Source organism: Rhincodon typus, chromosome 9, assembly GCF_021869965.1.
Source record: "Rhincodon typus isolate 14 chromosome 9, sRhiTyp1.1, whole genome shotgun sequence".
Classification (NCBI taxonomy): domain Eukaryota; kingdom Metazoa; phylum Chordata; class Chondrichthyes; order Orectolobiformes; family Rhincodontidae; genus Rhincodon; species Rhincodon typus.
In genome coordinates this window covers 1-54,222 of record NC_063340.1, presented here as the reverse complement: position 1 = coordinate 54,222, position 54,222 = coordinate 1, and the positions used below count along the sequence as shown (strand labels likewise).

The 54,222-nt window shown below is 42.9% G+C and overlaps 1 protein-coding gene across 1 annotated transcript; it reads right to left on the bottom strand.

Moving 5' to 3' along the window:
• Window positions 1–5,375: 5,375 nt before the first annotated feature.
• Window positions 5,376–53,292, bottom strand: LOC109912320 (utrophin-like). Its single transcript, XM_048600635.1, has 8 exons — window positions 53,233–53,292; window positions 47,299–47,364; window positions 40,790–40,948; window positions 37,907–38,144; window positions 29,919–30,027; window positions 25,334–25,420; window positions 14,705–14,727; window positions 5,376–6,582 (listed from the first exon to the last, which is right to left on the bottom strand). The coding sequence occupies exons 2-8, from the start codon at window positions 47,352–47,354 to the stop codon at window positions 6,571–6,573; spliced, it is 684 nt and encodes a 227-aa protein (XP_048456592.1). The 5' UTR covers window positions 47,355–47,364; window positions 53,233–53,292; the 3' UTR covers window positions 5,376–6,570.
• Between the last annotated feature and the right edge of the window lie 930 nt (window positions 53,293–54,222).

Here is a 54,222-nt window from a genome sequence, read left to right as displayed (position 1 = left end):
ACCTTAACCCTATCCCTAACCCTAAGCCCAACCCTAACCCTAACCCTAAACCCTAACCCTAACCCTAACCCTAACCGATCCCCCCCACAAACCCTAACCCTAACCCTATCACTGACCCTGACCCTGACGCTGACCCTGACCCTGACCCTGACCCTGACCCAGACCCTGACCATGACCATAACCCTAACCCTAACCCAGGTGAGACTAACCCTAACCCTAACCCTATCGCTGACCCTGACCCTGACCCTGACCCTGACCCTAACCCCTAACGCAGGTCAGACTAACCCTAACCCTAACCCTAACCCTAATCCTAACCCATCCCCATCCCCATCCCTAACCCTAACCCTAACCCTATCTCCCTCTATCTCCCTAACCCTAACCCTAACCCTAACACCCTAACCCTAACCCTAACCCTAACCCTCCTTCCGTCTATCTCCCATCTCTCCATCCCTCCCTCCCTTTATCTCCCTTCTCTCCCACCCTCCCACCCTTTATCTCCCATCTCTCCCGCCCTCCCTCCCTCTTTCTCCCATCTCTCCCTAACTCCCTCCCTCTTTCTCCCTCTATCTCCCATCTCTCCATCCCTCCCTCCCTCTCTCTCCCATCTCTCCATCCCTCCTTCTCCCTCTATCTCCCATCTCTCCATCCCTCTCCCCCTCTATCTCCCATCTCTCCATCCCTCCCTCCCTCTATCTCCCATCTCTCCCTAACCCTAACCCAGGTAAGACTAACCCTAACCCTAACCCTAACACCATCCCTAACCCTAACCCTAACCCTAACCCTAATATGCTTTTTCTTTCAATTTAATACTCTCCTTAACTTTGTTGGTTAGCCATGATTGATTTATTCTTCTCTCAGAATCTTTCCTTCTCACTGGGATTTATTTTTGCTGAGAGTCATGAATGACGTCCTTAAATGTCTGAAACTGCTTGCTTACTTTCTTTACTGCTAAACTATGCACCCAGTCCAGTTTAACAAACTCTATCTTCCTTTCATTGTAACTCCCTTAAACTCAGTCATTTCTAGACCAAGATTCTCACTCTCAAATTGAATATGAAATTCTGTCATATTACAATCATTACTTCCAAGGGGATATTTTACTCTGAGGTCATTTATTAAAAATGCCTCATTACTGGATCCAAGATAGGCTGCTCCCTGGTTGGCTCCATGACATATTGCTTTAGAAATAATCCCTAATGCACTCCATGAATTCATTATTGCAGCTACCCTTTCCAATTTGATTAACCAAAGCAATACGAAAATTAAAGTCAACTATAATTAGTGCTCTTTTTACATGCTTCTATTATTTGGTGATTTATACCCTTTTCTACAGTTTGACTAATATTGGGATTCTATACTCCTATCAATGTCTTCTTTCCTTTGTTTTTCACCTTCACTCAAATGGACTCAACATCATCTGAGGCTAGATTGTCTCATAACCTATTTTATCCCTCATTAGCAGTTTTTCCTCCCTTTCTGAAAGGTCAAATGTCCCTGAATGTTACATTTTCAGTTTTGATCTCCATATAACTCCATAATGGCTTTTAGATTATATCTATTTACCTTGATTTGCATTGTCAATTCATTTACCTTATTCAGAATGCTTCGTGCATTAAGATACAAAGCCTTTAGGCTTGCCTTTCTATCATTTTTAATCCTAATGATTGTTTTTTGTACTTCAGCCCTATTTGGCTCTCGTTTTTGCATTTTACTGTTCTTTCTTCTATTACTGACCGTGTTTCTCTTTATGTTGTCACCATGTTCAGAATCCCAGCCCTCTGCCACTGTAGTTTAAACCCCTCCCCCCAAACACATTGGCAAATATTCAACCCAGGACATCAGTCCCAGTTGTGCACAGGTCTAACCTGTCCTGTTTCTACTGGTTGTACCGCCCCGGAACTGGTCTCAACGTCCCAGGAATTTCAATAACACCCAGATCCCCAGACCAATCCCATGCCATCTTTCCAGCTGTGTATTCATTTGATATATCCTCCTATTTCTACTCTAACTAGCACATGGCACTGGTGGCAATTCTGAGAGATCGCTTCCTTTGAGGTCTTATTTTTCAACTACTTCCTAACCTCCTATATTCAGCTTTTAGGACCTCAGCCCTTTTGTAAAATTTATCTCACTGGTAGCAATGCAGACCGCAATCATAGAATCAGACAGTACAGATGAGGCCCTCTGGCCCCGCAGGCATGTACCACTAAAAATATATCACTGGCTGTTCACCCTTACCCTCCAGAATGTCCTGCAGCCACTCTAAAGCAGTTTTGACCCTAGCAACCCAGAAGCAACATACCATCCTAACCTTATCATAGGCCTCGCCATAGCCCCAACCCCACTTTCAAACGCACCCCTACACCTAAACCTATCCCCACCTTCACACCCAAGAGAAAATAGAACACCCTTTATTGTCATGTGTATTCAATATAAAAATACAGAAAGGTGTGTACTGTCGCCCATACATAGGTACCATTCACATTAACTTAGGATAAAATAAAAAAACACAAAGATTGAGCAACTTTTCCTTCTCCGCAGCTACAGCATGCCACTGCTAAAGTCCTGTTCCGGGTTTCCCAGCCCATGCCATCCTGCCAGCAGGGCCCCATTCCGGGCTTTCCAACGCATGCCATGCCATCACCAGGGCCTACTCTACATGGAAGGGAGAGTCCCGCTTCAGGCTTCACAGGCCAACCAACTGACTCTGTAGTCGAACTGCCTCTGAAGATGCCGCCACTGCTCAGGAACCTGTCAAAGCTGCCTCCTGCCAAAGAGCTCTCTATTTAGGTAACTGAGAAAAAGTGGGTAGGAGGAAAAATAAAAGAAAAATGCAGAAGAGGACAACCCCAAGCACAAAAGCCCATACATTGCCTACTCTGCTGCCACTATCTTGATTTTGGTAAGGCAAATCTGGGCAGGACTTATACAATTAATGGTAGGGTCCTGGGGAGCGTTACCAAACAACAAGACCTTGGGATGCAGGTTCATTGCTCCTTGAAAGTGGAGTCACAGGTAGACAGGATAGTGAAGAAGGTGTTTACACTTGCTTTTATTGGTCAGTGCATAATAGGTGTTGGGATGTCATGTTTTGGCTGTACAGAATATTGGTCAGGCCACTTTTAGACTACTGCATTCAATCTGGTCTTCCTGCTATAGGAAAGAAGTTGTTAAACTTGAAAGGATGCAGAAAAGATTTACAAGGATGTTGCCAGGCCTGGAGGGTTTGAGCTATAGGGAGAGGCTGAATAAGCTGGGGCTATATTCCCTGGAGCATCAGAGGTTGAGGGGTGATGTTATAGATGTTTATAAAATCATGACAAGCATGGATAGGGTGTATAGCCAAGGTTTTTTTTCCCAAGGTAGGGGAGTCCAAAACTAAAGGGCATAATTTTAGAGTGAGAGGGGAAAGATTTAAAAGGGACCTAAGCGGCAACTTTTTCACACAGAGGGTGATGCACGTATGGAATGAGCTGCCAAAGGAAGTGGTGGAGGCTGGTACAATTACAATATTTAAAAGGCATCTGGATGAGTATATGAATAGGAAGGATCTGAGTCCACGAAAGGATCAGCCATGATCTTATTGAATGGCGGAGCAGGCTCGAAGGGCCAGACGGCCTACTCCTGCTCCAAGTTCTTATGTTCTTTAGAGGGATATGGGCCAAAGGGCATGTTTCCATGCTGTACAGCTCTATGAATAAAGTCAATTTGCTGTGGGTCATTTAAAAATAGGACTTAACAAACAGAGGTTGGAAGGAACACAGCACAGCCTACTTTTAAGGAAAGCAAAATAACAAAAAAAATCTCCTAAATGACAAACAATGGGAAGAATGAAAGTAAAAGAGTACTAAATAATGAGAAATTGAGTTCATTGAGATCCTCAACTGTTACTAGTCTTTAAAGCTTATTGCTAAACAAGTGACAAGTGAGCATTTCCTTGCTAACCAATCTATCACGAAGTCTAAGCGTTGCATGTTTATAGAGTCATACAGCATGGAAACAGACCATTCAGTTCAACCGATCCAAGCCGTCTATAATCCCAAACGAGACTAGTCCCACCTGCCTGTAGGTAACCCATATCCCTTCAAACATTTCTTATTCATGTACTTATCCAAATGTCGTAACTGTACCCGTATCTACCACTTTTGAAGTTCATTCCACACACCAACTACTCTTTTAAAAAAAAACTCCCCCTCAAGTCGTTCTTAAACCTCTCTCCTTTCATCTTAAAATATGCCCTCTAGTCTTCAAATTGCACACTCTAGGGAAAAGATGCCTGTCATTCACCTTATCTATACCCCTCATGATTTTATAAACCTCGATAAGATCACCCCACAACCTCCTACCCTCCAGCGAAAAAAGTCCCAGCTTTTCTAGCCTCTCCTCAGAAGTTAAACCCTCCATTTCCAGCAACATCCTGGTAAATCTTCTCTGAATCCTCTCCAGCTTAATAATATCCTTCCTCTAACAGGGTGACCGGAACTGGACACGGTGTTCCAGAAGAGGCCTCACCAATTGCCTGTACAACCTCACCGTGACATCCCAACTCCTATATTCAAAGGTCTGAGCAATGAAGGCAAGAGTGCTAAATGCCTTCTTAACTACACGGTCTACATATGATGCAAACTTCAACAAATTATGTATCTGAACCCCTAGGTCTCTCTATTCTACAATACTACCAAAGGCCCTACTTTTAACTGTACAAATCCTGTCCTTGTTTGTCTTACCAAAATGCAATACCTCCCATTTACCCAAACTAAACTCTATCTGCCATTCCTCAGCCCATTGACCCAATTGACCAAGATCTCTTTGTAATCTTCGATAACCTTCTTCACTGTCCACCAAAATACCAAATAAAAACCAAAAGAACTGCGGATGCTGTAAATCAGGAACAAAAACAAAGTTGCTGGAAAAGATTAGGGTTCCTCAGACTGAGGAAGGGTCACCAGACCCGACACGTTAACTCTGTTTTCTCCTTCACAGATGCTGCCAGACCTGCTGAGCTTTTCCAGCAACTTTGTTTTTGCACCAAAATACCAATTTTGACTTCATCCACAAACTTACTAACCATGCCTTCTATATTCTTATCTAAATCATTTATATAAATGACAAACAAAAGTGGACCCAGTACTGATCCTCATTGGAATACTACTGGTAACAGGCCTCCTGTCTGAAAAACAATCCTCCACCACCACACACTGCTGCCTTTGGTCAGGACAATACCAATCATATGAACTGTCTATGAATACAACAGCAAATTTTACTTTGAAAACAGCGATAAGCCTCACCTTTACCCACTAGAGAAAATCACATATGTTACAGAACAACAACTATTAATTTCAGGAGCTGCAGGAAAAATCACAAGGTATCTTCCGTTTCGGTGTTGTATAAACAAACTTTATTTTGAATGACGTATGTAGTGGTATCAGATGTGATCAGGATTTAAGATATAGCCTGTATACCAAGAAGGCAACACACTTTACAGGTTAAAATATAATGTCAATCAATGACTGAACTAAATAAGATGAGACAGTTTACAGTGTAGTGGTGCAGCCTGCCTACTGGCCAGGAACTACGACATTAGGGAGGGGAGGGGGTTGTTAATGAATGTGTATGAAGTTGGGCTGATCCTCACTGATTTATTAAAAGATGCACAAAAAAGTATTATGATGCCACCAAGTCACTACTGATCAAATAATTGGGCCCCTTATGCTATTTAGTTTGATGAAGATGAAGGCTTTGTACGCCAGGAATTATATAACAGGAGAGCCATTTTGGAAGAAAGGAGGGTCTGAGGTAGAAAGGTGGTCATGGCTTTACATTGTTTCAATGCATTAAAATAATTACCCTTATTCGTACAATTTGTTTGGGCACAGCAATTCACACTATAGAAGAAAAAAATCTCCCCACCATATTTGCAAGACTTTGGCAGAACTTCAAAATACACCAAGTTCGTAGGCAAACAAGCCAAAATTCAGAACCCCATCTGTAAGGCTCTGTTTTCCTAGAGGGTGGCATCTGAGGGAGTAGTACTTTAAAAAAAACACTTTAAAATGCAGACAGATAACACAGTGTGGAGCTGGAGGAACACAGCAGGCCAGGGTCCCGACCCGAAACGTCAACTTTCTGGCTCCTCTGATGCTGCCTGGCCTGCTGTGTTCCTCCAGTTCCACACTGTGTTATTTCTGACTGCAGCATCGGCAGTTCTTACTATCTCTCAAAATGCACAAAGCCTCCCATCACAATTCTCTCATACCTGGAATGAAAGAAAAATATCCCCCTCCCCAAATGCTGCCTGTTTATTTTTACAAATACTGGCGCATTTTTCAGAGTCCAACATTTTATACTTCATTATTTTACATTTGCATAGTAAAAGCAGCAAAGAGGGAGAGACAATAGTTAAAACTATGAGTCGTTGAGTCTCCAGAGATAAGCTCCTTCACTGAGACAGTTTAGTGGAATTGATCATTCTTTGAAGGTCTCAATGAATTTCCTTATGATTCAAACTGCTGTTGGTCATTATAGCAAGTGGTTGTCTCGTTGTTCACGTCTGTCACATGGAACGTATCATTACATCATGACCTGTGGAATGTAAAGTAAAACATTTGATTATTTTAGCTCCTGATCAGACACTAGAACCAAACATGGAGATACAGTCAGTATTAAAGACACCTTAAACAGAAGCATCCTGAAGTATCTGACAGGTTTTGTTTAGACTGAAGGGATTAAACACATATAAGGGTTAAGAATCCGTGTTTTTTTCTGAACGACAATGACTGTTTGGTAGGTTAGCAATCCACAAAAAGAGTTGTGCACTATGGTCATTTTAGTGTCGGAGCAGCAAAGCAGAGATGATGAATTCAAATTGCATCAGGAGAAGTTATGAAATTTGACAAGTTTTCACAACATGGCTTACATGATAAAGAATATTTGAGTTTCAGCTTGCCACCCACTCCCTCCATACTCAATTTCTCCATTATTGTGGCTCTGTGTATGTGTGTTTGTGTATGTGTAAAAGATACAGAGGGAGAGAGAGAGATGGGAGGAAAGGAGGGAAGGTGGAAGAAAGAGAAAAGAGAAAGAAAAATAGTCCATTTCTGGCCTTGGATAATGCCACGCAGTAACATAAGAACATAAGAACCAGGAACAGGAGTAGGCCATCTGGCCCCTCGAGCCTGCCCCGCTATTTAATAAGATCATGGCTGATCTTTTTGAGACTCAGAACCAGAACAGTCTTCTTGCCAATGACTTATGTTGAGATATCCTGCACTTGCTCCTTCCAACTGTGAGAGAACCCCACTTCAATGAGACTGGGCAAATAGCAGAATCTTTCCTTTTTCTTTGTTCATGGAACACGACTGTTAGTGGCTTGGCTAAAATTTATTGCCATTCCTAACTGTCCTGGACAAAATGGTGGCAAGCTGTCTTCTTAAAACACTGCAGTCCTTGGGATGTAAGGATACTAACATTACTGTGAGAACAGCTATCCAGAATGTGATTCAACAGTGTGGAGCTGGAGGAACACAGCAGACCAGGCAGTATCAGAGGAGCAGGAAAGCTGACGTTTTGGGTCGGGACACTTCTTCAGAAATGGGGAGGGGGAAGGGAACTCAGAAATAAATAGAGAGAGGAGGGTTAGGGCTGGGGAAATGGGCTTAGCGGATGTGCAGGTGAACATCTGTCTGATGTGTAAGGTTTTTTTCGTTCCTTGAAGGAGGTGAGGGGGGAGGTGTAGGGGCAGGTGTAGCACCTCCTGCGGTTGCAGGGAAAGGTGCCAAGAGTGGCGGGGCTAGTGGGGAGTGTGGAGCGGACAAGGGAGTAGCGGACAGAATGGTCCCGACAGAAGGCAAAGAGGGGTGGGGAGGGAAATATAAATTCGTAGTGGGGTCAGATTGCAGGTGGCGGAAGTGGCGGAGAATGATATGTTGAATCCGGAGGTTAGTGGGGTGATACATGAGGACACTGGGGATTCTGTCATTGTTTTTGTTTTGGGGAGGGGATGTGAAGGCAGAGGTGCAGGAAACACAAAAGATGCAGTCGAGAGCATTTTCCACCACTGAAGGGGGGGATGTTGTGATCCTGGAAAGAAGAGGTCATCTGGGATGTTCGGGAGTGGGACCATCTTGGGAGCAGACGCAGCGGAGGCGGAGGAATTGGGAGTAGGGGATCACATTCTTGCAGGAAGATGGGTGAGAGGAGGTGTAGTCTAGGTAGCTGTGGGAGTCGGTGGGCTTGAAATAGATATTAGGTTTGAGGTGGTCACCAGAGATGGAGACAGAGAGGTCCAGGAAGGAGAGAGTGTTATCAGAGATGGTCCAGGTGAACTTGAGGCTGGGGTGAAAGGTGTTAGTAAAGTTGATGATAAAGCAGCGCCGATACGGCATAAGGAGGGGGGAAGTGTTGGGTATTCTAAAAGGCATTAGGGTGGACAAGTCCCCAGGTCCAGATGGGATCTATCCCAGGTTACTGAGGGAAGCAAGAGAGGAAATAGCGGGGGCCTTAACAGATATCTTTGCGGCATCCTTGAGCACGGGTGAGGTCCCGGAGGACTGGAGAATTGCTAATGTTGTCCCCATGTTTAAGAAGGGTAGCAAGGATAATCCAGGAAATTATAAACTGGTGAGCCTGAAATCAGTGGTGGGGAAGCTGCTGGAGAAGATACTGAGGGATAGGATCTATTTACATTTGGAAGAAAATGGGCTTATTAGTGATAGGCAGCATGGTTTTGTGCAGGGAAGGTCATGTCTTACCAACTTGATAGAATTCTTTGAGGAAGTGACAAAGTTAATAGATGAGGGAAGGGCTGTAGATGTCATATATGTGGACTTCAGTAAGGCGTTTGATAAGGTTCCCTATGGTAGGCTGATGGAGAAAGTGAAGTCGCATGGCATCCAGGGTGGACTAGCTAGATGGATAGAGAACTGGCTGGGCAACAGGAGACAGAGAGTTGTAGTGGAAGGGAGTTTCTCAAAATGGAGAACTGTGACCACTGGTGTTCCACATGGATCTGTGTTGGGACCACTGTTGTTTGTGATATACATAAATGATCTGGAGGAGGGTATAGATGGTCTGATTAGCAAGTTTGCAGATGACATTAAGATTGGTGGAGTAGCAGATAGTGAAGGGGACTGTCGGAGAATTCAGCAGAATATAGATAGATTGGAGAGCTGGACAGAGAAATGGCAGATGGAGTTCAATCCAGGCAAATGCAAGGTGATGCATTTTGGAAGATCCAATTCAAGAGTGAACTATATGGTAAATGGAAAAGCCCTGGGGAAAATTGATGCACAGAGAGATCTGGGTGTTCAGGTCCATTGTACCCTGAAGGTGGCAACGCAGGTTGATAGAGCGGTCAAGAAAGCATAGGCTTGCTTTCATTCATCGGACGGAGTATTGAGTACAAGAGTCGGCAGGTCATGTTACAGTTGTATAGGACTTTGGTTCGACCACATTTGGAATACTGCGTACAGTTCTGGTTGCCACATTACCAAAAGGATGTGGATGCTTTGGAGAGGGTGCAGAGGAGGGTCACCAGGATGTTGCCTGGTATGGAGGGCGCTAGCTATGAAGACAGGTTGAGTAGATTAGAAAGACGGAGGTTGAGGGGGGACCTGATTGAGGTCTACAAAATCATGAGGGGTATAGACAGGGTGGATAGCAAGAAGCTTTTCCCAGAGTGGGGGACTCAATTACTAGGGGTCACGATTTTAAGGTGAGAGGGGAAAAGTTTAAGGGAGATATGCATGGAAAGTTCTTTACGCAGAGGGTGGTGGGTGCCTGGAATGCGTTGCCAGCGGAGGTGGTAGAAGCGGGCATGATAGCATCATTTAAGATGTATCTGGACAGATACATGAATGGGCAGGGAGCAAAGGGATACAGATCCTTGGAAAATAGGCGACAGGTTTAGATAGAGGATCTGGATCGGCGCAGGCTTGGAGGGCCGAAGGGCCTGTTCCTGTGCTGTAATTTTCTTTGTTCTTGGATGCAGTCATCGATGTAGCGGAGGAAGAGGTGGGGGATAGTGCCAGTGTACCTGCGGAAGAGGGACGGTTCCACGTATCCTACGAAGAGGCAGGCATAGCAGGTTCCCATGGCCACCTCCTTCGACTGTAGGAAGTGGGAGGAGTTGAAGGAGAAATTGTTAAGGGTAAGGACGAGTTTGGTTAAGTGGATGAGGGTGTCGGTGGAGGGAGACTGGTTGGGCCTACGGGAGAGAAAGAGCGGAGGGCTTCTGGGCCATGTGTGTGGGGAATGCAAGTGTATAGGGACTGGACATCCATAGTGAAGATGAGGTGTTGGGGGCTAGGGAATTGGAAGTCTTGGAGGTGGCGGGCGTGGGTGGTGTCCCAGATGTAGGTGGGGAGTTCCTGGACCAAGGGGGAGAAAACAGAGTCAGGGTAAGCGGAGATAAGTTCAGTGGGGCAGGAGCAGGCGGAGACAATGGATTGGCCGCGGCAGTCAGGTTTGTGGATTTTGGGAAGGAGATAGGAACGGGTGGTATGGGGTTGGGGAACAATGAGGTTGGAGGTTGTGGGCAGGAGGTCACCTGAGGTGATAAGGTTATGGATGGTCTGGGAGATGATGTTTTGGTGGTCAGGGGTGGGGTCATGATCAAGGGGGCGGTAGGAGGAGGTGTCAGAGAGTTGGCGCTTGGCCTCAGCAATGTAAAGGTCAGTGCGCCATACCACATCGGCGCCTCCCTTATCTGTGGGTTTGATGGTGAGGTTAGGGTTGGAGCGGAGGGAGCAGAGGGCTGCACGTTCTGTGGGGGAGAGGGTGGAGTGAGTGAGAGGGGTGGAAAGGTTGAGGCGATCGATGTCGTGACGACAGTTGGAGATGAAAAGGTCAAGGGAGGGTAGGAAGCCTGGGGGCGGTGTCCAGGAGGATGAGGTGTGTTGGAGGGTGGGAGAAGGGATCTGTAGAGGGAGGGTTAGACCCACAGTTAAAGAAATAGGCGCGGAGGTGACAGAAAAACTGTGTGATGTCCAGACATGAGAGGTATTCATTGATGTGTGGGCGGAGGGGAATGAAGGTGAGTCCTTTACCGAGGACTGACCGTTTGTCCTCAATGAGGGGGTGCTCTGGGGGGACAGAGAAAACCCGGCAGGATTTGGGGCTGGGACTGGGTGTAGAGCTGTTGGCTGTGGGGGTGGAGTTTGGGGCGACGTCAGCAGTGAGTGGGGCGACGTCGGTGAAAGTGACGTCGCCCTTGATGTTGACGTTGACAGTGACATGGGCATCCTTGACGAAGGCAGCGCTCTCAGTCTCGGTGACGGAAGCAGCGGTGTCTACGGTGTGGGTGGCGCCTGCAATGTGGGTGGTATCCACGGAGCCATGGTTTGCGGTACCGGACGTGACCGACGTCAGTGGATGTGACGAGATCGGTGGCGTCAGCGATGGTGACCATATGGTCAATGGCGCCAGGCACATTGTGGAGGAGGTCCTCGGTACGGTTGAGGACTTGGGGGGTGGAAGAGGCCTGTGTTTGGTGGCAGGCACCGGTAAGTTTAGTGTATTTATGGTTTTTAATGTCAGATAGGGCGGAGTAAAATCATAGGTTGATGTTGTGGTCCTGCGCAGAATGAAAAACAGAAGAGGTCCTTTGCAGGTCTGGGAGAGGGAGGCTGTGAGCTGAGGTAGGCTTCATTGTAGGGCCAGAAGATGCCGGTGCATTGCTAAGAGAGTGTGCTTGAGGAGCTGCAGAGAAAACCGTTTTATGTAGAGGTTGTCGCCATTTTTGAAGAAGGGTCCCGACCTGAAACGTCAGCTTTCCTGTTCCTCTGATGCTGCCTGGCCTGCTGTGTTCCTCCAGCTCCACACTGTGTTATCGCTGACTCCAGCTTCGGCAGTTCATACTATCTCTATCCAGAATTTGGCCTCGTAACAGTGAAGGAATGTCAATACAGTTCCAACTCAGGTTGGAGGATGATTTTGTGATGGTATTGTTCCCAAATTTCTAGGTGGTAGAGGTTGCAAGTTTGGGAGCTGCTGATAGAAGAGCCTTGGTGAAATTTTGCAGTTCATTCTGTAGATGGTCTACACTGCATCAGTGTTGGACAAAGTCAAAAATCACACAACACCAGGTTATAGCCCAACAGTGAGTGAACCTTGGAAGTGCCAGGTGGAGTACAAACTGGGAGGGCTACTTTGTGCTAGATGGTGTCAGGTTTCTTGAGTGTTGTTGAGGCCAGTGGGGAACATTCCATCATACTCCTGGTCTTGTGGATCGTGGACAGCCAAAGCGGAGACAGGAGGTGAGCTACTCACCACTGAATTCCTAGTTTCTGACCTACCCTTGTAGCCATTGTATTTATATGGCTGGTGCAGCTCAGTTTCTGGTCAATAGTAACCCACAGATGTTGAAAAGGGGGATCCAGTGATGGCAACACCATTGGATGTGAAGGGGTGATGGTTAGATTTTTTCCTGTTGGAGATGGCCTTTGCTTGGCACTCCATAACATGAGTGTTACTATTCACTTTTTAGTCCAATCCTGGATATTGTGAAGCTCTTGCTGCACATGGACACAGACTGCTTTAGTACCTAAGGAGTCATAAATGGTGCTGAATGTTGATGCAATCATCACCTAACATCCCCACTTCTGACCTTATAATGGAGAGACGGTCATTAATGAAGCAGCTGAAGGCAGTTGGGTTTAAGACACTACCCTGAAGAACTCCTACAGAGTTGTTGCAGGACTGACATGAATGAGCTCCAACAACCTTGCTTTGCATTATGTGTGATTTCAACCAGCGGTGAATTTTCCCCTTGATTCCCACTGACTCCAATTTTGATCGGGCTCCTTGTTGTCATACACAGTCAAATGCTGCCTGGATGTCAAGGGCAGTCATTTTCACTTCATGCCTAAAATTCAGTTCTTTTGACAATGTTTGACCCATGACGCAGGAGCTGAGCGGCCCTAATCAAATCCAAACTGAGCAATGAACATGGCTGTCCCTTTGCAAGAAGTGCTGGTTGATAGAACTGTTGATGACCCTTCCATCACTTTCCTGATGATTGAGTCAACTGGTGGGGTGGTAACTGACTTGGTTGAAATTGGATTTGATATGCTGTGATGATACTTTGGCTTTAAGAGGTTATTTTGTCCTTTTTTTTAAAAAGAAAGATTTTAAGACAGATATACCAAGATGTCTACTGAAAACTGAAAGTAAATAGCTTGTGATGCCTTGGGTTTTTCTTTAAAGTTGGAACAGTAGAACAGCCTGAATGAGAGTGGTCAAGCTCCCATGGAACCAGGATTTCTGGTTTTTTAGCTTTTCAGTAGCAGTTGTTGCTGCAGTACATCTGTCCCTGCTACCGTCTCTTGAATTCTCTTGATGTTTTTCCTCCTGGGCTGCTGGAGTTGCATGTGAGGCAATCTGTTTTCTGAATTTGCCTCTTGTCAAGGGTGTGTTTATGGGATGTTACCATATTGGACCAGGATGGGTCATCCATTTGGCACTTCTGGCTGAAGATTGGTGTGAATGTTTTAGCCCTACCTTTTGCACTAACGTGCTGGGGCTCAGCCACTGTTGAGGATGGTGATATTTGTGCAGCCTCCACCTCTTGTTAGTTGCTTAATTGTCCACCATCATTTGCAACTGGATGCTGTAGGACCGCAAAGCTTAGACCTGATCTGTTGGCTTGTGATTGCTTAGTCCTCACTATTGCATGCATGAGCAGTCCAATATTATGGCTGTCGGCTCTGAAGAAGGGTCATTGGACCTGAAATGTTAACTCTGCTTTCTTTCCACAGATACTGCCAGACTTGCTGAGCTTTTCCCCAGCAATTTTGTTTTTTGTTACCTCACTAATGTTTGATCTGGTGCTATGAAAGTTCATAGGGTCTGCAATCAATGCTGAGGACTCCCAAGCCCAACTGTTGCCCGATCGTATACTGTGTCACCACATCAGCAAGTCTGTCTAGCCAGTAGGCCAGGACATATCAGGGATATGATGGTGGTGTCTGGATCATTGCAAGGTATGATTCTATGAGTATGACTATGTCAGGGATAACACGGTGTAGAGCTGGATGAACACAGCAGGCCAAGCAGCATCAGAGGAGCAGGAAAGCTGACGTTTCGGGTCGAGACCCTTCTTCAGATTCTCCAGCATCAGCAGTTCCTACTATCTCTATGACTATGTCAGGCTGTTGTTTGTCTAGTCTGTAAGACAGGACATCCAATTTTGGCATGAGCCCCTAGATGTTGGGAAGGGGGACTTTGCAGGATTTACAGAGCTGTTTTTGCTACTGTCGCTTCCAGTGCCTAGGCTGATGTCAGGTGGTTGTCTGGTTTTGTTTCTTTCTTTAGACTTCATAACAGTTTGATTCAACTGAATGGCTTGCTAAGCTATTTCAAAGGACAGTTTACAGTCAACCATTGCTGTGCATCTGGAATGTCATAACCAGGTAAGGATGGCAGATTTCTTTCCATAAATGACTTTAGTAAACTAAGTGGGCTTTTACAGTAATTGACAATTGTTACATGGGCATCAACAGACTAGCTTTTGATTCCAGATTTTAATTGAATTCAAATTTCACCATTTGCCATGGATTCGAACCTGTGTCCATCAGCCTGCGCTTCTGAATTTCTAGTCCATTTACATTCACACTTCACCATTACCTCTTACTCATCTTCCCTGCTCACTTTCAACCCCACACAGAAATCTAATTTCTTACATGTAACACACACAACAATCTCTTACCTGTTGCCTTGTAGCAAAATTTGCTGAAATTGTATGGGGAAAAAGGATAAAAACAGGCATTAGTACAGTATAAAACAGTTTTAACTACAAAGTGAAAGAGAGGGTGTATCAGCATAAAGGTCCTTGTTAAAAACCTAATTTCAAAGAACTGTAATCAATCTCAACATCATGTGATTATGAATCAAAGGGGAGTAATGAAACAGCCGTGCTTGATTGTTTTCAAAACATCATCATTGATTTGAAGTTTACATAGTTCACCACATGCTGCAGGAAGTGGATCTATTAGTAATCTCTTCCAGAGTTATTACAAAAGACCATAAAACCATAAGAAAGAGGAATGGCAGTAGGCCACTCGGCTCCTCAAGCCTGCTCTGCCGTTCTCCAGGACTATGGCTGATTTGACATTCCTCACATCGACTTTCTTGTCCTTTCAACATAACCTTGATTCCCCTACTGATCAAGAATCTATCTCACCTTAAACATACACAAGGACTCTACCCCGACAACTGTCTCTGGAAAGGAGTTCCGAAGACTCTCAACTCTCACAGAAGCAATTCCTCATCTACTAAATTAGCACCTTTTTATTGAGACTATGCCATTTGGCCCTAGACTGTCCCATGAGGGGGAAGTATCATCTCAGCATTTACCCTGTCAAGCCCCTTTAAGAATTCTATATGTTTTTTATAAAGTCCAGTGAGGAGGGACCAAACCTGTTTAACCTTTGCTCAAAAGACAATCCCTCTTTACTATGATCAGAAGTCTCCACCTGCTTCTTACTATAACCTGAAGTCCTCATCTCCTTCATGATGACCATCATTATTCCGATAACAAAGAAAACTCATGCAGAGAGGCTCAATGACTACTGCCTGGTAGCTCTGACCTCCATAATTATGAAGTGCTTCAAGAGGTTAGTTATTGCTCATATCAACTCTAGCCTCCCAGCCTACCCTGCTTCATTGTAATTTGCCTATTGGCACAACAGGTCCATGACAGACATCAGCTCCCTAGCCATACAACACCTATGTCAGGCTCCTACTTATTGACTACAGCTCTGTCTTCAAACCATAATTCCAACCAAACTAATCTCCACACTCCAAGACCTACACCTACATCTCTGCTCCATCCTCTGCAACTGGATCCTTGACATCCTGACCCACAAACCACAATCAGTGAAAACAGGCAACAACACCTCCTCCACAATAATTCTCAATACTTCTTCAAATGAGTCAATGGGCTGAAAGATGTCAGATGGAGTTCAATCTGGATAAATGTGAGGTACTGCATTTTGGTACAACAAACCAGGGTAGGGCTTATACACTTCCTGAGGAAGTGATGGACGCAGATACAATTACAGTATTTAATAGACATTTGGATAGATGAAAAGGAAGGATTTGGAGCAAAATGGGCCAGGACCAGGCAGATGGGACTAGTTTAATTTGGGATTATGTTCAGCATAGACTGGTTGGACCGAAGGGTCTGTTTCTGTGTTGTATGACTCTATGGCTTGCACCCCACATGGCTGCGTACTCAGCCGCTTACCATACTCACTCATAACTGCGCGGCCAAATTTCATTCTAACTCCATCAACAAATTTGCTGATGACACTGCCGTTGTAGGCCAGATCTCAAACAATGATGAGACTGAGTACAGGGAAGAGATACAGTGCTTGGTGGCATGGTGTAAAGATAACAATCTCTCCATCAACATCAGCAAAACAAAGGAGCTGTTCACTGAATTCAGGAAGTGGAGTAGAGGACATGGCCCTGCCTGCATCAATGATGCAAAGGTGGAGATGGTCGACTGCATCAAGTTCCTGGAAGTGACAATCACCAGCAATCTGTCCTAGTCCAACCAAGATGATGCGATAGTCAAAAAAGCACAATAATGCCTCTACTTCTTCAGGAGGCTAAGGAAATTCAGCATGTCCATAAAGACTCTTACTAATTGCTACAGATGCACCATAGAAAGCATTCTGTCCGGATGCATCATGGCTTGGTACTGCAACTGCTCTGCCCAGGACCATAGGAAACTGCGCAGAATTGTGAACACAGCCCAGTCCATCATGCGAGACGACGTTCTATCCATTGACTCCATCAATACTTCTCATTCCTCAGGAAGACAGCCAATATAATCAAAGACCCCTTCCACCCTGGGTATAATCTCTTCCAAACTCTTATGTTAGGCAAAAGACCCAAAAGCTTAAACACACATACCAACAGATTCAAGAACGGCTTCGTCTCCACCGTTGTTAGACTTCAGAGTGGACTTTTCAGACTTTTAATTTAATGTGCTCTTTGTGCACCTTCTCTGCATCTATAACATTGTATTCCTCACTCTGTTTTATTACCCTAATGCATTTTGTACGGCATGATCTGCCTGTACTGCACACAAAACAAAGCTTTTCACTGTACCTAGGTACATGTGACAATAATAAATCAATTGAAATCAGGGATCATCCTCGTGAACCTAATGATATTGTTCCTTAAATAAAGAGATGAAAACTGTTCCAGATGTGATCTCACCAGCACTTTGTACAGTTGCAGTAAGACTTCCCTACTCTTATACTCCAACCACTTTGAAATAAAGGCCAACATTCCACTAATTACCTGCTGTACCTGCGTGCTAGCTTTCTGTGTTTTTTGCACAAGTACCACCAAATCCCTTTATGTTGCAGCTTTCTGCAGTGTTTCTCCATTTAAATAATATTCTGTTCTTTTGTTCTTCCCTCTGAATGAACAACTTTGCAATTTCCCATATTATACTCCATTTGCCAACATTTTGCACATTTACTTCACCTACCAATATCTCTCTGTAAACTGTTTGTATCCTGCCTTTCCACATCGTCTGCAAATTTGGCTATAGTATGGTCATTTCTTTCCTCCAAGTCATTGATATATATTGTAAACAGTTGTTGGCCTAGCACTGATCCCTGGTCATGGATCACCAACCTGAAAAAGAACCCTTTCTTTCCACTTGCTGTTTCCTGTCCATGAGTCCATTCTCTATCCTTGCCAATATATTACCTCCAACACTGTGGACTTTAACATGAACCTTTTGTGAGGTACCTTTTCGAAAGCATTCTGGAAATTCAACTCCAACATATCGACTGGTTCCTGTCTATCCACTCTGGTTGAGACTTCCTCAAAAAACTCTAATAAATTAGTCAGATGCAATTTCTTTTTCATGAAGCCATGCTGACTCTGTTTGATTAGATTAGGATTTTCCAAATCTTCTGCTATTAATTTCTTAATAACTGATTCTAATGCTTTTCCAACAACAGATGTTAGGCTAATCAGACTATAGTTATCCATTCTTTGCTTTCCTTCCTTTCAAAATAGAGGTATCACATTATCAGTTTTCTAATCTTATAATACTTCTCCGGAATCCAACGATTTTTGTAAAATTACTGCAAAAGCATTCACTATTTCTGCAGTTACCTCTTTTAGGATCCTAAGATGCAACACCATCAGGGGATTTATTTGCCCTTAGCCCCATTAGTTCGTCTAATGCTACTTTTTAGTGATAGTGATGGCACTTATATCGTCCCCTGTGTTCTTTTGAAGTATCTTCCACTGTAAAGACTAAAAGTAACTCCTGTACCATTTACTTGTTCCCCAAAACCGTCTTCCCAGATTCATTTTCTAAGGGGGCCTATGTTCATGTTTACCTCCCTCTTCATAAGAAGTTCTAATGGTCAGTTTCTTTTTAATATTATTCACACTAATAGTTTGCTTTCTCTCTCTTGTCGTGCTTTGCTGGATTCTGAACTCATTCCAGTCTTTGGGGCTATTGCTGACTTTGGCCTCCATATATACTTTACCTTTCAACTTAACAGTCTCCTTAACTTCCTTCGTTACTGGTGGTTGATTTATACTTTTCTTAGAATCTTTCCTCCTTACTTGGATGGATTTTTGCTGAGTCATGAATTACCTGTTTAAGTGCCTACCACTGCTTGTTTATTGTCATTCCTCCTAATCTATCCACACAGTTCACTTCAGCTAACTCTATCTGAACCATATCTAACTCCTTATAGAAAATATTCAATGTTTGGCCTCAATTGCCTTCTGTGGCGGAAAATTTCACAGGCTCACCACTCTCTGGGTGAAGAAATTTCGCATCTCAGCCCTAAACGGTCTACTCGTATCCTTAGACCGTAATCCCAGTTCTGGACTCCCCCGGCATCAGGAATATCTTTCCTGCATTTACCCTGTCTCATTATTTTTCTGTGAGATTCCATCCTTGAAAAATCGTAGTAGATCTGTCAACCATGGTTTTACTTCTGTAAATCTGCATTGATGCCATCCAATGCAGTCACTGTTTTCTAAATGCTCAGCTATTAAATCTTTTAAAATGGAGTTTAGCATTTTTGCCATAACCAATGTCAGGCTAACCAGGCGATAATTCCCCTGTTTTCTCTCTACATTTAAATAATGGGGTTACATTAACTACCCTCCAATCCATAGGAACTGTGCCAGAGTCTACAGAATCTCAAAAGATGACCACCAATGCAACCACTATTTCTTAACCCACCTCTTTTAACTACTCTGGGATGTAGGTTATCAGGTTATGGGGATTGATTGCCCTTTAATCCCATCAACTTTCCAAACACCCTTTCCATACTAATACTGATTTCCTTCAGTTCTTCCCTCTCAAAAGACCCTGCGGTTTCCCAGCACTTTTGGGATTATATTCATGTCCTCCTTTTTGAACAAAGAACTGAAGTATGTATTTAATTGGTCTGCCAGTTCTTTGTTCTCAGTTATAACTTCCCGTTTCTGACTGCAAGATTGGGAAACATTTGCGCCAAAGGAATTAAGACTGAAGTGTTAAAGAACGAGTAAGAAACAAAAGTTCGGTTTCATGGGCTTTAGTCAATGTGGCAGAACGGCAGATTACAAGTTCAAAGGCATAAAAACAAGTTGTTCTTTAAAAAATAATTCCAACTGGGAAAGAAACCTATGCTGAATATGAAGTGCAGGAGTTGTACAAAAAAATACTAGTACATTTTTAGAAGCTGACGAGAGGTGAAAGAACAGCAGAGAGGTTTAAAACAGTTGGACTGAAACCACTGAAGATCCTGGCATTAGCCGTGGATATAGCTACAAAGAAAAATATACTAGTATATACTTCACGATTACAGTCTTTGATTTGATTTATTATTGTCACATGTACCGAGGTACAGTGAAATATTTTGTTTTGCATGCAGTACAGGCAGATCGTACTATACAAAGTGCATAAGAATAATAGAACAAGGAAGCAATGTTCTGTCTGTACAGAAGGCGCACAAAGAGGTCCATTCAGAAATCTAACAACAGTGGGAGAAAAGCTGCTCTTGAACCTGTTGGTACATGTGTTTAAGCTTCTTTTCTTATCTTCTGCATGACAGTCTGTGGCGCAATCAGTGAGCGTGTTTGGCTGTTAAATGGAAGGTTGTAAGTTCAAAACCATTCAGAGACGATGGCCTTCCTCACTATAGGGGCAGCATGGTGGCTCAGTGGTTAGCACTGCTGCCTCAGCGCCAGGAACTTGGGTTCGATTCCACCCTTAGGCGACTTGTCTGTGTGGGTTTCCTCTGGGTGCTCCGGTTTCCTCCCACTGTCCAAAGACGTGCAGGCTCGGTGGGTTGGCCGTGTTAAATTGCCCATAATGTTCAGGGGTGTGTAGATTAGGTGGGATGCTCTGAGAGTCGGTGTGGACTTGTTGGGCTGAAGGGCCTGTTTCTATACTGTAGGAATTCTATGATCAATGATCTTAATCAAAAATTATGGCTGGGGTGGGAGGGGTCTTTGAATATATTGGCTGCCTTTCTAAGGTAGCATGATGTAAAAATGGAGTCATGGATGGAAGGTTGGCTTCTGTGATGGACTGGGCTGTGTTCGCAACTCCAAGTATTTTCTTATGGTCCTGCGCAGAGCAGTTGCCATACTAAGCTGTGATGCATCTGGATAGAATGCCTTCTATGGTGCATCTGTAACAACCGGTAAGAGATTTTATAGATATGCCAAATTTCCTTAGCCTCCAAGGAAGTAGAGTTGTTGTTGTGCTTTCTTGACTGTCGCTTCAATGGGATGGACCAGGACAGATTGTTGAACGTGACGCTCTCGGCCATCTACACCTCAGCATCACTGATGGACTTTAGTCAATGTGGAAGAACAGCAGATTACAAGTTCAGAGGCATAAAAACAAGTTGTTCTTTAAAAAATAATTCCAACTGGGAAAGAAACCTATGCTGAATATGAATTGTAGGAGTAGTACAAAAAAATACTAATACATTTTTAGAAGCTGACGAGAGGGGCGTAGACAGGGGCGTGCCCTCCACTCCACTTTCTGAGGTCAAAGGTCAGTTCCTTCAATTTGCTGATGTTGAGGGAAAGATTGTCTTTACACCATACCACCAAGTGCTCTCTTTCTTTTATTCACTCGTTATTGTTCAAGATCTGGCCTACAATCTTGGTGCTATCAGTGAACTTGTGCATGGAAGTAGAATGAACAAAAACAAAATTGCTGGAAAAGCTCAGCAGGTCTGGCAGCATCTGCGAAAGAAAAAACAGAGTTAACATTTCGGGTCCGATGACTCTTCCTCAGAACTGATGGTGGTTGAGAAAACGTCAGTTTATATGCAGAAAAAGGGGAGGGGAGGGGAGGGGGTAGGGAGTAAACGATAGGCTAGAGCCTAAAGAGAGAGAAGAGCAGTTGGACAGACAAAGAGTTGGTAACGGTCTGGCTGAGAGGGTGAATAGTTGTTAATGGGGTCTGTTAGTGACTACTAACAGACAGTGTGTAATGGCAGGCTATGTGGTAACAAGGCCTGGTGTGTGGGGTACGGGGCTGGGACATGGGAGAGTTTAGGCCCTAAAATTATTGAACTCGATATGGAGTCCGGAGGGATGCAGGATCCCCAAGCGGAAAATGAGGTGTTGTTCTTCCACCTTGCGTTGAGCTTCGCTAGAACACTGCAGCAAGCCAGAGACAGACATGCTGGCCAGAGAACAGGGTGGTGCGTTAAAATGGCAGGCAAAGGGTAGTTCAGGGTCTTTTGTGCGAGCAGAACGTAGATGCTCTGTGAAGCAGTCACCCAGTCTATGCTTCGTTTCCCCAATGTAGAGAAAACCACATTGTGAGCAGTGAATGCAGTAGACTAGATTCTGGGAAGTGCAGGTGAAGTGTTGCTTCACCTGGAAGGTATGTTTGGGCCCTTGGATACTGGGAGGGGAGGGGTGTATGTGTCTGGTGGTGGCATCTTGCTAGAGGTGGCGGAAATGGCGCCTGATGATCTTCTGGATGTGGATGCTGGTAGGATGGTAGGTAAGGACAAGGGGAACCCTATCTCTGTTGTGGGAGGGAAGAGAAGGGGTGAGGGGCAGAAGTACAGGGGATGGGTTGGACCTGATTGAGGGCCCTGTCGACAACGGAGCTGGGGAGTCCTCGGCTGAGGAAGAAGGTGGACATTTCGGTGGCTCCCTAGTCGAAGTTGACCTCATCTGAACATATACGATGGAGACGGAGGAACTGAGAGAATGGGATAGAGTCTTTACAGGAAGTGGGGTGTGAGGATGTATAGTCCAGGTAGATTTGGGAGTCAGTGGGTTTGTAGTGGATATTAGTGGCCAGTCTATCCTCAGAAATGGAAACAGAAATGTCGAGTAAGGGAAGGGAGGAGTCAGAGATAGACCAGGTGAAAGTGAAGGCAGGGTGGAAATTGGAGGCAAAAATGATGAAGCTTTCCAATTCCAGACGAGTGCGGAAAGCAGCACCGATGATATCATCGATGTATCAGAGAAAGAGTTGTGGGTGGGGGCCAGAGTAGGACTGGAGCAAGGAATGTTCCACATACCCCATGAAGAGACAGGCATAACTAGGGCCCATGTGGGTACCTATGGCCACCCCTCTAACCTGAAGAAAATGAGAGGAGTTGTTAGGGTGAGGACAAGCTCGGCCAAGCGGAGTTGGGTGGTGGTGGGTGGAGATGGTTCAGGTCTTTGCTCCAGGAAGAAGCGGAGAGCCCTAAGACCCTCCTGGTGGGAAATGGATGTGTAAAGGGATTGCACGTCTATGGTAATAAGGAAGCGGCTGGAACCTGTAAACTGGAAATTTTGAAACCGGTGTAAGGCGTCAGAGGAATCATGGATGTTCGTGGGCAGAGATTGGACCAGGGGAGAGAAGATTGAGTCAAGGTAGGAAGAAATGAGTTCTGTGGGGCAGGAGCAGGCTGAAACAATGGGTCTGCCCAGACAGTCCTGCTTGTGGATTTTTGGGAGGAGGTAGAAGCAAGCTGTGCAGGGCTGGGGGACTATCAGCTTGGAAGCAGGGGAGGGGACGGAGATCACTGGATGAAATGAGGTCAGTTACAGTAGTAGATACAATGGCCTGATGTGTCATGGTGGGATCATGGGACAGGGGAAGATAGGAGGAAATCTGAGAGTTGGCGTTCGGCCTCTGCAAGGTAGAGGTCAGTACGCCAGACTACAACAGCACCACCCTCAGGGTCAATAACAAAGTCAGGGTTAGATCTGAGTGCACAGAGTGCAGTCAGTTCAAAGGGAGATAGGTTGGATTTGGTGAGGGGGCAGAGAAATTGAGGTGACTAATATCACGTTGACAGCTCTCAATGAACAGATCGAGTGCAGGTAAAAGGCCGTTAACGCTGTTTTTCCTTCACAGGTGCTGCCAGACCTGCTGAGCTTTTCCAGCAACTTTGTTTTTGTTCCTGATTTACAGCATCCGCAGTTCTTTAGGTTTTTATTTGAGTTAGAATGAAATTTGGCCACAGAGTCATGAGTGTACAGGGAGTATAGTAGGTGGCTGAGGATGCAGCTTTGTGGGGCACCGATGTTGAGGATTGTTGTGGAGGAAGTACAGATGCCTATCCACCATGATTGCGATCTGTGGATCAGGAAGTCGAGGATCCAGCTGCAGAGGGCGGTGCAGAGATGTAGGTCTCAGAGTCTGCAGATTAGTTTGGTTGGAATTATACTGTTGAAGGCAGAGCTAGAGTCAATGAGTAGGAACCAAAAGAACTGCAGATGCTGTAAATCAGAAACAAAAACAAAGTTGCTGGGAAAGCTCAGCAAGTCTGGCAGCATCTGTGGAGGAGAAAACAGAGTTAACGTTTTGGGTCAGTTCTGAAGAAGCGTCACCGGACCTGAAACGTTAACTCTGTTTTCTCCTCCACAGATGCTGCCAGACTTGCCGAGCTTTCCCAGCAACTTTGTTTTTGTTGTCAATGAGTAGGAGCCTGACATGGGTATCCTTGTTATCCAGATGATCCAGGGATGAGTGTAGGGCCAGGGAGATGGCATCTGCTGTGGATCTTTTGCGACGGTAGGCAGATTGCAAGGAATCAAGACAGGCTGGAAGGCTAGAGTTGATATTAGCCATGAATAACCTCTCAAAGCACTACATAATTACGGAGCTCAGAGTCACCAGGTGGTAGTCATTGAGGCACGTGGAATGTCTGCATCTTGCTGTCATAATTCTCATTTACATTATATGCGTTGCAGAAAATGCCAGTCTCTGGGTGAGAGAGAGTCTTTGCTGGATACAAGTTCAAAATAACTGACCGAAAAATGAGGGTGAGGAAGCAAAATGAGGCACTGAAAATAGGAATAGCCATTTGGAACAGCTTTCTTGACTCAAACAGCTCTGATTTATTATCTTTTAGTAGAAACCAGCACTCAAGCCAGATTACGTCTGAATTTCACTTAAAAGCTGTCAAGACAATTGTTGAAATGTCTAAGCTGACAATATAGCAGCTAAGAGACTGACCTCTTTTACTGACACCTGTCTGTAGGTAATAGAGAAAGTCAAAGGGAAGATATAGCTTTTGGGAACAAAAAAATCGCATTAGTGAAATAGATAATAACCAAACTAAATTTCAAGGTTACAAACTAAAAAACAAAACAAAGTTCAATGCATGGGCAACTATTTCCATAATTCAGATCTTTGTCTATTATATATCTACCAAATAGAAGAATGCCTGTTTAGATCTACCAATTATGAGGATTGCTTCTACCTAGTTATCTAGCTACCTGATTTCCTCACAGCTTCCAGCATATACTTGTGGTAGATCATTAAGTTTTGAGCACTCGTCATGGTAGATTTAGGATCTGAGTAGCACTCAGTCATCGCTGCTTTTCTCACTAATAAATGTTTCCATGACACATACTACCTGTGCTCTTTGAATTTTTGATTTATAATACACAGCTGACATATCATGTTTGATTTGAGGGCCTAACTAACTGTGATCATATTACATGCAAACAATTCAGCACCAGCAGAGCAATTCTGCAACCATTAATTGGATACTTTAGCATTCAGCCTTCCAGCTATGTAATGCAAAGTTATGTTTCAAATTGGTTTATCTTAGTTATGGTCAGGTATACTGCACCTAGAAGAAACAACACAGTTAAAAACTTCATTGAAATGTGTTATGGTTCAAAGGTTGGTTTAAATTTTGGCTTAAACTTTCTTTGCTTCTATTTATAGCTGAAGCAGTCCATCATCTACATAAAGCATTTCATAGTTATGAGGATTTTAGCATTTGAAATAATTTTGAACATGTACAAGAAAACTGGTAATAGAAAAACAAATCCATTGTAATAAATAGAATACAGCTATTATTGTACTTACGGCTGCAAACTGGGAAAGAACTATTGATTTGCTCCATAACATCCGTGAGATCTGTACTTGTGTTCTCAGGTGGAATTAGTAAGTCATCTAAAAGCAGGACAACGACAAAGCAAGAAAAATCAGCACAAAATCACACAAAAACGAATCCAACTGTCCTTAATTTCATGGAGAAAAGCACTTTTATCCAACAATGCAGTCACTAATATCATTGCAATCTTCAGTAACATTACATAATGTCTGTAACATTTTGTTAAAGAAAAATGTATAGTATCTTGCACATCCTCAGGATGTTGCAAAGTGCTATAAAATGAATGAATTATTAATATCATAACACAGGAGGCCCATTTAGGTCTTGGAGCTTATGTCAGCTCTTTTGAAGACCAAATCAGTGTCCCCCAACTCTATTGGCACATCCTGCATTTTCCCACGTGCAAAAAAACAGTAAATTTATCCAAAGCAAGTCGTCACAAAAAAAATGCCAAATCACCATATAATTCGCTTTGGTGGAATTGGTTCAGGGATAAATATTGGTCGGGATTACGAGGAAATTCCAATGTCGGTGAAGGTGTGGTAGTCCAGTTTCAAGACAGATGGTGTGTGGTTTGGAGAGGAATCTTGCAATGGAGATTTTCCATGCATCATGCATCCTTTGACGTGGTACAGGTCATGGGTTCGGAAGGAGCAGTTATGTTAAGTTAATGCAGTGTATTTTGTAGATGGTACGCACTGACGTCTCTGTGCGCCCGAGAGTGTTAACGCTGAAGGTTTCGGCTGTCATGTCAATAAAGCGGGTGGATTTGTGCTGGGTGGTGTCAAGTTTCTTTAGTGTTGGTGGAGCTGCCCTCATCCAGGCAAGCAGAGAGCATTCTATCACACCCCGACAAACAGGCTGTGGGAAGTTCAGAAGTGACTTACCATAGAATTCCTAGCCTTTGCTCTGCTCTTGAAACCACAGTATTTATTTGGCTGATCCACTTATTTTTCTGGTCAAGTCAGCACTAGGATACTGATGGAATTGAATTTGGTAATGCTGGGTCTATTGAATGTCAAGAGGAGGTGACTGGATTCTTTTATTGGACATGGGCATTCCCTGACACTTGTGTAGCATGAATGCTACTTGCTATTTACCAGCCCAAGCTGAATGATGTCCAGGTCTTGCTGCACGTGGATACGGACTGCTTCAGTATCTGATACATGATATGGAACACTGTGTGATCATTAGTGAACATCCCCACTTTTCATAGAATCATAGAATCCCTACAGTGTGGAAACAGGCGCTTCGGCCCAACAAGTCCACACCGACCCTCGGAGCAATTCACCCCGATCCATCCCCCTATAACCCACCTAATCTACACATCCCTGAACACTACGGGCAATTTAGCATGGCCAATCCACCTAGCCTGCACATCTTTGGACTGTGGGAGGAAACCGGAGCACCCGGAGGAAACCCACACAGACACGGGGAGTGTGTGCAAACTCCACACAGACAGTCGCCCGAGGGTGGGATCAACCCAGGTCCCTGGTGCTGTGAGGCAGTAGTGCTAACCACTGAGCCACCGTGCCGCAGAAGATCACTGAGGATCGCTGAGCCTTGAACATTACCCTGAGGAATTTATGCAGTGATGTCTTTGTGGGCTACAATGGTTGAATCCCCAACAATCATAATCATCTTCCTTTGGGCTAGGCATGAAACTAACCAGTGGCAAAGATTCCTCCTGATTGCCACTGCCTTCGATTTTGCTTGGGCTCTTTGATGACATGCTTTACAAATGTTGCTTTAATGTCAAAAGTCACTTTCATTCATGTCACCTCTGGAGTTCATCTCGTTTGCTCATGTTTAGGCTGAGGCTAGAAGATCTGAGCCAACTGGCCCTGGCAGAAATGAAAGTGCATTGGTGAACAAGGTATTATCAAGTAAGCACTGCTTAATAGCATTATCAATCATACCTTTCATCACTTTGCTGATGATCAAGAGTAGACTGATGTGACTGTACTTGGCAAGATTAAATTTGTCCTGCATTTTTGTGGACAAGAGACACCCAGGCAACTTATGACATTGATGACAGTGTTATATCTGTACTGGAACAGCTAAGTGTTGGGGTACAGCTAGCTCTTGTGCACAGGTCTTCAATACTATTGCTGGAATGTTGTCAGGGCCCACAGCCCTTTCAGAATTCAATGTCTGAAATTACATTGGAGTTAACCACATTGAATTGGCTAAAAACCGGCATTTGTGTTGCTGGGGCCTCAGTCTGAGGCCAAGATAGATAATCCACCTAGAACTTCTAGCTGAAGATAGCTGAGAATGTGACAGCTTTGTCTTCAATACTGATGTGCTGGGTTACATCATCATGAAGCTGGGGATATTTTTGGAGCTTCCTCCTCCCATTAATTATTTATTATCCACCACCATTCCTGACTGAATGCACGGGACTGCAGATCTTTGTTCAGAACTTTGATCCTTTGGTTGTAGGATCACTTTGCCTTGTCTACAGCATACTGCTTCTGCTGCTTAGCATACAGTTACAGAAGAAAAGCAGTGACCTTATTGAAACAAACAAGATTCTTTAATGACTTCCGCTGGCACAAAAGGTTGTTTCCCCTTGTGGCTCACACATTTAAGACCAAAATGACATGGAATTTCTTCTCTTGGATGGTGGTGACTTTTTACTGCTCTCTCACCCATCCCAACTCTTGCTACTTAAGGACCACTTCCCATCCAGCTTGCATTTGATGATGTTAAGAGGAGTTCAGGGTCTGCGGGGAGCCTGGAAGATCGCCTGGAAGATCACCTGCAAGATCTCAGCTTGGGTGGGATGCCTCCGTCAAGAGCTGCTTTTCCACATTGAACATGCTCTCCTAAAGTCTAGCCCTCCATGGTCTCTTGATCCCCTGATCTCACCATTAAGACATCGACCTTCTTTCTTGGTCCCTGCTCCCTGCTGTGAAACTCTCTGCATTGATATAGTGTGAGATTTTGAGACTCCTGTAGTCTCAGTCCTGGTTCCTGGCTGCTGTTACTGGCACTGCCAGGGTTATGGAGCAGTTTCCCAATCTGACTAACTGACAGAGGTGGGACTTCCATCTGAACAAGGAACAGAATTTTCACTTCCAGCCCAATTGATGCCTCTCAATCTTAACGGCTGTGCAGTTATTCTGGTGGAGTTGCGAGCTTCGCCAACTCTTTGGGCAATGGGGTGGGCATATTCTCGCATGCTATACAAAATGTTCTGCCCCTGGTTTCAGGGACTATGTTCACAGACTGGAAAGGGTGGGCTGGAGATGCTGGGAGCAGAAAAGATTTGTTAAATTAAATTTTGTTTAATCAGAGATTTGTTAAATGTCTTTAAAAAGTAAGAAAGATGCACGAGAGTTTAATAAACAGAAACTGTTTCCAATTGCTGAATGGCTGATAAAAGAACAACATATGAAGTAAAACTTTTGTCTGCCAAAAGTGGTGATAATTTGGAATGCCTGACAGGTAGGACACACAAGTTCAATATTAGTCTTCAAATGTCAAATGGATAAATATTTTGAGGAGAAAAAGTGCTGGAATATGAAGGAAAGTTTGTGGACTGCAGCTGCTTAGATTGTTCTTTGAAAGAGCCAGTACAGACTGGATGGGCAAATAAGTCTCCTGTGCTGTATTGTATTTCATATGCATATTGTCAATAGTTTACATATATATTAGATTGCAGCTGATTAGAAATAGGCAGCAAGTTAAAAAGTCCAACTCATTATCTTGTGATTTAAATGTGAATGCAGTGTTCCGTGTCAGCCTTCAGGCTGGAAACTCAGTCTTAGATTTCTGTTGGGTCCAAATGCATTTTTTTTCAGACAGCCTATACTCAGAACTCTGACCAACACAGAAGTAAAGCACCTACATGGCACACATTTGGAAAACTTGAAGTTAAAATATTGAAAACATACAAACAATGTACTTTTAAGGATACTTAAAGTTAAAATAAATAAAGCAAAAATTGAAAGTCCTGGAGATCAGTGGTCAGATATCAGCCAGTCATTAACTTAATGCTGGAAATATTCCAAGAGCAGCATTAATTATTTGCCTTCCATTTCTTTTACCTGTACTCAACCCTTCTCCATGATGGTGCAGTTGAGATCATTAAGTCCCACCATAAAGAACACTACATGTGAGCCATGTCCAGCAGTGCCAATGAAAAGTGGATGGTATAATTCAAAATCAGAGAAATTTTGTTCAATGGATAACAATGAAATGTGCTTCATGTTGTGGCATCTATTTAATTTATGGTACTTTGCTTTCCAATTAAATAGTCGTAAAACACAGTAAAGGTGGCACAAGTTCACTCACCTTCAAATTTGGTTATGAATGGGATAAGAAATGACAACAGATAATCAGTAGATTGAATACTTTGTCCCAGCATCAGTACGACATGAAATGTCATTGCTGTAGAAAGTAACTTTAAGGATGAATTTTAAAGTCACATCATTAACATTTAATGTTATACAACATACTGTTAGCAGGATTTTTAAGTTGTTTTTGGATTAAGGAGTACTTCTTAGCCATCCATTTATTTTAATGGGAATCTTTTCATTCATCACCAACCTGTCTGTGAGTTGAAGTCCTCATTAAAGGCTTGACCATTTTCAGCAAGCTGAAAGGATGCACTTGGGGAAACAGCAGTAACTCCATTCAGTTTTGATTCTGTTAATGGCTACAAAAGATTTGCAACAGTACAAGTCATAAGTAATAGTAACATAATGCTACGAATTTTAATAAAACTCAAAGGGATTCATAAATATACTTAATTAAATAGTTATTAAAGAATATAGATAGCTTATTGGTCTTGGAAGGGTTCTTGTGATACAGTGGTAATGTCCTTATTTTTGGACTAGAAGGCCCGAGTTTAAGACCCAATGTCTCAAGAGGAATATCCTAAGACGTTGACTGATTTTTTTTTCTTTTATTCTTTACTTGGATAAAGGACATCCTGTAGCATTGAAGAATCATCATACTGGACTCGAAATGTTAATTCTGTTTCTCTCTCCACAGATGCTGCCAGACTGGTTGTGCTTCTCCAGCATACTGTGAAAAGTATTCTTTAGTGGTCACTGACCACAGTGGGAATGAAGCACCAAGTGAAGTATTTCATAATGACTGGTTGCGTCAATTAATGTTAAAGAAAATTCCACTCTGTATATTGAAATGAGGTAGGTACGTTAATATCATAAGGTATTTACTCCTGTCAGTAAAGATTGCTTGATTTACTTTGTAAGTGCAATAGGGTTACAAAAATAATAATTTATCAGAAAATTTGCAATGTTCTTTCAACTGCAACTCACTGGTTGAACTAGAAAAAGGATCGGAAAGACAAACATACAAACAAGGAATCTTTACAAACTTAGCCCTTCAAACTAGCTCCACCATTCAGTAAGATTTGGCCTGACCCGATTTTAACCTTAACTCTACATTCCTGCGTACTCCCACAATCTTTCATCTCCTTGGTCATCAAGTATCTGTCCACCTCTGCTTTAAAAATATTTAAAGATTCTGTATCCATTACCTTTTGAGGAAGGTAATTCCAAAGACTCAACTCTCTGAGTAGAAGAATATTTCCTCTTCTCTGATATGTAGTTCTAGATTCTCCCACAGGAAGAAATATCCTTTCCATAACTACCAGTCAAGTCCTCTCAGGATCTTGTATGTTTCAATTATGTCACCTCTGACTCTTCTAAATATTACAGGATACTGGCCTAGCCTGTCTAGCCTGCCTGTCTAGCCTTTCCTCATAAGGCATTTCAGTTATTACTCTAGTAAACCTCCTCTGAACTTCTTCCAATGCTTTAACATCTTTCCATAAGTATGGTGACCAGTACTGTACATAGTTCTCCAGATGTGGTCTCACCAATGCCCTGTATAACTAAAGTATAAACTCCTTACTCTTGTATTCAGTTCCCTTTGTCAACAAACCATAACATTCTACTAGCATTCCTGATATGTGCTGCACCTGCATAGTAACCTTTTGTGATTCATTCACTAGGACACACAAATCTCCGTGCATTTCAGTGTGGAAGCAGGTCATTCAGCCCATTGAGACCATACTGACCCTCTGAAGACCATCCCTCCCACATCCATCACCGCCCCCACCCCCACCCTATCCCCGTAACCCTGCATTTCCTGTGGCTAATCCACCTAGCCTGATTATCTTTGGACACTATGGGCAATTTAGCATGGCTAATCCACCTAACCTGCACACCTTTGCACTGAGAAAGGAAACTGGAGCACCCAGAGGAAACCCCATATGGACACAGGGAGAATGTTCAAGCTCCACACAGACAGGCACTTGAGGGTGGAAGTGAACCTGGGTCTCTGGCACTGCGGCAGCAGTGCTAACCGCCGAGCCACCATGCTGACCTCAAGTGTTGGCACAATTCTTTAGATGGGTGATAAACAGCCATGAGATGTCTAAAGACATTAAGGATACGAGGTGCCATAGAGTGGATGGAAGGGGGTACAAAAAGCCATGGAGTTTGGGTAGAATGGGCTTTAGGTGGCACGAGTAGGACATAGGGGGCTGAGATACGAGTGCTAGAGGTTTTATATCTTTCATTTATTATAACTAGGATAAAAACCCAGAGCCCTGTGATTGGTCTTTTAAACAGCAACCTCCACACTCAGTAGACCTATAACTGTTTCTAAACTCTTTCCAGGGTCAGTTTTCTTGATTTCAACTAATATCTGCATTTCCCTTCTACCGCCAAAAAACAAAAATCCAAAGATTAGGGGTACTCTCTCCCAAGTTGCACGATCCTGCGATCTGTATTCAGGACTGGTTGTAATTTTTGGAACTCAGCTGAGCTTTCCCAATGATTAGTTGTTAAGGAAATGTCAGTAAGTAATTCAATTTAGAGTATCTGAGCAGATGCTCCATCAGTTGGCCTGTTAATCAAATAGTTCAATTTTATTAAAGAACAAAGAACAAAAAACAAAGAAAATTACAGCACAGGAACAGGCCCTTCGGCCCTCCAAGCCTGCGCCAATCCAGATCCTCTATCTAAACTTGTCACCTATTTTCCAAGGATCTGTATCCCGCTGCTCCCTGCCCATTCATGTATCTGTCCGCTTCTACCACTTCCGCTGGCAACGCGTTCCAGGCACCCACCACCCTCTGCGTAAAGAATTTTCCATGCATATCTCCCTTAAACTTTTCCCCTCTCACCTTGAAATCGTGACCTCTAGTAATGGAGTCCCCCACTCTGGGAAAAAGCTTCTTGCTATCCACCCTGTCTATACCTCTCATGATTTTGTAGACCTCAATCAGGCCCCCTCAACCTCCGTCTTTCTAATGTAAATAATCCTAATCTACTCAACTTCTCTTCATAGCTAGCGTCGTCCATACCAGGCAACATCCTGGTGAACCTCCTCCGCACCCTCTCCAAAGCATCCACATCCTTTTGGTAATGTGGTGAACAGAACTGTACGCAGTATTCCAAATGTGGTTGAACCAAAGTTCTATACAACTGTAACATGACCTGCCAACTCATGTACTCAATGCCCCGTCCAATGAATGAAAGCATGCCGTATGCCTTCTTGACCACTCTATCGACCTGCATTGCCACCTTCAGGGTACAATGGACCTGAACACCCAGATCTCTCTGTGCATCAATTTTCCCCAGGGCTTTTCCATTTACCATATAGTTCGCTCTTGAATTGGATCTTCCAAAATGCATCACCTCGCAATACTAAACATTACTGTCAGTTGCAGCCAGTTTTGTTAACAGTTTAAAAGCAGGGAACATTTTTTTGAAATCTCCATCATGACTATTAAACAGATCATGTCTGGATTTACTTTACTCATATACACTTTGTCAATTCATATATCCCAAACTGTGGGTACACATCAGCAAAGTGGGGTCTCTTTGAATACAGGATTAAACTGCAATTTAAACCAGTTATGAAGAAGGGTCACTGGATTTGAAACATTATCTCTGCTTTCTATCCACAGATGCTGTCAGACCAGCTGGGTTTCTCTAGCCATTTCTGGTTTTAAGTTCATGTTTTCCTCCTGTGTAATTCATTTATGCTCCCTTTCTCTTATTGACAAAAATAGAATCCTTCAGACCAGGTACAGCCTGCCATTTTTGAAGGTATGCACAGTCAGCAAACTCCACAAAAATTTATCCCACAGGTCTGGAATTTACCTCAAATGCTTCATCTTGTTGTTGCAGTGCAGGTAAAGTATCATCCTGTAGTTTTGCTTGTGAGTCAGCAAATTGGCTGCTACAATATAGGAGGTATTTTGTTTGGTCCATTTTCATTTAGGTGCTAATTGTTTAGATTTGTTGCAGTTTTAAGAAAGTGACTGCAATGCTTTATTGATACTTAACACTTTGGGATGTTCAAAACAACCAGGAGGGTGCTATAGCTGCTCCCTAGTGAGAGTTAGAACTGGGTATCACTGATTTACTTCTCCTCCATGCTATCTATGACTTGAGGAAATGCAATTCTGCTCAGGCTATAGATTTATTTACATTAAATCAAATATCATCTATAAGGAAAAGGAATGTGAGTCAGCTAAACCTAAACAAATGACTCTAAAAAATACTGACATCACAACATCAACTTACCGAGTCACATATGATGTAAAGAAACATTTTTATTAGTAAAATTTGAATTATATTCCATGATAGACTACTTTAATTATGTAAATTACCACCTCAAATGATACAACCTAAACTCCTGTGACTGGTGACAAATGTCAGTCAAGTCAGAATTGGATCAGATCCGCACATTTTCATGGTTAAAAAATGTCAGGTGACATTCACTGCACACATACCAAAATGGTCAGTTCAGTGGATAAAGGAAGGAAAACAACTCCTAAACAATAGTTTGTACGCATGTTCAAATTACTTTAGCAGAAGGGAGAAAATCAGAGACAATATCCTCCAGCAACAAAATCAGAAATTGCTAGAAAAACTCAGCAGGTCTGGCAACTGCTTTCACCACACACTGAGTTAAAGTTTTTTGAGTCCGGTGACTCTTCTTCAGAACTGACTGCAGCTAGAAAAATGTGGTGCATATATAGTGAAGATGTTGAAGTGGGGTGAGGGGTGGGGGGTGGGGGGCGTTGAGCAAATAGGTGGAGTTGGATCCAGAGGGGAAAATATAAAAGGGGTAGACAGGCAAAGGGAATATCAATAGTAAGTCAGGACAGAAGAGAAGCCGAATAAGTGATAACGACGATTAAGAGTAGGACAGAAGCATTAGACTGTGCTGAAAGCAACCCATGTAATGTGGTAATAGCACTAAGAGTGGGTGAGAATGGATTTTCTTTGAGAATGGGTTGGCTGTGTTGAAAGTAATCCGTGCCATGATGGGAGCTGGATGTGGGGTGGGTAAAAAAAACACAGAAGGACATGATCAAGCTCTGAAGTTATTGAGCTCCATGTTGATGCATGTAAAAATGGTATGGCAATTATCATGGGAGATTTTAATCTAAATATTGATTGGTCAAACCAAGTTGGTCAAGGCAGCCTTGAGGAGGAGTTCATAGAATGTATCCGCGATAGTTTCCTCAAACAGTACGTAATGGAATCCCCGAAGAGCAAGCTATCCTACATCTGGTCCTGTGTAATAAGGCAGGAATAATTAATGATCTCATAATCAGGAATTCTCTTGGAAGGAACAATCAAAGTATGGTTAAATTTAAAATACAGATGGAGGGTGAGAAGGTAAAATCCATTAACAGTGTCTTGTGCTTAAACAAAGGAGACTTCAATGAGATGAGGGAGGAGTTGGCTAAGGTAGACTGGAAGCAAAGACTATATAGTGGGACAACTGAGGAATAGTGGAGGTCTTTCAAAGCAATTTTTTACAGTGCTCAGTGTCAGTAAATATCAAGGAAAATGAAGGACTGTAAGAAAAGGGATAATCAACCATAGATAATTAAGGAAATAAAGGAGGATATCAAATTGAAAGTTAATCCATTCAAAGCAGCAAAGATTAGTTGGAAGCTAGGGGACTGGGAAACTTTAAAAGTCAACAGAAAGTCCAAAAGAAGCTATAAACAAAGGTAAGATCGATTATAACAGTAAACTAGCTCATAATACAAAAACCGCTTGCAAAGGTTTCTACAAATATGTAAAATGATAAAGAGTGGCTAAGGTAAACATTAGTCCCTTAGAGGATGAGAAGGGGATTTAATAATGAGAAAAGAGGAAATGGCCGAGGCATTCAACCGGTATTTTGTGTCGGTCTTCACAGTGGAAGACACAAATAATGTGCCAATAATTGATGACAAGGAAGCTATGGCAGGTGAGGACCTAGAAACAATTGTCATCACTAAAGAGGTAGTGTTTGGTAAGATAATGGGGCTAAGGGTAGACAAGTCTCCTGGCCCTGATGGAATGCATCTCAGGGTACTAAAAGAGATGGCAGGGGAAATAGCAAATGGGCTCAGTGGCAATTTACTAAAATTCGCTGGACTCTGGGGCAGTTCTAGCAGAGTGTAAAACAGCAAGTGTAATGCCACTGTTTAAAAAAAGGAGACAAACGGCGGGTAACTAAAGGCCCGTTAGTTTAACTTCTGTAGTGCAGAAAATTCTTCAATCGATAATCAAGGAAGAAACAGCAAGACATCTGGATAGAAATTGTCCCAATGGGAAGACGCAGCATGGATTCATGAAAGGCAGGACATGTTTAGCTAATTTACTGAAATTCTTAGAGGACATTACGAGCACAGTGGACAATGGGGAACTGATGGATGTGGTGTATCTGGATTTCGAGAAGACATTCAACAAGATGCCACACAAAAGGCTGCTGCATAAGATAAAGGTGCACGTTGTTACAGGTAATATATTAGCATGGATAGGAGTTTGTTAACCAACAGAAAGCAAAGAGTGGGGATAAATCAGTGTTTTTCTGGTTGGCAATCAGTGGCTAGTGGTGTGCTCAAGGATCAGTGTTTGAACCGCAATTGTTTACAATTTACACAGCTGACTTAGAGTTGGGGACAAAGCGTTGTGTGTCCAGGTTCACATATGACACAAAGATGAGTGGTACAGCAAAGTGTACAGAGGACATGTACAGAGGACAGTGAAAGCCTGCAGAGGGATACAGACAGGTTGAGTGAATGGGCAAGGGTCTTGCAGATGGAGTACAATGTTGGTAAATGTGAAGTGATCAATTTTGGTAGGAATAACAATCATATTGGGGTATTATTTAAATGGAGAAAAATTGTAACATGCTGCTATGCAGAGGGACCTGGGTGTTCTTGTGCACGAATCACAAAAAGTTGGAGTACAAGTGCGGCAGGGAATTGAGAAGGTAAATGGAATATTGTCCTTCATTGCTACAGGGATGGAGTTTAAAAATAGGAAGGTTATGCTGCAGCTGTATAGGGTGCTGGTGAAGCCACACCTGGAGTGCTATGTACAGTTTTGGTCTCCTTACTTGAGAAAGGATGTACTGGCACTGGAGGGGTTGCAGACGAGGTTAACCAGGTTGATTCCAGAGTTGACAGGGTTGGTTTATGAGGAGAGATTGAGTAGGCTGGGACTATACTCATTGAAATTTAGATGAATGAGGGGGATTTGATAGAAACATTGATAAAATTATGAAGGGGATAAGATAGAAGCAGGGAGGTTGTTTACACTGCTGAATGAAACTAGAACTGGGGGCATTGCCTCAAAATAAGGGGGAGCAGATTTAAGACCCAGTTGAGGAGGAACTTCTTCATTCAAAGGGTTGTGAAGTGGAATTCCCTGCCTGGTGAAAGAGTTGAGGCTACCTTGTTGAATTTTTTAAGGCAAAGTTAGATCGATTTATGAACAGTAATGGAATTAAGGGTTATGATGACCAGGCGGGTAAGTGGAGCTGCGTCCACGAAAACATCAGCCATGATCTTATTGAATGGCAGAGCAGGCTCGATGGGCCAGATGGCCTCCTCCTGCTCTTATCTCTTATGTTTTTATGTTCTGAAGAGTCCTGACAGCTGTAGGGTCCTCAAGTGAATGATGAGATGCTACACTTCTAGTTTGCACTAAGGCTCACTGGAGCACTGCAGCAAGCCTAAGACAGAAATGTTGGCAATGGGAGCATGATGGTGTGTTGAAGTGGAAGGCAACTAGAAGCTCAGGGTCATGTTTACAGATAAAAGGTAAGTGTTTTGCAAAGCGGTCACCCAGTCCACGTTTTATCTCTCCAATGTAGAGGCATCAATATCCTCCAGAATTTGTTAACACAACATGAGCAGATAATCAGCTTCGCAGTTTCAACAGATTTTGGGTAATGGCTTTGGAATCTCTGCAAAGAATTTTAAGTTTTAACTGTAATATCTCCAATGACCTGGGCAACAACCTTGAATTTAAATCAAGCGTTGCTACTAGGCTGCAGCTTTCTGCTGCTGATCTCATCATTCATTTCAGCTCAATTTCACACATTCAAACTCAATCCAGTTACATCTGGAGACAGTTTGCAAGGCAGAACCTCAATTAATTGAACCACACTTTAACTACGCCTTAACTAATTAGGAAATTGTTCCTGGTGCTGCACCTATTAGTTCCCATTAAACTGAATGCCTGATTAGCTTGTACCTCTTCCAGGAGTTTTCGCAGTCGACACAGCTGTGACTCCAGTTGTTTGTTATGGTCCTCCAATATCTGCATTCTGGCCTCAAGTCGCCCTTTGTGTTGTCGTAGAAGCTTAGCCTCAGCCAGGAGCTCAGCATCTTGGTAATTCTGCTGAGTTGCTGAGAAGGATGGTGATGGGAGGGGTTTGACATCTCGCGGGCTTTGCTGCTGCTTTAACCTTTCATATTCAGCCTGCAGATTTCTGTTACGGTAGAAGCAATTCGCATTTTAGTTTACACTATGGGTACCTCTTTCATTGTCCTGTATTTAGAGTTCCATATTAGGTGTCACATAAACAAGCTTTGAATACTCCATCAAATGCCTACACAGCATTTTTGCACAATTGCAGTTTCTCCAGGTATTGACACTGTGTATGAACACATTTCCCTGACTGTTGGTGGCTCTCAGTCAAGTGACTACAGTCAAGTCAAATAAGCTTTGACAGGGAGATCATCGACAGATCACTGGATTACTGGGGACTTGGGAGGCAGGGAAGAAGGAGGAGTTAAGCAGGCTAAGTCAAACTTATCCTCAATTGCTGTTCACAAGTCCACCGTGATTGCTAAATAGTGATATTGGCTTGAGATTAACAGCGGAAAAGATACAATGCAAGTTTCACCTGAGTCTTAACAGGTAACTAAAGTGAGAGCTTACTTTTCCACAGAAAGGAGCACATGGGAAAGCTGGAATTGGCCACTTCATCTGCTGCTTGCAGTAATAAGGAAGTGCTACAATAATCATGTTAATTAATTTAGGTTCACACCTGTTCCAGTATTAATAAAAGGCAAACCTATTACATTTACAAGTCTTTCTGCTGAAGTTAAATGGGGGCCCGTTCAGGTATTGGATCCTCCCAGTGCCTCAAATTTACGTAAATATAGTCTTGGACAGGTAAGAAAGACCTTTGGTTTGTTGCTGAATACAGTCAAATTCCCAACATTTGTTTTGTTTCTTCACATGCTATTGTACAGAACTGAACCGCTTTAGTGACAATGAGTGCATATAAAGTATATTTTTGAAACTAAAAAAAAACTTAAATCCAAAATTGCAGGTGACTGGTAAAAGGCTTGATGCACTGGAGTGCCGCACTGTTGCATTAGAGTATGACTGGAGTTCGGTGAAACAGGGAGTTAGATGAAAGTGGGAGGCGGTGATCGGTCTCTCCTTTTCTCTCATTGGTGAGTATCTCTGCTCTTTAATATCCAAGTAAAGTGTTAGGGAATTTGGGGCATAAGGGGAAAGAAGAGCCAGAGGGGAGGATACCGGAACAAAGTAGGCCTGAGGTTCCAAACCAACGTATTTACCTAGGTACCCAGAAAGACACCATGAGGGAAGAACCAATGGGGGAGGAGACTCTGGGATCAGAAAGTTTAAAAATGTGACATCATAGGAAAAGCCCTAAGTTCATTGGTTGGTAAATAACTTCTGATTTGAATACCTAATCTGAAAGCAATTTAGAATAAAGGTAAATTAGAGAAATTATTTTACAGATTAAAGACTAAGGACCCATAAGAAATTTTAGAATATAAACTAAAAACTAATTAAATAATTAGAGATGCAGGGCCTGGCTGTTTGTTGTACCTGTATGATGTGGGAGCTGGTGGACCCTAGTGTGGTTCATAATGACCACATCTGTATCAAATGTTGATTGTTTGAGGAACTCTGGGTCAGAAGGTTAGGGATTTTGGAATTCACTGGGTTTGAGGGCCAGCAGCAAATGGGGCTCAGTGAGAATTAGGGTACTGAAGCAAGTGAAACAGCTTACGATGGTTGGGTGAAATGAGTTTTGTACATGTTGGAGTTTGTTTTGGTGTAATTTGAGTCAGATGTTTCTTCTGTAGAAGGAATTAAATTTGGAAGCCACAAAATTGTGGATGATTCTGGAACAGAGCTAAGTGTGAAGATACATAGGATGATGAGCAAGGTTAATTTAGCTGTATTGTTGATGGGTAGGGTATGAGATTTAAATCAGAGAGATTTCAAGGTTCAAACAGAACATCAAAGATAGGTAATTGTCTAAACCACACTAAGCAACTGAGGTCCAAGTTCCTTTTACTTCCTAGTCATCACTTTTGAAAAACCCACTTGATTATTAAAGTCAGAATAGTATATGAAACTAGTTTATTTTTCTACTGACCTTACCAACTTATCGACAGAATGTCAAACCAGTTTAAGAATATACTGCTTTCACCAGAAAGTACTCCTTCCCTGTCACGTTCTCATGACAGTATCCTGTTTTGCAAAAAAGCAGCCACCAGGTTGCAATTTCAATTATTTTAGGAGTTTGATAATAAAGGCAAGAAAACGATCGGCCTCATCTCTTGCTGTTAACTCTATCTAAGTAGCAGTCAGGCAGACCCAAGCTCTTTAAAATTCTTTCTTTGATTAAATCTTTCTACTGCTTCTCAAAGTGCAGAAGCCACTAGCTTGACATGGGAACAGTTTCTAGGGGGGAGGCTGGTAACTTATAAGTGATAGTAATGCTAAGAACTTTTTTTTTTAATTATTAAGGAGAATACTGTAATAAATAAGCAATATTGCACATTCAACACAGAAAAATATCCTAAGGCACTTCATAGAGACATAAGGGAAAATGAATGCTCAACTGAAAAAAAATTCAGAGTAGTGGCCAATAGATTGGTTGAGAATTGAATTTTAAGCAGTGCCTCAAAAGAGGAAAGGGGAGATAGAGAGACAATGGGGCAGGTGTACAAACTTGGCTGAGTTTCTTCAGCTATGACAGCCAGAATGGGAATGTTTGTTCCACAGAATAAATGAGAACCTTCAAAGGAAAAAATCAACATAATCAAAAGAATACTTCAAGAGTAAACAATAAGATGTATCCACCTTTGCTCCTCTTCAAGATTGGCAATGATGCATTCTAATTCGCCCCGCTCCTCTTTCTCCACCGACTTGAGGATCTGCACAGGACTCTGGGGCTGACTTACGGGCGACTCTCTCCCCAGTGTCAGACAGTACTGTTGAATCAGTATATGCTCATCATCACTGTACGAAGAAAACAATTATGCAGTCACATTTTTCACAGCTTGTGTCATGCATAACCGATTTACCTCGTCCGCAACTGTTAATAGATGTCATCAATCCTTGTCCTGCCTGCTACAGTACACTATAAATAAATTCAGGTAATGTTTAGTTACAACACAAAAGCATAAACTGTATTCAGTAAGCTATTCTTGTACTCCTATCTATTACCTAAAATTCATTGATTTGAATACTCAGTATTTTAAATGGTAATCTATACAAATCATATTTTATGTTCCTTTCCCAGTTCCAATGACTCAAAACAAAAGGCAACACTAGGAATTAAATACTTTTAGAATCAAAGTATTCAGGAAAGAAAGAATGGAGTTAGTTTGATAACAGAGAACTTTACCTATCAGACAGAAAGACAGGGAGAGAGGAAGGACTTGGAGGGCCGAAGAATTTATTTACTTGAAGTCAAGAAACAGTGGAAGTGCAATTACATTCTGGGTACATTTAAAAGGCCATCAATTAGTGGGGAAGACGTAGCAGAGTAAAGTTGTAGAGTAATTACGGAGGGATGTATAAACAACAGAAAGTGACTTCAATTATCCTAAGATAAACTGGAATAGTAATAGGCCGGGGTTTGTGGTGATGGTGGGTATTTTTTTTAGGGTGGGGGTTGGTGGTGATGTCTATAGGGAAATGTCCTTGATTTGCATGTTTCTGGGCCAGTGAGGAATGAGGCAATGCTGTATCTGGTTCTGGGGCATGAGGTATGTCAAGTGTAATTGGGGATTCTAAGCCTAACCCTAACGCAGTGATCATTGTATCATAAAGTACAGGTTAGCTATCAAAACAAACAAGAAGGAATCCAGAGCAAAATTATTTGGGGCTGGGCCAACTTCAGTAAGGTTAGAACAGATCTGGCCCAGGAAAACTGGAATCAAGATTTACAGGCAAAACTGCAATGGAACAATAGATTGTCTTTGAAGATACATCAAAGTTTGGGTATATTTCCATGAGGGAGAAGTAAAGTCAGAGTCCTGTGCATGACAAAAAAGATGAAAGCTAAAAGGAAATATAAAAGACATGCATATAAGAGATACCAAGTTGATAATACAAATGAAACCTAGGCCGGATATAGAAATTAAATGAAAATAAGAGAGCAAAAGCAGTACGGGAAGAGACCAGCAGCTAACATGGAAGTGAATTCAAAAGTCATTGATAGGTATATAAATAGTGAAAAAAATAATAGGAAGAGAGTGAGGTTGATTAAGTACTAAAAAGGAGATTTACAAATGGAGGCGAACGGCATGGCTGAGGTACTAAATTAGTAATTTGCATTTGTCATTACCAAGGAAGAAGATATTCAAAGTTTTAGTGAAAAGGAGATGGTTGAGACTCCGGATGGATGACAATTAATAAAAAGTAGGTATTGAAAGGCCAGCTGAATTGTAAGTATATAAGTTACTAGAACATGATGGGTTGCGTAGAAACATAGAAAATAAGGGCAGGAGTCAGCCATTTGGTCCCGACACGGCTGCACCACCATTCAATACGATCATGGCTGATCTTGCAACTTCAGTATCCTGTTCCTGCTTTCTCTCCATACCTCTTGATCCCTTTATCTGCAAGGGCCACATCAAGTTCCATCTTGAATATATATAATGAACCAGCCCCAACAGCTTTCTGAATTAGAGAATTCCACAAGTTCAGAACACTGAGTGAAGAAATTCTTCCTCATCTCAGTTCTGAATGGCTTACCCCTTATTCTTAGACTGTGACCCCTAGTTCTGCACTTTCCCAACACTGGGAACATTCTTCCTGCATTTAGTCTGTCCAGTCCCATCAGGATTTTATAGGTTTCTATGAGATCTCCTCTCGTTCTTCTAAATTCCAACGAGCACAAGCCCAGTCGATCCAACTTTCTTCATATGTCAGTCCAGCCATCCTGGGAATCAGTCTGGTGAACCTTCATTGGACTCCCTCAACAGCAAGAATGTCCTTCCTCAAACAGGAGACCAAAATTGCACACAATACTGAATGTGTGACTTCATGAGGGTGAAAATTAGGCACTAGCCATGATTTTTTTTTCTATTCATTTTTGTGGGATGTGGGAGTCGCTGGCTGGCCAGCATTTCTTGCCCATCCCTAGTTGCCCCTTGAGAAGGTGGTGGTGAGCTGCCTTCTTGAACCGCTGCATTCCTCCTGCTGTGGGTTGACCCACAATGCTATTAGGGAGGGAATTCCAGGACCTTGAACCAACGATAGTGAAGGAATGGCGATATATTTCCAAGTCAGGATGGTGAGTGACTTGGAGAGGAACTTGGAGGTGGTGGTGTTCCCATATGTCTGCTGCCCTTGTCCTTCTAGATGGAAGTGGTTGTGGGTTTGGAAGGTGCTGTCTGAGGATCTTTGGTAAATTTCTGCAGTGCATCTTGTAGATAGCACACACTGCTGCTAGTGAGCATTGGTGGTGGAGGGAGTGAATGTTTGTGGATGTAGTGCCAATCAAGCAGGCTGCTTTGTCCTGGATGGTGTTAAGCCTCTTGAGTGTTGTTGGGGCTGCACTCATCCAGGCAAGTGGGGAGTATTGCATCACACTCCTGACTTGTGCCTTGTAGATGGTGGACAGGTTTTGGGGAGTCAGGAGATGAGTTACTCGCTGCAGTATTCCCAGCTTCTGGCCTGCTCTTGTAGCCACTCTGTTAATGTGGTGAGTCCAGTTGAGTTTCTGGTCAATGGTAACCCCCAGAATGTTCATAGTGGGGGATTCAGTGATGGTAACACCATTGAATGTCAAGGGACGGTGGTTAGATTGTCTCTTATCGGTGATGGTCATAGCCTGGCATTTGTGTGGCGTGGATGTCACTTGCCACTTGTCAGCCCAAGCCTGGATATTGTCCAGATCTTGTTGCATTTGAACATGGACTGCTTCAGTATCTGAGGAGTCACAAATTGTGCTGAACATTGTGCAAACTTCTGACCTTATGATGGAGGCAAGGTCATTAATGAAGCAGCTGAAGATGGTTGGGCCTAGGACACTACCCTGAGGAACTCCTGCAGAGATCTCCTGGAGCTGAGATAATTGACCTCCCACAACCACGACCATGTTCCTATGTGTCAGGTATGACTCCAACCGCTGGAGCATTTGCCTCCCATACCCATTGATTCCAGTTTTGCTAGAGGTCCTTGATGCCACATTCAGTCGAATGCAGACTTGATATTGAAGGGCTGTCACTCTCACCTCACTTCTGGAATTCAGTTCTTTTGTCCATATTTGAACCAAGGCTGTAATGAGGTCAGGAGCTGAGTGACCCTGGCGGAACCCAAACTGGGCGTCACTGAGTAGGTTATTTCTGAGCAGGTGCTGCTTGATAGCACTGTTCATGACACCTTCCATCACTTTACTGATTATCTAGAGTAGACTGATGGGGCGGTAATTGGCCGGGTTGGATTTGTCCTGCTTTGTGTGTACAGGACATACTTGGGCAATTTTCCACATTGTCAGGTGGATACCAGTGTTGTAACTGTACTGGAACAGCTTGGCTAAGGGAGTGGCAAGTTCTGGAGCACAAGTCTTCAGTGCTATTGCCGGAATGTTGTCAGGGCCCGTAGCCTTTGCAGTATCCAGTGTCTCCAACCGTTTCTTGATATCACGTGGAGTGAATTGAATTGAATTGGCTGAAGACTGGTATCTGTAATGGTGGGGACCACTGGAGGAGGCCGAGATGGATCGTCCACTCGGCACTTCTGGCTGAAGACTGCTGCAAATGCTTCAGTCTTATCTTTTGCACTGATGTGTTGGGCTCTTCCATCATTGAGGATGGGGATATTTGTGGAGCCTCCTCCTCCAGTGAGTTGTTTAATTGTCCACCACCATTCACAACTGGATGTGGCAGGGCTGCAGAGCTTAGATCTGATCTGTTGTTGTGGGATCGCTTAGCTCTGTCTATCACTTGCTGCTTTCGCTCTTTGGCGTGCAAGTAGTCCTGTTTGGTGGCTTCACCAGGTTGACACCTCATCTTCAGGTATGCCTAGTGCTGCTCCTGGAATGCCCTCCTGCACTCTTCATTGAACCAGGGTTGATCCCTTGGCTTGATGGTAATGGTTGAGTGGGGGACATACTGGGCCACAAGGTTACAGATTGTGTTGGAGTACAATTCTGCTGCTGTTGATGACCCACAGCACCTCATGGATGCAAATCTTGAGTTGCTAGATCTCTGCACTGTCCCATTTAGCACGGTGATAGTGCCATACAACGCGTTGGAGGTTGTTCTCAATGTGAAGGCGGGACTTCATTCCACAAGGACTGTGTAGTGGTCACTCTTACCGATACTGTCATGGTCAGATGCAACTGCAGCTGGCAGATTAGTAAGGATGAGGTCAAGTATGTTTTTCCCTCTTGTTGGTTCCCTCACCACCTGCTGCAGACCCAGTCTAGCAGCTGTGTCCTTTAGGCTCTGACCAGCTCGATCAGTAGTACTGGTGCTGAGCCACTCTTGGTAGTGGATATTGTAATCCCCCACCCAGAGTACATTTTGTGCCCTTGCCATCCTCAGTGCTTCCTCTAAGTGTTGCTCAACATGGAGGAGTACTGATTCATCAGCTGAGGGAGGACGGTATGTGGTAATCAGTAGGAGCTTTCCTTGCCCATGTTTAACTTGAAGCCATGAGACTTCATGGGGTCCAGAGTCAATGTTGAGGACTCCTAGAGCAACACCCACCTCACTGTATACCATTGTGCCGCCCCCTCTGCTGGGTCTGTCCTGCGGTGAGAGAGGACATATCCAGGGATGGTGATGGTGGAGTCTGGGACATTGTGTGAAAGGTATAATTCTGTGAGTATGAATGTGTCAGACTGTTGATTAACTAATCTGTGAGACAGCTCTCCCAATTTTGGCACTAACCCCCAGATGTTAGTGAGGAGGACTTTGCATGGTCGACAGGGCTGTTTCTGCCACTGTCTTTTCCGGTGCCTAGGTCAACGCTGGGTGATCCATCCAGTTTCATTTCTTTCAGCCTTTGTAGCAATTTGTACAACTGAGTGGCTTGCTCGGCCATTTTAGAGGGCAGTTGAGAGTCAACCACATTGCTGTGGTCTGGAGTCACATGTAGGCCAGACCAGGTGAGGGTGGCAGATTTCCTCCCCTGAAGGACATTAGTGAACCAGATGGGTTTTTCCAACAATCGACAATGATTTCACGGTGATCAGTAGATTCTTAATTCCAGACTTTATTTTTGAATTTGAACCCGGGTCCCCAGAACATCAGCTGGGTTTCTGGATTAATAGTCTAGCGATAATACCACTAGGCCATCGTCTACCATGATCTTGTAATCCTCATTAGATGCAGGGACAGCAGTAGAGGACTGGAGAATTGTAAAACTGCACCTACATTCAAAAGAGCACGTCAGGGTAAATTCAGCAAACAAAGGCCAGTGACTTTCATCTCGGAGTTGGAAAAGCTTTTAGAAATAATAATATTGTTAAAATTAACAAAGATGTGTAGTAGGGTGGATTAATTAAGGAAAATTAACATGATTTGTTAAAGACAAATCATCTTCAACTAATTTGATTATATTTTTTGATGAGATAGCACAGAAGGTTGAGGAAGGTAATATGACAGATGATAAAGTGTGACATAACAGCCAAGTTAAAGCCCCTGGAATAAAAAGGACATTGGCAGCATGGATGAAAACTGGATGGATATCAGGAAACAGACAATTGCAGTGTAAGGTTGTTTACCTGACTCAAGGAAGGTCTGCAGTGGTGTTTCCAGGGAAAGCACATCAGCAAGTTTGTTTAAAAGGGATGGTTTGGCTTCACTAAAGTAATATGTTCAATTCTGGGTATCACACTTTAGGAACGGCATAAAAGACATTAGACAAGATACAGAAAAGATTTACATGAATGGTTCCAGAAAAGTGAGACTTCAATAATGAGTATGAAATAAAATAATCTGGGACTGTTCTCCTTTAAGGACGGCAGGTGATGATGAGATTTGATGAAGTTGTTCAAAATCTTGATTGGTCTAGACAACGTAGATAAAGAGAAACTCTTCCATTGGCAAAAGGACCAAAACCCAAAAGGATATAAAGTGATGAGCAAAAGAACAAACAGCAACAGGTGAATACATTTTTTTGATGCCATAAATGGTTAGGATCTGCAATATAGTGCCCGAGTGTGGTGAAGGCAGATTCAACCACGAATTTCAGATAGAAATAGAATAAGGACCTGACGAGAAAAAAATCTAAGACTAAGACAAAAGGCAGTGGAATGGGACTAACTAATTATTCTAATTAATAACAGGCTGGAAGTTCTCCTCCTCTGTATTAACCACCCTACATTTCTAATTCTTCAAATTACTTACATACTTCCTGTGGTTGAGCTACTGTCTGTAAGCAGAGAGCCATTCGTTCTTTCCATCTGTGCCAACCTGAATAAAAAGGTGCCATTAAACATCCTTAAATTCAAGTAAACAATCAAATTAATTGAATTATTAAAAAAAAGCAAGAAAAAAAGTTGCTGGAAAAGCTCAACAGGTTTGGCAGCATCTGTACAGAGAAATCAGAGTTAATGTTTTGGATCCAGCAACCCTTCCTCAGAACGAATGCTGGCTAGGAAAAGATTGTTTTTTATGCAGAAGAAAGGGTGGGGGGAGGTGGTAAGGAGTAAACCATAGATGGAGATAGAACCCAAAGACAGAGAAGAACAGGTGGACAGACAAAGGAGTGGATAATGATCAGGCTGGGAGGGTGAATAGCTGTTAATAGGGACTGTTATTGGCTAACAATGCATTGTGTGTAATAGCAGACCATGTGATAACAAGGCCTGAGGTGTGGGGTTTCGGGTAAGGGCATGGGAGAAGCTCAAGCCCTAAAGTTGCTGAATCTGATATTGAGTCCAGAAGGTGTAGAGTTCCCAAGTGCTGAGCTTCACTGGAGAAGGGCAGCAAGCCTGAGACAGAGATGTTGGCCAGGGAACAAGGTGGTGTGTTGAAGTGGCAAGGAACTGGAAGCTCAGGAAGGGTCATCAGACCTGAAACGTTAAACTCTGATTTCTCTTCACAGACGCTGCCAGACCTGCTGAGCTATCTCCGCAATTCCTGTTTTTGTTTCTGATTTCCAGCATTTGCAGTTTTTTCGGTTCTTATATTTAAAAAATTGCTTTCGTTATTGCTCAATCTTTGAAGAATTTCTCCAACTAATGTCATTAAATACTTTATCAGTCTTCGCATTTGGCAATAAAAACCGAAAGAACTGCGGATGCTGTAGATCAGGAAGAAAAACAAATTTGCTGGAAAAGCTCAACAGGTCTGGCAGCATCTGTGAAGGAAAAAACAGAGTAAACGTTTAACTGAGTTCTGAGGAAGGGTCACTGGACCCAAAACATTAACTGTTTTTTCCTTCACAGATGCTGCCAGACCTGCTGAGCTTTTTCAGCAAATTTGTTTTTCTTCACATTTGGCAAACTGCTCTACCCAGAAGAGATGCAATGCATTTGGTCATCTGAAGTATAAGTAGTGTGTTTTTTGCTTCATGTCAGGTTGGTATAAGGAACATTTTCCAAACAATCATTCATTTGAAAGCCTCCCATTAATGCCAAGCTGAAATCTTTTTCTACTTGTTCATGAACTTTATGTCCATTAAGGGTAAAGTAAGTAGTGAAGGATCCAAAACTATCCATTTTAGATACTAATGCAAGCAATAGTATATCAAGGGTCAGGTACAACGCTAGTTTGATTAAAGATTCAGGCTTCCTTATTTTTGACTCTATCTGAGGAGAACAATTCCTCACTTTTCTCTCACTGTCACCACCAACCACAACACCCCCCACCCCTCCCCCAACTACAGGACTAACATCAGATTTCTCCTTGAATAAAACTGAACAGTTGGTCCAGACTGGGGGCATGGAACAGTCAGTTTGGTGCTGTACTATCTTGTTTACCATGAACTGGATCCTGACAGCCAACCTCATCTCAACCTAAACTTGTAAAATCTATAGCTATATTTTAATCTAGGGCCAAATGTCCAACAAGGGAAGGTCCTTTTGAAGTTTTCAATTGAGCCTACAGTCTTTTTCTGTTGAACTCAAAAATTTATTTTGCTATGCCTTTAGGGATTCTAGAATGAAAAGTACCCATAATATGTTACATTCTCTAAATCATTAAAATTAGTTGCCTATGAATTCTGCAGACAAGACAGAAAAAAAGTTCACATCTACTGCAAGATATAAAAATATTCAAACATTGCTTGTAGTGTGCTAGGTGTAGATGTCAACTAAGTCACAAAGAATCATTTTGCACCATCCCTATGATGGCCACCGAAAATACTGCTTCCAGCAAAAGAAAAGTCAGTTTCAGCAATTCAAGCTCTGTTGAGGAAGTGAAAATGTCAATTGCAATTATTGATAAGAGTAAGAGTGGAATGTGCACAAAATAAAAAACTTCACAGAGCTTTAATAGATACAGATATCTAATCCTTTTCCAGCACTACTGGAAGACAATATAGCAAATTGTACTAACTCAAATCACTTCATTCAACCAAGACCACTGCTTCACTCAGAAACCTGTCTGCATTAATCATTAACCCTTCTTTCCGGTAGCAACATGCGCATTGAGATCACTTAAACAGACCATTCTGCATTATCTTCATCCTGCAATCATTAGGGATGGAGCATGTGCTTATTTAATGAAGACCAGATGCCCTATGCAAGAACCAAGACTCTGCGCCAACAACAGATGCCCTGCAGATCATAATAGGTGCTTCCATCTAACAGGATGGGGGGGTGGGGGGAGTCTGAATTTGAGAGCCATTCCTAATTGTCTTTAAGGTGGCAGTGACCAGGTTATTTAACTGGTACAGTCCACAGGATGTAGGTGCACCCACTGTGCCACTATGAACAGAATTCCATTATTTTCATCCAGTGGTAATAAAGAAACAAGAAGACAGTTCCATTTGGCATTGTACTTGAAGGTGATAGTGTTCCGTTATATCTGTTGCCTTTGATTTTCAAGGTGGTGGAGTTGGATGGTGGTTTTCAGATGATATACACTGCTGCCAACTGTGTGCCAAAAATGGACGGAATGAACGTTTAAGATGGTAACGGGGTGCTGATGAAACTTTCTCGTTCATGAGCTATGCTGTTTGTATGCTGTTACACGTGCAGTCATCCAGGCTAGTGGAGAGTATTCCATCGCACTGATGACTTGTGACTTGTTGTTGCCATGCAGGATGTGGGGAGATTAGGAGATTGCTGCAGATTAAAAGCCTTGTAGTCATTGAATGATTTAGCTGGTCCAATCAAGTTTCCTGTCAACACCCAGAATATTGATGATGGTGATGGGTGGTGGGGGCAGGATGTCATCTGTGATAGTAATCCTGTTGAACATTCACACTGTGGTATGGCAATTGCTCTTCCCAAGACCCCAAGAAACTGCAGAGAGTCGTGAACACAGCCCAGTCCATCACACAAACCTGCCTTCTCTTCACTGATACCATCTATACTTCCTGCTGCGTCGGGAAAGCTACCAAAGACCTCTCCCACCCCGGTTATACTCTCTTCCGAAGGGCAGAAGATACAAAACTTTGAATACATGTACAAACAGATTCAAGAACAGCATCTTCCCCGCTGTTATCAGAATTTTGAACGCACCTCTCAAATGTTAATGTTCATCTCTCTCTGCAACTTCTCTGTAACACTACATTCTGCAGTCTGTTCTGCTACACTTTGTAATGTACTTTGTATGGTACAATCTGTCTTTATAGCATGGAAAACAATACTTTTCACTGCATCTCAGTAGATGCGACAATAAGTCAAAAGTTCAGATTCTCTCTTATTGGAGACGGTGATTGCCTGGGGGAATCTGCGTACTACTTAGCAGACTAAACCCAAGTGTTGATTGAGGAAGTAAGGAGAAACTTTTCAAGCAAGTCTTTAATTTGGTCATAATTGGAAATGTTGGTTTCAAAAGGTCTTGTGGAAATAAGGAGAAAGTTTTCAACGAAAGAGTTATGATGAATTGGAATGCACATGCCAGTGATGCCCGATGCTATGAATGAGTAAAAATAACCTGAAAGTGATGGAGTTAGATTGCACAAGATATTTCAAAAGGCATTTGGACATGTACTTGTAGAGGACTAATTTGCAAGGTTATGGAGAAAGACTGAGGGAGTAAGACTGAACTGGACAGTTCCTTAAAAGAGCCAACTGACCAAATATCCTCCTCTTCAGACCCTGAGCTTCCAGTTGCCTGCCACTTTAACACACCACCCGGTTCTCTGGCTAACATCTCCATCTCAGACTTGCTGCAGAGTTCCCATGAAGATCAGCACAAGCTGGAAGAACAACACCTCATTTTCCACTTGGGGACCCTGCAGACCTCTGGACTCAATGTCGGGTTCAATAATTTTTTTTCATAGAATCCCTACAGGAGATTTAATAATTTTAGGGCCTGAACTCTCCCATGTCCTAGCCCTCCATCCACACACCAGGACTTGTTATCACGTAGTCTGCCATTACACACTACCTATTCTTAGCCACTAAAGCTCCCATTAACAGTTACTCATCCTCCTAGCCAGATCATTACCAATTCCTTTATCCGTCCAACTGTTCTCTCTCTTTAGGGTCAATTCCCACCTATCATTTACTCCTTACCCACCCCCAGCTTTTCCAGCAACTTCTGTTTTTGTTCCTTTTATTTTCCAGTTCCTGTTTTGCTTTACAATTCCATGGAAAGATTTTCAATTCTCCTGTGTAAGGGTTTGCAGACAGATAGATCGTAAAATGGTATGAATGCCTTTCCTATTATCTACCTGCCTGCCTAACCTTGTTGCATTTCCACAAATGACAGGGGAGAGATCAGATAGTCTCCCATCTTTGAGCTAAGTAAGAGCCCTTCAGTGAGCAATTAATGGTCAGTCAAGTGACCCACTTATGCTGCTATCTTACATGCTGCAGGAGGAGGATGTGATAGATCAAAACTTGGCAGGTACTATCACTTGGGCTTTGGGATAAAGTGAAGGTTGGGGAGATGCTTTCATACAAGACCAGTTTCCCTATCCTCCCTGACCTGGTATATCAGCTGAGTCCCAGCAATAATCCTTACATTCCAGCTTCAGGAATGAGCATTACTGGGGACTGACCATAGACCCAGCAATGATCACTGTTCCCAGTGGTGCCACTGGGGCCAGAGAGCTGCTGGCCATCCAAATGAGGGTGGAAGCCTCACCTCAAGGTAGTTAATCTCCCAAAGGACATTAAATTATTGCAGGGTCACAGGAGTGGGCAGAAGTAGGGGATATGTCAACTTATTCTTTATTAGTTCATGGAATGTGCGCTTCACCGGGTAGGCCAGCATTCATTATCAATACCTAATTGCCCAGAAGGCAATTAAGTGTCAACTACATTGCTGTGGGTGTGGAGTCACAAGTAGACCAGACAAGGTAAAGATGGCAGATTTCTTTCCCTAAAAAGTCATTAGTGAAACAGATGTCTTTTTATGACAATTGACAGTGGTTACTTTGTCACTATTAGCTTTCTAATACCAGATTTTTTAAAAATTGCTATCTGCCATGGTGGGATTCAAACCCATGCCCCAGAACATTAATCTACAGTTCTGGATTACTAGTCCAATGACACCAGCCTCTCCATCCACTCATTGTATGTAAAGACCAGCACCATGACTGTGCAATGCATGTTCTGTGCATGGTGAACAATTCAGGTAAACTTTTCTGATATCAATATTCTGGTAATCTCATGTTAAAAAGGTAGAGGGAATGAAATACACAAATTAGAAATTCATTACACATAGCGCTTGATCAAAATCCCAGGTTAAATTAAAATGGAAAACAAAGGGTCATAGCGAGACAATGGTGAATTTTGTTTTTGATCACCAATGTCCAACTACTAAGTGATTTTTCATTTGCCCAAAACACAGAATCTCTGCAGTGTGGAAGCGGGCAATTTGGCCCATTCAGTCCACATGGACTCTCCAAAGAGCATCCCACCCAGAACTTTCCCTACCCTATCCCTGTAACCCTGCATTTCCCATGGCTAACCCACCTAACCTGCAAATCTTTGGACTGTGGGAGGAAACTGGAGCACCTGGAGGAAACCCATACAGACACGAGGAGAATGTGCAAACTCCACACAGACAATTGCTAAAGGGTGGAATTGAAACCAGGTCCCTGGCACTGTGAGGCAGCAGTGCTAACCACTGAGCCACCCCTACATAAACCAGTTTAATCAGTTGACATTGTATAGAAACAAATTAGAATTTCAAAGAAGCAAAGTATTTTTTAACCTGTTGGCATAATGTTCTATTCTTGAATGTGTGTCATCCTGAGTCAGTTGCGGAGACTGTGTAAGGCTGCAAATAAAATAATATTTGATTGCTCTTTGCATATCTTTAACTAAAATATTGGCAATGATACTTTATTATTTTCCTGTGTTTAACAAATATAATTAATAACTTAGCGAAGTGACATTAGTATAATCCACTACAAAAGTATAAGTTCAGTAGGAATTTTGCTGGAACTAACTCTCTATCTCATTATCATCGTAAACCACCATTAATGAAGTGTTTAGGCATTTTCTTTTTGTCTAGTGGTATATGGAAAAAATTTGCAGCATATTCAGGAGGTACGACACTGGTCACATCAGCTCTAACACTGCTCCTCAGGATGAAATACTGGCATTTTTTTTCAGAATATGATCTGCTTGGACATGTCATGATACATCTCTGTGGTCATCAGATGGGATTTGGATAAACAAAAATTTATTACACACCTCTGGATCAGATTCAATTTGAGCCTGGACATTCTGGTCCAGAGACAGCAGCATGACCAGTATGCCACAAGATCTTCAAATACTGGATGCTAATTGTATAGCAAATATTGAAGCAGTTGATTAGGATTAATTGATTAATGAAGTGACTGGGTAGGCAGGAAGGGGAGGAACAGGTGGGACTAGTATACGGAAGGGTAGATGGGCCCTCTTATGGCAGAGTGGTAGTGTCCCTGTCCCTGGACCAAAAGGCCCAGGTTCAAGTCCCATCTGCACCAGAGGTGTGTAATAACATCTCTGAACAGGTTGATTAGGAAAAATGGTTAAATTTTAAAAAAATTGAGTAGTCAATAAACACCATCCATAAAGAAATATTTCTTGATTTCAAATCCAAATGACAGGCATCGTTAGTTTAATAATTCGTAATAGTCCGATTTTCCTTACAATGTGAAGATTAGTGGGAGGATCGGGAAGCCTTTAAAAACTAGCAGAGGACAACCAGAAAAGC

Excerpts from the sequence above, each read along its gene's own strand:
- LOC109912320 (XM_048600635.1), bottom strand. The coding sequence starts at position 47,354 with ATGGAAAGAACGAATGGCTCTCTGCTTACAGACAGTAGCTCAACCACA. Across the intron at positions 40,949-47,298 it reads AGCTCAACCACAGGAAGTAT|TGATGATGAGCATATACTGA; the intron begins GTAAGTAATTTG and ends TTCTTCGTACAG. Across the intron at positions 30,028-37,906 it reads TGCGAAAACTCCTGGAAGAG|CCATTAACAGAATCAAAACT; the intron begins GTACAAGCTAAT and ends AATCTTTTGTAG.